The sequence below is a fragment of the Pan paniscus genome, chromosome 2, assembly GCF_029289425.2.
Source record: "Pan paniscus chromosome 2, NHGRI_mPanPan1-v2.0_pri, whole genome shotgun sequence".
Classification (NCBI taxonomy): Eukaryota; Metazoa; Chordata; class Mammalia; order Primates; family Hominidae; genus Pan; species Pan paniscus.
The window spans coordinates 90200829-90272917 of NC_085926.1; the positions used below are offsets into that span (position 1 = coordinate 90200829).

Genomic DNA, 72089 nt, shown 5'->3' on the forward strand with positions numbered 1-72089 from the left:
TTTGGGAAAGTTAAGAAGCCATTGCAATCCAAGATAATTAGGAGGAAAAACAAAAAGAAGAACTAGTGCTGAATGTTTGAAATAAACATTATTCTCAATCATCTACATGTCTTATGAAGTTATTATAATGGAGCTATGAACTTAAACAGAAAAAGTGATTGAGTATGATGCTGATGCTGCTGAGAAAACTGAGGATGATGCAAAAAATCTAGCTATAATAACGTGATTACAAACCCGACCAAAAATCTTGGGATTCCTGAGATAGCCTATCTGTCATTTTAAGGGTACCATTGTTCAGAAGCCTATCATATACCAGGAAGTATCTTAGATGTCTCCCAAAGATGATCTTTGACCCTCACAAACAACACCATAATATAGATATTATTTTCTTTGAGGCTAACTGGTAAGTACAAGAAAGATTGTCATCATTGGGAACATTGTATATCTTTACTTTTTCCTGGGAACCATTATTGATTTCTCACTAGACCCACTTTATAGAGTATGAGGGTTTCACTCATTTTCAAAAATACTCCACCATTTTAAAGGCTGACTTATTTTCCATAAGTAAGAAAATATAATTTTACATCCCCCTATTTTGTTCACTATGTGGCTCTACATAGCATAAACAACTGCAGCTTGAGCCTGCAGATTTCACTGAGAGCCTAACCTCTCAGTATAAACACGGCTCAATAAGATCTAGGACAGAAATCATTCTTGGTGAGTATCTAAGTGATCCATCATGGGAATACTGAAGTTTCCCTTAAGACAATGCACTTCCTAATAAGAATGATGATTCTTATTCTCAAGTATGTTTTTTAATGGGCTGTGGAAGCATTTTTTAAATGGGCTGTTGAAACTATAATGTGTATTCACTTTTTAAAAAGCACTTTATAGCTTTATGAAGGCACTTAAATAACACACTAGATTATACCCTTAGAAACCTTCCTTGAGCATATTTATAATACATTTTGAAATTTCTCATCCAATTATTACCTTTACAATAACATTTCTGTCAAGGGGAATTTTTTGGATGCAAAACATAATTTTTTTTCAAATTTATCTTATTAAGTTATTCGGATTAAGACACTGTTAAACCCTTTACTGAAATTTCATAATGGATTGGAAAAGATAATTTCTCAAAGTGCCTCACCAAACCAGAGTGTGTCTGAAAGCTGAGAGAGTCAGGATCCATAAAATCAAATTGATAAAGACTAAACTGATATTCTTGTAAGTAAAGATTATCAAATTTACCTGCAGCACCTATGAAACATTTTTTAACTGCAATAAGCTTCACAGTTTCTTCCTAGGAAAATTTATGTTATCATGGTTGTTTTCACAGTTTAAATGTATTTCCCTGAATCATCATGAATATAATCTAGAATTAATCAAATGCATGTACTAAGAATGGGGGAAATAATAATAAGATGGCTTTATTTAGTTTCCATAATTGCAGGCCACTTCAAGTAACTAAACAAAGAAATGGGACCTCCAATGACAATTAGGCCATATGAAAGTCTCAAGATGACAAGTGCCTCATTCTGCTTAAAGATACCAAAAATAAGTAGGCTGGCCAAAATGAGAAGTAGTAACTACATGACGAATATGTCTTATTTTTGGTGTAACCATTAATGCGGCTAAATACTTAAATGGAGAATATGTGTATATGTACATATATATCAAATTGATAGATGTATAGCCAAAATATTTTGATTAAGTGTTAAAAGATTCGATTTATTAAAATATTGTAATATAATTTAGTAGAATTTTGCCACATTTTGGCCTAATTACTTCTTTAAAAATAACCCAAGTAGAACTCTCAAAATCTCTTTGCGAGTGATCAAATAAAAGAAAGTTGTTAATTTTAAAAATTTATTTTCCTACTAATGTTAGTATATCATACAGAAAACTACAATAAGGAAAAAAATTCAATTTTTTAGATTGAAAAAGAAAGGCACAAGTTAAATATTTCCCTTTCTATCAAAGTGCCATGAACTTGAAAGGATTTGCAAAGTGGAAACAGGTGTAGTCAACTGTTAGAGTATTTTTAAAATGGTTTGACACGTTATAATAGTGGGATCCAAAACTGAAACTCGACATTACTCTAAGCATTGGAAGATCATAAATCACTTTAGACAGCACACCGTGGTCTTAGTTCTTTCACACTGAAAGTATTTTGTAACTGTGATATTAGTATGCATTAGGAAAACAAAAATAATACAAAGTTTAAATAATAAAATAAAAATTTAACTTTTTCCCTATATATGCTATACATGATACATAACTTCATATTGTTTGTAGAGCAATTAAAGATATTTTTCTGCATTTGCATATTTATATATTTTATTAAAGTCTAGACATTTTTAAGTGTCAATTTAAAGTGGACTTCATGCACATTCATGTTTTATAGTTGATTTAAGTGATACATAATTAAAATTGCAAAGGAATGAATACTTCAGACAGAAAATTTTATATTAAGTTTATTTTTGTAAGTAAGAAAGGACAATTGCATACAAATTGAATTTCCCTTTTGGGAATGTCTTTTTTTCAAAGATTCTAATTTTTTACGGGAATAATGTTATAACAACTTTACTTATCCCCATTACCCCATAGTGATACTGTGGGTATAAGATAATCCAGATCAGAAAAGTAGCAGACATAATTGTAGTTCCTTCTCCAGCTCTCTACATTCATGTTCTCACTCCAAGTACAACTTTTTGAAAATTAGCAATTGTGCTAAATGCTTAAGATTGCTTCATAATGCTTTATACTGATTCAAAAACAAAATGTACTGGCTTTCATTATAAGTAACAAGAATAAATTAAACCATTTATTTACATCAGAAGTAGATATTTTAACATGAGCCAAAAATGTTTAATCTTTAAAGAAATTTAGTTAAGTAATGTGCCTTAGGTTAACCTAAAAGATATATTTGATGACATTACTCATGACATATAGGTTATATCAAATTCTCAAAGAAATTTAGCAAGTTTATTATTTAATTTTATTTTTGTCAATGTTCACTTGTTTGGGATTTTCCCCTCTCTGATTTTAAGAGATTTACTTCTGGATGTTTGTTCAATTTCCTCATTTCTTTTTAATTCTCAGGTCCACTTCAGTCAGATAAACTTATTATACCAAGAATAAAATTCAGTCTTATAGCTATTTTTAACATTGAACTATAATTTCCTCATGCTCGATGATACTAACAATACATGCTATAATTTAATGTTTTCTATTTTCTAAAAGAATCTCTTCCTGTTATTAATTTTTCAAGATCTGAACACATTTCTTGGATTGAAGGCATCCAAACAGTCTCTAGCAGGAAAATATATAACACACAATCCTTTAAAAATACTTACAATAACAGCTGCGATTTATAACAACAAATGAAAGATGAAGGAAATATACAAATCATAAACTTCAAGAAACACATAAATCTTTATGAAGTCTTATCATAACTCAGGCAGAATGTTATCCTTTCAAAATCTGCCAGATCACACCAGACATTATATCCAGTTTGAAAACTCAGGTGCTTTGAAGTTGTTATCTTTGAAGTCCTCTTAGCGTTGGGGTTTTGGTCATTCCTCAGATCACAGCAATTTAGGCATTAGTTCTATGTGGTCCTATTGTTTCCCTATGCCAGTTACTGTTTCTTTTTCCCTTTAATACAAAAGCACATAATTTTGTTCTCCATGATAAATAATCTGAAAAATTTAAACACTGTTGCATAAAAAATGTTAAATGTATAAGCAATAATAAAAGACTTGGTTGATTTGCACAGAAAAAACAACCTCTTTTCTTTCAAACTACTGTCTTCATTTTTTTTCTTTCTTTTAAGAAAATCACAGTCTGTACTGTACCCTTCAAACCAACTCCTCCTACTTGGGTTTTGTTGCTTGCAGGTAAGATTTTGGCCATAATATGCAGACTTTCTTGTCTTCTCATGTTCATTTGTTTATTCTTTCAAATGAAAATTGGTTCGAATGTCTACTAAGTGCCAAGCACTATTCTAGGTGCTAGACACATTAGTGAACAGAATCACAGATAACCAAGAAACTTATATTCTAGTTGGGGAAAGGCATTAAAAATGAATGATTCTACGGAAAAAAATGAAAATAATCAAGCATGGTAAAGAAGATCAGAAGGCCAGTGTTAGGAGTGGGAGGCAGCAGGGAGGGATAGAAGGGGCAAGCAGGACTTAATATTAATTATGGTGAGGGCAAGCCTCATTGAAATGGTGAGATTTAAACAAGGAGATGAGTTTAGCTAACTAGATATCTGGAAGACGAACATTTCAGAATAGATAGAGCAAAAACCTTAAAACAGGAACATATCTGGTAATGTTCACACATCAAGGAAGCCAACGTGCTAAAGCCTACTGAGCTTGTGCAAAATGGTAGGAAGAGCCAGGTGGGGGAGGGGCAAAAGACAGACCATGAGAGACCATGTCGGCCATTTTATTACATATTTTAAAAGGATAGCTAAGTATCCAGGCAAGAGATTGTGGTGATTCTGAAAAGGGAAATAACAGCAGTGGATATGTTTTAAAGATAGAGTCATCATCATTTCCTGAACAGAATGGATATAAAATGTAAGAAAAAGAAAAAAGATAATTACTGCTCCAAAGGTTTCCACTTAAACGGCTACAAGAATGGAAGTAAAGCAGATTTTCAGGGAGCAGGAAGGAAGTAAAAGAGCAGTATAAGGACGGAATATTTGAAATTTTACAAAGTTTCAAACATGCTGCATTGTGGATGTCTATTAGACAGTGAAATGGAGATGTTAAGTAGACAATTGAATATATGAGTCTGTGGTTTGAGAGCACAGTCTGGCCAAGGGCGTTAAAAATTGGGAAGTCATCAGCATTTAAATAGTATTTAAAGTTATGAGACTGGAGGAGATGACCATGAGTCTGTAACAGACACAGACACACACACATACACACGTACACACACACACACACACACACACACGCGCACACAAAATCTAAAATCTGAACTTTGGGCCATGCCAGAGTTTTAATGGGTCAGGCAAAAAAGAAGGAACCAGCAAAGGCAACTGAGAATGAGGAATCAGTAAATTAGGAATAAAGTCATCAAGTTCAGAGTTCTGGAAATAAAATTTTAAAATATATATAAGGACGGGAGAGGGAACAACAATATAAATGCTGCTGATAGGTTCAATACTTCCAGTAAATATGGTTAGGTACTTTTAGAAGTTAGATATATGAAAGGTGTTCTATTTTGTTCTGAAAAGTGATGATCAAGCTACGAACCAGCAAAACTTTTAAAGGAAAGGGCTATCAGAAATCATGACAGATAGATCATGATAGAGTTTCTAGCATTACTCTACTGTATTCTGAAACTCTGATTTTGATAAAATGTATCATTACACATATGTGACAGTATTCAAGTTGGATTTCAGCAGCCAAAACTTCAGTGATACTGGTGGCTACTGAATCTGAATGTACAATTTTTAACATCCTCCAAATGCTTTTTGCTCTTGAATAGAAGAGATTTTGGAGTAAAAACAATCTTTAGCTCATTCTTCATTCTCTGAAACCTTAGAGGCTGTTCCAACATATGTTCAATAGCATATTTATGGCTGTGACTGACTCCAGAAAACTGATTGTATTTAATCCTCTCATTATTACCTTTGGGAATAGTACACAAGTACATACTTTGAATTTTTTTTCTATTCCTGAAACTAAAAGGATCATAACAAAGCTTTGACACAATAAAGGATGTCTGCCAAATGTCAATCATTTTCCAAAGGGGTCTTTGGGGGAAGTTACTGATGAAAACACTTCCGAAATGCTTTCTAAATATTAAAAATGGAGCATTAAAAAAAACACTAAAGGCATTCTTAGACCATTTGGAAGCATGAATTTATGCTTGGCACACAACCTTCACTGATTCTCTCTCCCCATGGCCCATCCTAAATCCAAGGTGTCCAGACAAAATCTTGCCATATCAGCAAATATTACATAATTTTTGTAATAGCTCTTCTAGATTTTACTTTAAAATATTTCTCAATTAATACTAATCACTTAAAAGGCTCTTTTTAGAAAGGAAAAAATGAATTCCATTGTAAAATCGATATAACTTTTGGTAAAATAAAGTTTATTTTTTAATAAAAATCATGGATATAATAGAAAAAAGTAATAGTTACATTTGAATAGGAGGCATTAATATCATTTATTAAATATATGGTACATTCAGACACTGTCCAAAATCCTCAGTATACACATCTCAATCAATTGTCAAATTATCATTTGCTTTAGATACAATTATTATGCCCACTTTATAGAAAATCAGTAATCTTGCCCAAGTCACGCCTAATAGCGTAAGTGAATACTGCCCCTCGGAAAGCCACTGTGACATTTCTAGCTCCAGAAAGTTAGTGTCAGTCCTGAACTTGACATTTAATGTTTATATCATTTTGAAAAATAATTCAGTTGGCCACTCAAGAGACTTAATTTCTTCTTCTATAAAAGTGATATTATCTTTAATTTTAAGTGCATTATTGTTGAAAAATATAAAATGTAAAATGTCTAATTATAATGGCAAAATATAAAATCCAAATACTGCTGAAGTATATAAAGTAAAATTTTTAATTCTTTATTGAGGCAGACATTGTATTATTTAGACCTCTCCAGAGAAATGAAACCAATAGGGTGTGTATGTACAGGTAGATTAACCTTAAGGAATTGGCTCACCTGAGATTTGGACTCACTGTCAAGTCTAAAATCTGCAGGGCAGGCCAGTGGCATGGAGACCCAGGGAAGAGTTGATGCTGCAGTCTTGAGTCCTAAGGCAGTCCAGAGGCAGAATTTCTTCCTCTTTGAAGGACTTCGGTCTTTATTCTTAAGGTCTCCAACTGATGGATGAAGCCAGTCACTTATTTTGCATGGTTATCTGGATTACTCAAAGTCTACTGATTTAAATGTTAACCACATTTTAAAGATACCTTTATATCAACATCCAGACTGGCATTTGACCAAACGACTGGGCGCTATAGCCTAAGTTAACACATAAAATTAACCATCAGAGTCTAACACTTGTCAACTTGGCAACCCCACACATATCCTTAAGCCATACTTAATTGCACTTGATTATTAAAATTCTCCTTTGCTGAAGTCATACTTTAGCGAGCATTCACATAGGACACACATATTTTTATGTTTTTCTCCTATTCAGAGAGGTATATTGACATATCGTTTCCCCAGACCTCCTTGTCATCAATTTTCTGATTATGTTACTTTCAAGTTTCTAACCATCCATCTGAATCATTGAATCCATGTACAATCACATATCTTGCCATTTCTCTTTCCCAGCAAAATGAATAACCGGCACACTGCTTAAATTTCTGCTCACTGGAAATTTTTTTTTTATTATCTTCCTTCATGGATGTTCCAGAAAGGGACTTTAGTGCTGCATCTGTCTCCTTTCAGGTGGTGCTGAATATCATCCAGAACCATCTGTAACCCAGGCCCCAGTGTTCTCTTCCTGTGTCAACTGATCACAGGGAACTCCCCATCAGGCCATAGGTAGAGGCTGGGAAAGATAGGGCAGTGTAGCAGGAGTGGTGACAATGAGCATTCGGTCCATTTCTTTAGGCAGCTTATGCCTTTGGGACCTGCTTGAGCCCAATCTCATATATTCCTTGCATTTGATGATGGAGTGCTACTGTGCACACTCAACTTTATGGCTTGGTGGGCCCATTTCATGAGGGCAGCATAAATTGCATGGTAACTTTATGGCCCATGTTTAAGTAATCAGTCTCTACTGATTACTTACAGTACTTACAGTAGCTTACAGTAGCTTACAGTACTTACAGTAGCAAACCAAAAACTGTTTCTCAAAAGGGGAGTAGTTATCCACAGAGGATAGCAGGATTTTGCTCCCAAATCTGAAGTGTTTGCACTGTAATTCACTTACAGGGGCCTGATAAATGCTTCAAACAAAATTTTTATCTTCCACGGATACTTTATGCACCAAGAACATGCTGGATAATATGTTCTAAGAGGCACAGCAGATGGCATAGCACTATGACCTCCTACAGACACTTCTGTTCTGGGCCGCACTCAACACTAACAGCTTTCTGATAACCTGGTAAGTCATCTAGAGAAGCACACTCGGGTGAGGAAAACATTGCCTTCAAAATCCAAAGAAGCTCACTAGGCATTGTGCCTCTTTCCTGGTTGTAGGAGAGGCCTGTTGCCACAACTTATTCCTCATCTTAGAAAGAATATCTTTACGTGTCTCATACTACTGGATCCCTTGAAATTTCACTGAGGCAGAATTCCCCTGAATTTTTGTTGGATTTATTTTTCATCCTCTGACATGCAAATGTCTTACCAATAAGTTTAGAATAGTTACTACTTCTAACTTACTAGTTCTAATCAGTATAATATCATCACTGTAACGGACCAGTATGATGTCTTGTGGAGATAAAAGCAATCAAGGTCTCTGAAAACTAAATTAACAACCTAAGGCTGGGAAATGGGTATACTCCGAGGTAGGACAGTAAAGGTGTATTATTGGCCTTGCCAACTGAAAGCAAACTTCGTCTCATGGTTTTTATTAACAGAGATGGAGAAAAAAATTATTTGTCAAATCAGTAGCTTTATATCAGATACGAGAGGATGTGTTAATTTTCTCAAGCAATGAAACCATATCTGGTACAGTAGCTGCAACTGGAGTCACTGCCATGTTAAGCTTAGAACAATCCACTGTCATTCTCCAAGATCTATCTATTTTCTGTTTAATAGGCAAGTTGGTTGGGGATACAGTTAGAGTCACCACTCCTGAATTTTTCAAGTTTCTGATGGTGGCACTAATCTCTGTGATTTTGCTTTTGAGTTACTATCTTCTTAGGAAGAGGAAGTTCTAGTGGCTTTCAGTTGGCCTTTCCCACCGTAAAAGACATCACCTTATAGGTCAAGGAAGCGATGTGTGGATTTTGCCAGTTGTTGATTATATCTATGTCACTTAAGCATTGTGGAACTAGGGAAATAGCCACAGGATAGTTTTGGAGACTCACTGAACCCCACTGGGAAATGGACATGAGCCAAAACATCACCTTCATAAACTCCTACTCTGACTGGTGGATCACCATGGCATTTAGTGTCTCCTGGAAATTGTATCAATTCAGAGCCAGTGTCCAGTAATTTCTGAAGATCCTGATTGTTCTCTTTCCTGATACACAGTCACCACATATGATAAAAGGCTTACATCCCTGTTGGGGAAGGCTGGAAGAATTATTGGCAGTGTAGCTGGGTGCTTCCTCAAAGTTATCCCACCTCCCTTCACTTGAAGAATTTGGGCTTTATAAACTGACTCAAGTCTGAGAATTGATTGAGGGGCCATGACTGTCTGTTCTTATGATTCAGGCTAAACTTTTGTTCACTTGACTGTAGTCCTTATACAGATCAGGTACGAATTTAGTAGATTTCCAATTTATTTCACTTCTAGGAAAGTGATCAACTAGCCAATATCATAGATCTCTGTGAATCAGACTATTTTAGTTACTGCTTTGACTCTAGTGTCCATTATAATAACCACATTTACCTTTATTTTAATGATTAATTATCACCACTTGGCCTCTGACACAGTGAGATCCAATAATTTTCATTGAATTTTAGTTTCCCAATTTAATGGCAGCAGTTCACACTATAATTTCTGACCTGCAAAGAAGAGTGATCATGGAGCTCTTCAGTGAGGCTGAAGTTCCCCTAACAAGTTTATTTCTCATGTTTGTGGCAATAAGTATGTCCTCTGGACTCTTCCTATGGTGGGTGAGGAGGTCTTGCATGATAAATTCACACTTCTGTTCCTATTTTCCCAACCCTTTGGATTCTTTTTTCTACTGTACATGAAGGCAGTTCTGGCATGTTAACTAATTAGCGTAGGTCACCTTTTATTCGTGTTTCAGCTAACCAACTAAACAAACTGTTAGAGGCTTTTCTAACCCCCCAAGATGCAATATTAAATCAACAATCTCTGTTTAGTTGGCTTAAATCAATAAATTTGGCTTGTTTCAACTTTATGTATTTTCTACCAATATCCCACACTCTTAATATTCATTCCCACACATATTTTCCATATTTCTGTCTGGATAAATTTTTAAATCATATAATTTTGTTTAGAGTGCAGCACACCTCCTCATGATCACAATTTATATCTGCCTTAGTCCATTTTGGTTGCCATAAGAAAACAGTTTAGATTAGGTACCTTGTAAACAATTGAAAATTATTTCTCACAGTTCTGGAGGCTGTAAAGTCCAGGATAAGGGCACCAGCAGATTCAGTGTCAGGTGAGGGCCTACTTGCAGGCTCATATAACAGCACCTTCTCAATGTATCCTCACGTGGTAGAGGGAGAAAAGTGGATCTGGAGCCTATTAATAAGAGCACTAATCTCATTCATGATGCCTCCAACCTCATGACCTAACCACCTCCCAAAGGCTCCACCTTCTACCACCACCACATTGGTGATTAATTTTAACTTATTTAATTTTGGGGGAACACAAACCTTCAGATCATAGAAATACTTCACCTTTCAGGGCCTTCTGGAACTTGAGTCTAGTTATAGACTAGAAGCAAAACAGGGTTCTGGAACTGTGTCTGGAGGTAAATCAGCAGTATCTTATAAGGCAATTATCTCAGAGAAGATCATTACAGTTTATTCAGGCAAATTAGTGTTAATCTCCTCTAGGGGGCGGGGGAGGGGAATAGCTACCTCTACTGGTAAAGAAGACCCAGCAGAATTTAGAAGCTTAATGTCCTCATCCTCATCAGTATTTTATAAAACAGTATGACCACATTTTCACTTTTCAGGATCTTATTCCTTCCCAATCAATGCCCTCAATTTACCAGTAGATACCTTATGAGGTTGGGAATTAAATTTATGTTATATTTCAGCCACTAACAGAATGAGAATCTGGGCCTGGTTTTCAGCACTTTCTCCTTTAGGATTACAGAAGATAAGGTTTTCTTTTGAGGCAGACAATATAACCTTTCAGGTAATTTATGCAGTGCTTTAGCTGGAAATTCAACCCTTTGAGCTCATACTTTTGTGTATCCACTTTTTCCAACGCAATTACAAACAACCAGCCAATTTCATTTTACTTGTTAGTTTGATAAAAATCTTCTAAGGTATCAAATACATAGTCACCCAAAAACTTGCCTCTTATAAGTATTTAAACAGGAATATCCAATGATGATATTTTGCATATTTCTATGGATACATCACACCATGGCTATCAGTGTTTTTCCTGCTAGAAATAGTGCCTTTAAATCTAATTGAGTGAGAGAACTGATTCTAGAAACCCCAGAACCAGTTCAGAAAACTCATCCTTAAGATTTAGTTTCTCTGAAACCAATCTCAATACCAAAATTTGTATTAGTCTGGGTTCCCCAGAGACAATCAATAAGTTCTATCCAAAATCTGCAGAGCAGACCAGCAGTATGGAGACCTAGGGAAAAGTTGAGTCCCAAGGAAGTTCAGGGGCAGAATTTCTTCGTCTTTAGGGAAACTCAGTATTTCTCATAAGACCTTCAACTGATTGGATGAGGTCAACCCATGTAATGGAGAGTAATTTAGATTAGTCAAATTTTACAGATTTAAATGTCAATCACTTCTAAAAAAATACCTTCACAGCAACATCTACACCTGTGTTTGACCAAAAAACTGGGCACCATAGCCTAACCAAGTCAACACATAAGGTTAATCATTGTACTATCCAATGTTTATTTTTATTTTCATTTTTCTTCTTACCAAGAGAACCTATATTTTGTAAAGAACAGGCATAAGACCAACTAAAACTATATCTCCTAACTCTCTTCTATTGATGGCCAATGAGATTTCATCAGGAATTTCTGATTACAAATTCCAGGAAAGACCTTTAAAACTGTGCAGAATCTATTGGCACAGAATTTTGTCATTTTATTTTGCTCTTCTTCATGCCAGAAGTGCAGAGGCTATGTGTGTGGAGGGTGGTAGGAAGAAGGAGGAACTATCTTTTGAAATAGAAAATGATAACATTGAGAATGAATGCCTCACAGAAAGTATGACAGAGCAGAAAAATAGAAGGAATGTGAGCCTCTGAGGTCAGAGTGTAGCTGCTCTCAACTGTCAATTTCTGGTCTTATTCAGTGTGAGAAAATTTAAATTTGATTTGATTAACCTCTTTAATAGGGTCTGTTAACGCACAGACAACCTACACTAGACATTTGACTATTTCATCAACAGGCTTAATAGTTTATTTTTTAACATTGATCAGATAAACGTTTTATCTTCTCTTTGAAGAAATACATAATTATCTTATAATCAGGGTTTTCTTATATCTAGAAATATAGCTTAGCTGCAAATAATGTTAATATTTTCTTTGAATGGTGGCTGTAAATATTAGTTAATAAAATGCAAAAGGTTTCTTTTGCAAAGGCAAATTTGCATTTTATTAACTAATATTTACAAAAAAGTCAATAATAGTTTTAAATGTCTATAAAGGAGAAAGAAATTAATTGATAACTTGTTCAAGGTCCCCTACTATATGACTGAACCTGGACTGGAGTTCAGGTTCTCTGATATTCACTTCAGTGCTCTCTCAATTTGTTACGCTAATTTTCTAAGAATTAAGACTCTTCAGAATTTTTTATTTCTTAGGTAAATGATAACCCGATAGCTAGGTCACAAGAACAAGAGAGGAGAATAACAGAGAGGGAGACTATTAAGAGATTAAATAAATTATTAATATATAATTTAGATATAATTATTTCTTAATCACACATAATTAATTATATAATTATTATTTCTATAACTTAGGGAATTAATATAGGGGTACAATTTTATTTACACTTAGAGAAGACTAACCCTATGCTAAAAATGTTCCTTAAATAACTCTTTTCAAACAAAATATCTTTGAAGTCATGAGGTCTTTGTATTGCAGGGGCAGGAAGGAAGAGCAGGAGTTCTAGAACAAATGCTGTGGATATTTGTTGCTAAAAATGTCCAAGAAATATCACTTTGTGCAACATATTAAACTTCGTGTGAAAAATTAAATGCCATGGGAAGATTGTTTCTTAGATTATTAGAAGTACACAAAATTTGAGACTATTAGAAGCCATTTCATCCAATTGCATTATTCCTAGGGATTCTGGATTCCACAATATTAGAAAGATGTCCTAGGTTCTACCTCCCTGGCTCATTTCTCATAATATGCATGAGACTGTAATTCCCATAGAAAGGTGATAGCTCTCTTAAACATGAAAATTAGATAAGAAGGTATATTTGACATAAAGAAGTCATCCTTGAGCAAAAGAGAATATAAATAACTCCTTGGAAGAAAAATGAAAAGTCAGAACAAAATTTTCTATCCAAGAGAAGGTCCGGCTAAGTCCAAGTTAAATTAACAGAAATATTTCTCCTTTTGAAGGGGGTGAATGTCCCACGTTAGGTACCAATCCCTGTTCTGCACTCTGAAGTTCTGAATAAAGAAGGGCCAGGGAAGAAAGAATTGGAATGAAGAAGTATACATACAGCAACCAGAGGAAGCATTTTGAAATAAAAGATTGTTTCATATGCTATTTGACACCTTGTCAATGGCTTCTCATTTTACCTAGAGTAAAAGCCAAAATGTTTACAATGCCTAATAGGGTCCCACAGGATTTACCCCCAATTTCCACTACGTCACTGACATAACTTCTTATTAGTTACTGCTGCAAAACAAAACACCTCTAAACTATTTTTAAACCACACTTTATTAGTTCTGATGAATCCAGGAGTCAGCTGTGCAGCATCTGCTGTCAGCTGGTAGGTCAACCAGGGCTGTCTGGTCTAGGAAGGCCTCAGCTGAATGACTCAGCTCTTGTCCCATAGCTTGGAAAGGGCTTGTTTCATGGCAGAGTCAGGGTTCCAAAAGAAAGGGACTTTTACTAGCCACCCTTTGAATCTATTTTGCTGCTATACCATTGTCCAAAGCAAGTCACATAGCACAACCCAGAGTCGGTATTTTGGTAGTCAGTACTATAAAGGGTATGGAGAAAGAAAGCTTAAATTATTATAGCCTTTTAAAAAAATCAATCACTCACACTTTTTACTACTTTTTTTTTTTTTTTTGCTCATCTAGCCCAAATTATACTAACTTACAACACACCCATCCCTGTATTAGAATCGTAACTTAGCTGTTACAACTGCTGGAAATGTTCTTCCCTAGATATTGACTTTTTACTCTATCATTTCCTCCAAGTTTTTTTTTTCTAACTTTTCGTTCTTAATGAACTCTTGTCTGCACTATTCAATAAGACACATTGCAATGATTCCTCTACTTGTTCTTTCTTTTTCTCATAACATACCTGAATTTCTAACATAGAATTATGGGGGTTTTGTTTCATATATGTATTTTTTTGTTTATTAGTATGGTGGTTTGTTTCTTCCTTATCTATTTCTCTCTTCAGTAAAATATAAGCGGTGAACTTTGCTTATTTTATTTAATGATGTATCCTAAGCCTATTAATAGACTGCCTGGAGCCTGATAGGCATCAATACATATTTGTTAAGTATATTAACATAGTCATATTTCTGCTTCTGTAACTTAAATATAAGAAATATGAACTTTGTATATCACAAAGTGCACAACAATCAGGAACTGAATGGAAAATAAACCATATAATAAATAGTAATAAATTACAATAAATATAATAAATAATAATAAAGAGCTCTGCTTAAAAACTTAAAGTCTCTCAAAACAAGTAGCCTTAGGATTGGAGAGAATCGCAGCAGGTGCAAGCCCAGGAGGTGGAAGCCCAAAAAAAAAAAAAATCATTTTATCCAAACTTCTTATTCAACTAAGGAAGATAATTAAGCCCAAGGAACTTAAGTGCATTGAAAAATGTTGAAAAGTCAGCTAGTGGCAAAACTAGGATTAGAGCCAAATCTTCCAATTACCACCACTATATTCTTTTCACTTTCTCAAACTGACAAAATCACTGCTCAGACAGAATTTATAACATTTAAATAAAAGTGTGAAAGAAGAAATTTCCAAAGTTATTGAGTAAGTAAAACCATAGGGCTTTGAAAATTAAGTTTGGAGTTTCTAATTTCAACAAATTGAAATCCAATAGGCTGATATATTTGTTTCTCAAAGAGAGCATAGATGGCTGTGGTTTAGCTTCTCTGTGTGTAAAACTGTAATAGAGGAGAGAGACGCCTTACTGAATCTAAATTTACAAACTTCCTGAGCTAAATTATTGGCCTTTGCCAGTGCATGGGAATTTCATTTTCAGAATCAAAATGAGCATAGTAGAAACTATTCTGAGAAAGGGAAAGATTGTATCAACAATGATGTGAAGGAAGTAGAAGTTATCACTATATGGAGATTTCTCTTTAGTCTATTTTTCTCTTGAATAGTTTCAAAGAACTTTTTTTTTTCTATTTAAACAACCAGAGAATTAATTTAGCTCAGAGAAAAGCATCTAATAATTGTGGTTATGTTTCTACAGGCTGACTTTTACCAGTGGAGTAAAATTCTCCCACAGAGTTTTATAGAATGAGAATCTGGGTCAGTGTTTTATATTACTGGCCTCTCCTAACAACAAAGTAACATGATACTCCCTCATTGCTGAAACCGAAGACCAGGAAGTTAATAATTTTATGACAAAGTTTATAATTTTCTTTCCCAGGCATTTTACTCTCTTTGTCTTGTGACTTCTCTCCCCACTTCAATGTTATAGCTAATTGAGATATATTTCTATCTGATGAAGGCTGAATGAATCTTCCCTGGTGAAAATTTTATACATTTATAGCTATTAGTGTCCATTTATTCAATTCCCACTTCACTGGGAATGAATTAGTTATTAGGTTTTCTATATGAATTGGTAACAAAAAGTTCATAAAACTAATCATTTAAAGGTCAATGTTTATACAGTTTTTAAAATAAAATCTAGACAATCAGTTTAATTCCCTACTTTGCATCAATTAAGGAAATATTCTTATACTCAGCAATCACTATAAGTCTGTTCTTTAAAATAAAATTAGAATTTCAGCACTATCTGCAAATTCTCTCACATTGAAAGTTAATTACATTGTCATTAAAATGATTTGTTAAAGCTTGAAAATGATGTGTGTTATACTAAGAAGACAGTCTTTCAAACTCTGGTATCAGACTGTTTCCATTTTCAAGCAAAACATTGCTTCATTTATTCAAAGTAATTTGGCTAACTAACTGAAATGGCAAGATTCGTTATCCCCATGATTGTATGAGCATGTGAAATTGTCCCTTTGGGCCAGGCACGGTGGCTCACGCCTGTAATCCCAACACTTTGGGAGGCCAAGGAGGGTGGATCACCTGAGGTCGGGAGTTCGAGACCAGACTGACCGACATGGAGAAACCCCGTGTCTACTAAAAATACAAAATTAGCTGGGCGTGGTGGTGCATGCCTATAATCCCAGCTACTCGGGAGGCTGAGGCAGGAGAATTGCTTGAACCCTGGAGGCAGAGGTTGCAGTGAGCCAAGATCGTGCCATTGCACTCCAGCCTGGGCAACAAGAGTCCATCTCAAAAAAAAAAAAAAAAAAAAAAGGGAAAGAAATTGTCCCTTTGAGAGTAAATAGTTTAACTATTTTCTAAATTTTAGAAACTAGCAAAATCCTCGTTTTCACAGTAGCATGCATTCTTACTTGAAAAACTCTACTTCCCTTCCAAGTACTTCAAACCTTATTTAAATGTAAATAGTATCCTGAAATATGTTCCTTCTATGTACAATTCTCAAATGGAGACATAAGCAGTTTAATACAAATTTAAAAAAGAAAGAGTCTGATATGCAAATTATTAACTGGAAATTGTGCTAAGTTCATGACCTTCCTGAAACTACTTTACTCCAAATGTATTTTATACAATATAAATAAAATTTTTGGATTCTATAAAAAGGAAAGCAGATGTAATGACTCACCAAGTCGCCAAAAACATAAACATGGTTGTATTCTCAGGCTTTTGGCCAGTTTTTACTTGACTCTGTGAGTCTCAATGGGTTATCAGTAACATTTCAGTAAGGGGTTAGATGCAAAAATAATTGCAGAAGATTTTGCAGTGACTTCCCAGGAAGGGGAACTGTGCCTACCATTTTCAAATAGTGTGTGAATCATTTATATAAAGATGCTAGAGTTGTCTTAAAACTTTGAAAGGTTGAAAGTCCCCTTCACTTCCATATTTTCTTCTTGGCTGGGCAATGAAGATATTTGTGTTCAATATAAAAATATTCCTAAACTCACATATCAGGTTTTCAAATTATCTAACTTCTTAGTTCTTACAAAAATGGTTTTTAAAAACCCTCATTTTTTCCTTTAAGAGTGTAAATTGTTCTAAAAAGTAAATGCCATAATAAAAATATCAGCATAACCAGATCAGCTTTCAGCTTTGCCTCTAAAATTTTTTAAACGCCTTAGCAACATGAGAAAATATTGTGGATTTTCTATATCTCCCTATTTCTATGATCTGGAACTGAAAATGTTAAGATGAACCACTGCAGACTAGAAACATGGAACATATTTCCATTCCAAAAGGACAGTAACCAAGAGTATATTTTTAAAACATAGAAGTCTACAAACCTGGGTCATCTGGTCATCCCTGCCTTGAGGCATTTCACACAGAATGCAATTTATTCTTTAAATTGAATAACAGCCTCACAAGAGAATAACACTATAAAAATAGACAATACCCCTGCCCTGTAGCACCTCAATATTTCTTGCTGCCAAATAAGAGAAAGTACTCAAAGAGAGAACAGAAACCTATAACCAGAGTGGGAAATAATTCTGAAAGTATGTATTTCTCTACAAATTAGTAACAAGAATACAGAGAGAAAGAAAATCAACTCAACAAACTGCTTCAATAAGGAACATTCAAACTATATGGTCAGCAATAATCTTTAGGACAATAAGCCTACCAGTTTCATATGGAAGGGGAACTGGAGCTCAAGATCTTTAGGACAAGCAGGATATGAACAAATGTTTGAGAATTTACACATTTATTTTCTTATTTTTTATTTTTAAATGGAGAGCTTTGTGGCTTGCAACACTAGAAGAAGCCATTAGCAAGTTATTCACAGGCTCTAGGGGTTAGATTTTGTTTTTAACTAACAAGTGAAAGAGTATTTTCCACTTCATTGGTCATGATGGTATGCTCAGTAATGTTGACCTAAGACTCTACATGTAGAATTAGTGATTATAAAATTTTATTTTACAGTGACACTATTAACATTAAATAACAAGAGCTAACACTTATTAAATGTGCACCATGGGTTGAGAGGATGCTAGTTTAAGCACTATATTCTTTAGCTCATGTGATCCCTTATAAAGTAGTTATTCTTTAACCCATTTTGTACATAAAATAATAAAGTACAGAGAATGTAAGTGATTTACCCAAGTTACACAGTTAGTAATATTAGAGGTGATACTCAAACCCACTTAGGCTAACTCCCAGGTGCACTGCTTCAACACACCACTGCACAGTTCATTATTCCTTAGAAGCTAGGTGAACTCAAATTGAAGCCTAAAACAGATTCTAGCTATTTATAATCAATTCTCTTTATTGCTTTTCTTTTGTGATCTCTTACATTGTTGTTTCTTCTGCTGTATTTTAAGCTCAGAATACAGCTCTGCCATGTAAAGATTGGACAAATGCTCATTTTAATAGAGGCCATAAAGATACCACTAGATAATCCAACATCTTCCTTTGTCCTGGTCACTTTCTTGCCTGTATTTTGGACAGTCCATCTGGGTCCAGAATCATACCAATGACTGGTGCAATTATTTGGCCATGGGGCTAGGACCGCGATTCATTCTTGCCATCCCGACTTTCCCAGTCTCCTTGTGGAGTGGATACCAATTAGGGAAAATGACTGAGAAATATAAGAGGCACTCGTTTGACTACATTGCTTACTGCCCTATCATACTAGCCTAATTCTATGACTTTTCAACATGGAAATAGAACAAGAATATTACACCTTATAAAACACTATGCCTGGCCTAACTGGGTGCCCTAGACCTGCCTAAATTTGAAAGATTGGTAGCTACTGAAGCCCAGTTTATCTGTCTCTCCCTATTAGCATGTGTTAGTGAGAAATCACATGAGCTAACACAAATTATGAAAGTTATGATCATCTTTCTCACATTTTGTGACACTTTTTCCAACCTTGAAAAATATAACAAATAAATTATGAAGCAACGAAGAAAAGAAGGAAAAGATCTTTTGTATTAATGTATGAGTGTGTATACTGCATTTGTGTCTCTTCAGTGTGGTGGGGGAGGCGTGTGAAGTGAGGGAAAGGTATTACAACAAAGCTATTTAGAAGAACGTGTATTTAGCGAAGAAGGAAATGAAAAGTAATACTAAATCTAACACTCAAGTAGATAAAGCTTAGACCATCTTCACAGGAAATAAATGAATAGTGCTAATAGCTGGATCCAATTTATAAGGCACTAAACGGATATTATAGGAGGAAAGGAGATAATTAATCTTCAGCTAGAACAATGAAAGATCAGCTGTGGTATTATCACAGTGCCACCTTCCAAGACTCTGGAGGTGCCTTGCTTTCCAATATATTAATAAAAGATTCTCCAGAATTAAGACATTTAATTATCTGCAAGGATTCTTTGTATTTTTTTTATCTCTGCATGAAGTCACTGATTACTGTATATAAAGTTTTCCTTTATCTACTGCATTGAGACTATAATGGCAATATTAATAGTCTCTGTGTATAGGAATGAAGATATTTGGTCTCAAAATTATTTAACAAAGCTGCAGTTTTCATGATTATTTGATAAATATGTGGTTTCAGATTTATTAAACAAAGCTATGGTTTTTTGGTGATTATCAGAGTACTTCATCTATATTTTTAAAATCTTATAATTTATAGCAAATAGCTTTATTCTTCTTTCAGTTGATTCAAATAAAGTTACAATAGTTATATGCAGGAAAAAATGTCCAAAGATAATTTCATTTTGCAGGATATTATTTTAAACATGTATAATATTGGGTATAGACAATAGTTTTGTATAATCTATATAATTTCTACAATATTTACAAGTGCATAAAGCAGGATGAGAGAGTGGAAGGTCACAACATCAGTTCAAGGGCATTCTTTACCTCGCAATATTTAATAAGTTTATTTTTAGATACTTTGTAAAAAAAAATCTCTACCATCATAAAAGTGACATCACCATCAATGTGAAACTGATTGGCCATTTTCCAGCGAACAAATTTTAAAACATGAGTGTCATTGTTGATCTTTTTCCTGCTCCTCTTATACAGACACTTTCCCATTCAGTTTCAAAAGACTGTCTCTAAAGACTCTAAAATATTCCACTCCTTTAGATTACCTTGACCCTGCCCTCTAGTATATTTCGCAAGTATAATTTTATTTTCCTTTTAACTGTCTCTCTAACTTCAATATTTTCTTCTCTGACATATTATTTTACAATAGTCAAGAAGTTTTATCATATGCAGATTGATTATGCCATATTTTTTATACAAGAATCTCTCAAGTTTTCCCTTTAACTTAGAGATAAAGCCCAAGTTTCTTAGCATAAGTTATGATACTTGGCATGGGGCTTGGACTGGCTGCACTCACCTACCCAGTTGTACCTCCTGTGACATTCTCTTATCTGTAATTTATTTCAGTGAAGCTACCAAATATTTCCAGAAGTATCCTGTAGATGTTTGCCTTTACTCACACTTCTTATTCATGTAATTTTCTACCCCTCTCAACTGTATTATCCTTGGAAAACTTACACTCTACTTTCAAGACCAAAGTAAAGACAGATGTTCCTTACCTGATTCTTACCACTCTCTTCAGAGTTAGTACCTTATCTGAAATACTTCCATATCTGTATTCTTGTTAAAGGGCCTTATAATTACTTTATGTGCCTGCTTTCTAGCTTTTGCATGCCCCCAAACAAAAGCAGTGTTCAGTACTTTGTAGGTGCTCAGTTGCATTATATATCACAATGCCTTACTAGTAGACTAGCATGCCCCAACCACTTGTACACTCAGTTGCCAGAGACCCATTACTCTGTACTCATATGCTTAAGTCTAGCAAGCCCACTGTTTTCACATTCTTCTCCATAACAGCTCTACTACAATCCATATTTTTATTGAATAAAAAAATTGAATGGAGTAATTTTGTGTTAAGAATATTAAAAGAAAATGTTATTGTGATTAATTGTAAGAAGTGGTTGTTAGAAGATGATTCTCCATGAGTCTTTAGCATGTCTGCACATTTTGAAAACAGAGGTGTCTACTGCCCTTTTCTTACAAACTACTTTTTCAAGTATGTTTACATAGAGACAGCCTTGGGAGATAGCGTGTCTCTTCAGAGAAAAAGGTGGATTCATCATCCAGCATTTAAAAAAAAATGCCTTCTTCTACAGCAAAAGTTGGTCAGATTTGCTTGCAGCCCATCATAAAAGATACAGGTTCTCTAAGCTTGGTGTTCTTTACATGTGACATAAATAACCTCTGTGAGATTTTGTTGGGGGGTGGGAGAGGGGAAAGGTGCACCATTGTGAATATGAGGGTCATATTTCCTGCTAAGTGCCCCCTACTGTTCTAACCATTCATGAACGTCTAGAGGCTGAGTGACTGTCAGGAACTAAGATTGAATTGAGCTACCCCAATAGTGATGTGGTTGTCATTGTCCTCTAGGCAGGGGGAAGGAAGAATGTTATCATGGCATTGGTGCAGCAAGCATCACAGCCCTAGATGAAAGGCAGTGTGGCTGTGGCTGAGTCAAGGATTTCCCAGAAATGAAATAGATGCTGTCAATAATGGTGATCTTGCCACCTGATCTAGTTATTGAGTAGGCCAAAACATTGAAGTATTTTTTAGTTAAGGCATGGGCTCAACTGAAATCAGTTTCAGCCCATTTACAACCAAAGGTAAATGTGCCATGCCTAGTGATGTGACTTCATTTTATCTTTTCGTATGCTCCATCTCTCTCCCCATCTTTACCTTAAATTCAGTTGCTTTGTAGAGAAAGATAATTAGGAGTAGGATGAGGTTTTCCTGTCCTCAAGAAATACCCAAAATCATATGCGCTTGTATAAATACACTGGAAAAATTCAAGGACAGGAGAGACTCAAACTTTATGGCTCTGTTGGACATAAGCACCCAAGTCACTGCCCTACAGAGTCCTACAGGGAAAGGAGATGGCAAAATTCAGCTGCTGCTGCCATTTGGACAGGGTTTATAGTAAGGGAAGAAAACTAATTTGATTTTGAAGATGGAGCCGTTTGGGTCAATTCAATGGACTATTGTTGACTCTCTACATCTGAATGTATGGTAGGATTGATGTATTCTATGTTTCTACTTCTCCATCCCATAAGCACCATAGGGGCTTCTTCCAATCAAGAAAGAGTCACAAGTAGTGGGACAAACTCCCTTGCAATTTTCTACCAGTGATTGGGTCAGAAATTAGCATGCATGCCTATAAAGTAACGTCCAAAGCTTTTACTATATAGAGGATATTCTGATGGTTCGAAAATTAGAAATCCCATCCCAATAACCCTTACTGTAATGTTTTCACACCACTTCAGCAGGAGTGACTGCTAAATCCTTACAAAAGTATGTAGGATCCTTCAAACCCAATACTTTCTTGAGATTATTTAGGTAGATTCACAATGCTCAATGCCTTTAGAAATCAAACTATCTTTTTGGATTCCCCATGACCAAAAAGGAGATAGTGTTTCCTCACTTGAGCATTCTACTTAATTCTTTATGTCAGCTAATCTACAAGTCAGCATCCTCTGGGTGGGGCTTAAACAACAAGTTGTACTGGAACCTGTCCATCCAGCTACAGAACCCTCTCCACTTCTGCAGTCCCACAACATTAATGTCCTCTTTGATTATGAATCTCTGTGACTACATATTTTGTGTATTATAGACTGAAGCAGAGGAAAGCAGCCTTCACACAGAGGAGCACCTCATGATTCTGGGCTCATTGTCCCTTTGGTACAGCTACTAGGAATTTTTATTTTTAATGCAGCTATGAGCTTGCCACTGAGAACTTGCCCAAAATCAGTGCCCTAACTCACAGAAGCTTTATGATTCTCTGGCCTGTTATTTCCATTTTGAGGTGGGTCAACTTGTACTCAATAAGTAGAGAGGTCAGAAGTGGCCAACAAGCCTCATCTATCAAGTGGAAATGGCAAAGTCAAGAAAGCAGCAGGCTGGGCTCCAGCAATATCTCAGCATTACATTAACAAGTGGCAATTCCCTCTACTTCCTGCAGCAAAGCCACTGACTCATCATGCCCTTTACTCACAGAGTATTCTGTAAAAGCTTAGTCCTGATTCAGTGATGAATTTGGTTCACTCAACTAAACTGAGTCAAGTGATATCCACTAGTGTGCAAAAGCTGCTCAACCTCAGTACCAGCTCTACATAATCAAAGCTGGACATGGTTACTCTGCTTAGTGGGGAGAATTCAAGGCCATTCTTATAGCCCTGGCCAGTACTTTTCTTGAGAAATCTTGACACTTAATTTATATTTATATTTCTACTGACTCTGTGGTTTTTTGTGGCCTATTTGTTCTGCCATTGGAAAAACTACAAGCTGGCAGATTAATGACATCATTCTTGAGGACTACAAACAAGTTTGTAGAAACAAACAGCAGCTACTTATCAAATTGCCTGAGTTGCTCAGATAGATTCCTGTGATAAAGGCCCATTATCTGACAAGTCTGACTGAAATCAGATTGCCGATCAAGATGCATTATCCAGATTGCCACAATTTCTGCCTGCATCCATGATTGTTCACCATGATAGAAATGCATTCACTATCATAGATTTCACACAAAGTAAAAGATTCTGTAGGTATGATGCAGAAGCTACCAATGCCTTTGTGACTCTTGCTAAAAAATTGGCTGTCTTATGGTAAGACGTGTTGCACAGGATATTCCTCTCACCTACTTCTGCAGATTCAACTTTATCTCAGAGCTATCAGTGTTGCCTCACCACTGTTAACAGATCTTTATGTTACAGACTTGTTCTTCCAGTATATTCTGGCTACAGCTTTCTGGCTTTTGAAACTAGTGAGTGATTATGACGTTAAGCCTGTGGACTTCCCTCGCTTCTGCTACCAACCCTTAGGTGCAATAATTCACTAGAATGATTCATATCTAACTGGAATTTCACATTCTAACATGCGAAAAATATTATATTCACAGCATGGTTTATTACAGGAAAATGATACACACTCAAATCAGCCAAGAGAAGAAGTATATAACATAGAGTCCAAGAAAGTTCCCAATATGGAGCTTCTAGTTGTCCTTTCCATATGTGTATGGACAGTGTAGCTCTTTCAGAATAAATGTTACAGTGTGCATGGTATATTTTTCACCAGGGAAGCTTATCCAAGCCTTGGTGTTCAGAGTTTTTATTGGGGCTTGATCTTATAAACCTGGTTGACCACCCACATGACTGACCTCAGTCTTCAGCCCCTCAGGGGGTTGACAAATAACCCCCTGAAGTCCCAAAGTCCCCACCCTAAATCGTACTGTGGCTCAAAGCCCCCAGGTAAACAAAGATACTTTTATTAGGCAGGACATTCCATGGACTTGAAGATTACCTCTAAGGGACCAAGGGCAAAGGCCAGACCTCTCTTTCCAGATCATTTATACTCAATGGTGTGCCTTTGATTACAAAAAACATTCAAGGGTTGGTTAAGAGTCAAGATATTCAATGGACCTTCTACACTCCCTGCCATGCCTAAGCATCTGTTATCACTTAGTTTTGGAATAACTTTCTTTAAAATCAACTCATAACATTATCTGTTTTTAACTTATTTACCCTTTCTGATCCACACACCATAGTCAGGTAGTTTGGTCACTAAATGAGGGTATCCCAGACAGGAATAATCCCCTCTCAGTTACTTCCTGGGTGATAATGATGTAAAAAAGAATAAGGGGTAGCTAGATCTACTTTGAAAATTTGAGATTCTTTCCTGACCAGTTCTGGCCATGATGCTACTTTGTTTTTCCAAAGGAAACCCCGGGTTGGCTTGGTTACCTGTGTCTCTGATGTCAAGAGAGAGACTTGGCTGCCCATCCAAAAGAAGATTCAAACATAATTCATGTCCAGCTACCTGGATCTCTTGTTGGCTTGACATGGTCTTAGAGCATCAGGATAATGACTATTGGTACTACGCTGCTTACTGAGTTCCTACAGTAGCCCATACAGGACAAAGTGGGGCACATATGGGTATCTGAGAGTTTTATAAAAATGCCCTTGCCTTTTTTGCACGTGATCCTTTTGGACAAAAGGGAAAAGTTTGAGTAGGGGATGATTGGAAAAAAGATGTGGTTATGGCTACCAGAATATGCACACTGATTTTTGTGGTGATGAAGGGAAAGCAACAAACTTGGCATTTGAGGATGGAACAGATTTCAGGGAGAATGCGGAAGAGGAAAAATGAACAATCATTTTTTTCTTCTGTGGAGCCTTTCACATGAAGAAAATATCCCAGTGTAGATCTTCAAAACTTAACTTTATAGGTCAGTTATCCCTCTCCAAATGACTCGACCATGATTTGGCTTCCACTTCTCTTAATTTTCTCAAAATATCTATCGGAAATAGAATTGGTTGGCTGCAACTCCCAAAATACCAGCGGGTGTTTTCCCAGCCATTCAGTGGGTCAGAGAAATGCCACACAGCATGTAGTGTGGGAAAACTGATGCTTCCTCTAAAATAAGGCATACACTTAATTATTCAAACTGAACTTGGAACCCTAAAGCCTACAGTCTAGCCAAGAGACTACATTGAAAATACTTTAAACCTGTGCCCCAAGACTCATGTAGATTCTACATGAGGAGCACCATCAGTTGTAAACAACACTATCTTTCCAGGGGCACGATCAGGATTCAGTTTCATGTGGAAGGCAGGCATTAACATGCTTCCCTCCCAAAAGCATGGATGTCTACTTTAGTGGTGGTCATAAGAGACCATCAAGTGTTTAAGGGACCACCGCCTCAACCGAGGAGGGCATGCAAATCAGCCTGAACTCACTGCTTAGGGTTGATATAAATGAGACGAGTGTCCTAGACTTTGTTCTTGCATGACAAGGGGGAAGCTGGGCAATCTTTAGTACATCTTTCTGCACTTTGCTTAATGCCTCAAGCCAAGTGAAAAGGTCAATACAGAAACTTAAAAAGAAACCATTTGGCTTTCTAAGGGATACTATAATGGCTTACGAATGAATGGTTGAGGTAAATAGTGCATGTTGGTCCTTCTGCTTGGAGTCTTGTTGGGTATAACCTCAACTGAATGCTATATGAGACAAACTAAACAGATCTGGTCTCAGTTTCTTTCAGTCAGATTAAGTAGAGTGTTGTACTCTTGGAAATATCTGCCATAGCAAAGACAACATGGAAACAAGAGATGCAACTATTTGTAGATAATTCTACATAGATATCTCTCACAGATACACATTTTGTGAGTAAGCACACTAACTAATTTTGTTCTGGACTATTTTCAAGGATGTCTGTAGAGCAAACAGCCTGGGTAGATATATTGTGTCTCCCTCTGAGATAGTATTAACAAACACTCTAGTATACTGTCTCTCTACAGGGCAAAGATTGCACAGGTCTGCTTTAGCTCATTATAAAATATCAGGAGTCTCTAAGCTTGGGGCTCCTCAGCTACATTCTGTGCATGTAATAAACCTAAACCTGAGCCCTATTGCATCTCAGCACTGTAAGAACTGGGGGGGAAGGGCCACTGGTGCGTACATCATACTGCTTGTTGCGCTATGAGTAAAACGTCCTTTGTCCTGACACAATACCCTCATGTTTTCTGCCAGAATTCATACAATAATAGCAGGTTAACTCATTAGCTTAAAAGCAGAGTCAAATCTCAGACCCGTATACAATTATTGATAACGGTCAGCATATTGAAAGCAAAGGTGTATTAGCTAGCATGTGGAGTAGGTAGATATCCTGAATAAGGGGGAAAAACCCACACATGATTTCCAAATTTTTATTGTTCATTCATGCACTTTTTACCCCAATGGACAAACTTCCCCTCTCCATTAACAGAGGCAATATAAAATAACACAGTTCTCACTATCAAACCTTCAACTGAGAAAAAATTCATGCACTGTTTTTCTTAATTTGCCATTAATTAAGACGAGCATGCTTTCAGTTCATAGTTGTTACGTGGGAAATTTCTATTTTTTAATCAAATATTAATATACTAAATACAGAGTATTATTTATTTAGGAAAATACTTTGTAGAAATTATCATTAGAGTGGGATTATAAATCTTAGTCTATTGCTTTGCCAAATGAGCTGTACAAAATGTGTGTCTATAATGAATCATTCATACCATTTCAGAAATGCTGGAAAAAGAAATACAACAAGCAGGATGGAGTCCCATGGCAGTTCTATTGAACTTCAGGGGTGCTGTATATTTCTGTATTATATACAAATATGTGATCATTTAAATTGTTCTATGTGTGCCTATTTTGAAGGTATAATGTGCCAGTAAGAATGTGGGTAATTAAAGGCTGTTATGCTTTAGATAATCCATATCCATAAAATTATAAAACTTTTGTAATCTGGATCTTTTCCAGAATTGCTGCCAATTTAAAATGTACTTCATCTTTTGGGAATGGATAGCAGGAATATGTGTCCTGCGACATTTGAGTATAAAGGCCCAAAGGGGACATGGGCCTTGGGAACAGCTGTTTTTCGGCCTGACTTCTTGTAAATATTAAATCTAATTTTTCCCAATTACAGCCAGCACATATGGATGTAATACTAGTAGGGGCATCTCATTTAAAAATATCAATATAGTTAATATATGTGGGTTCATTTAAAGTTTACAGTCAGAGTAACATGAGGATAAGGATTCAAATTTTCAGTGTCTGCTATTGGCAAACATCCAAGTGAGATAATTCAGTTGGTTGTTGTTTTTATATCAAACAAGTCTTATAACTGATTCTTATTACTCTATAATAGTCAGAAATATTTTACAAATATAATTTAAAGAATATTTCAGATCATAGAAATGATCTGTCCTCATATGCATTCTTATGAAAATATTTGTGTTAATTATTTTAATGAAACTTCAACATTAGAAAATCATTTCACTTCTTATATATCTGCTAAATTTATATATATTCCAAAATGATACTTAAAATCCAAATTTTTAAACACTGTATTAGTTTTAAATTTCTGAAGTACCATTATGCTATCACATTCTAATTAAACATCAGCTTTTTAAAATATGATTCATGAATTTTAAAGTATAAATTCTATGTCACCAAATGTTATTGTATATGTTTGCATTAGACTTTGTAAGGCAAAACTTCATTTGATTAATGAGTATCTCTTTATGACGCCAACAGTTCAATGAGTCCATCATTCTTAATCTGATGACAGATAAGTCTGTTGGATTGTTGAACTTTCTAAAAGAAAAAGAGGAAGAGAGGGAGGGGAAAGAAGGGGGAAAGAGAGAGAGAGAAGGAAGCAAGAAAGGGAAAAAAGGAAGAAAACAAGGAGAAGGGGAGAAGGAAGGGAGAAAAGGAAAAAGGGAAAGAAGGAAGGAAGGAAGAGAGGAAGGAAGGAAGGGAGGAAGGAAGGAGAAAAGGAAGGGAGAAAGGAAAGAGGGGAATTAAAGAAATACAAAAATGCTATAAACAGTCATCCACCAAATAGGGGATATTATTTAATATTTATGGTTCACTAAATGGTAACTAGAATAGGATTATAAAAATAATATGCTTTCCATCAGAAGTCATTGATCTAAGCAGAAATATTTAACTTTATGTTTAATTACCCATGCCCACACTTCTGAATGGCATGGAAGTTCAGGTGTACAGATAATAAAGGAAAAAAGAATATACTAAATGAGAACATGTAGAGAATTTGAATGTGTTCCAAAGAAATATTGCCCATGAAACCCATGTTTGATTAAAATTTCCTGTTAATCTTTATTTATTTTTTTTCTTACAAATAAAGTTTATTGCTGAATTTCCCCATTAACATTATAGAAAACACTGAAATTTCACAAATTATTGAGAGCCCAACAGTTAAACATACTTTATTTTAAAAAGTACAAAAGTGACATTAGAAATTTTTTTGAAGAAATGTGTATCATCTAACAGCAAAGAAATATGAACCAGATAATGAATGGCACAAATATAGCACTAAAGGGGTACTCACTAAAGGGGTACTCAGTCACCACCCAGAAATTATTGTCCGAGTTATGAAATAGATTCATTTTGAGAAGTTACACATTCAGTTTGTTTATGAACTAGCCTGTCTTGTTTCTGCCTCTTGTAAGAAAAGAGCTAGGTCTTTATGCTGCTAGGACAAAATACTGTACATGAATTGGAGAATAAGGAGGGGTCATCCTTCTCCCCGGTACCTGAACAAGAGAACAGTTAGTACAGAAATGGCTTTGGCACTTTAACCCTTAGACATTGTCCCAAACCTTGTTACTTGAGTATTGTAGCCTCACCATGATTTTTTTTAACACCGTATCATCTCCATACTTTTTATTTACAAATTATATATACACACAATAATAAAATTCCTTCATTCTAAAACAATAGTTAGACCCCAAACAGGTCTACATTAAGTTTCTGTATTAGCAGTTCACTCAGATAGCTTCGTTTGTTTGTTGTTGTTTCCACATAACCGCACTGATCATGCCATACAGTTAATTTTTATTTGTTTATGCTACCTTCTGAGATTGACTTAAGGCTCTAGTTTAATGCAAATGGTTTAGTCTTAAAAGGAGTCTCACGTGAGGCTAAAATCACACACCAATAACTCTCTCCTTTGAAGCTGTTTCTCCTTGTTGGATGGATGTAGTGTCTTGTCTGGGTAATCCATAGAGATATATGGAAACACATACAAGAAGAGTACCCAGGGCAAAGGTGAGTGTTATCTGTAATCCAAACAGCATTACTGAAGCAATGGTGGAAAGGACAATGGCCGCTGCTGCAGAGAAGCCTTTCATGATGTTGTCTGTGTACTTAACCACAACAGAAGTGTAGAGGCCACCAACACTTGCAAGAAAGATGACAAACCAGACGTAATATGTGTAACCATAGAAAAATCCTTTTTCTTTAATTTCAGCTCCATCTGACAAGTAGACGCCAGCTAATGTCACAATAATCCCTGATAGATACATTTGAATGTTTCTCACCCAAAGAGAAGTATCTGAACTCTTTAAAACTTTTTCAAAATATACTCCTGCAAATCCTGAGCACAATACAGCAATAGCTATAGCGCCAAACCCTAATAATGGATTTTGTTCCACCACAACTTTTGTAGCTTGGGCTGGTTTCCACTGTACAAGCATAACTCCAGCACACAGCATAAAAACTGAAACCCACTGTAATTTGCTGAGTGTCCGGTTTAACATTAAAACAGTGCATAAAGCAGTACACGGAATCTTCAACTGGTAGGTCACCTGGTACACTGCTGCATCCAGATTGCTAAGAGCTAGGAAAGCCATGTTGTTCTGAACAGCATACACTAACGATGGCACACTTAACTTCAACAGTTCCTTGGGGCTCCCCAAGACATTTTCTCTTAAAGACGCTTTGAATCTACCCAGACTACCAGTTTCTTTAGCTAAAATTCCCACACTTAGCAATAACTTTATAACTTCTGTGATACACACGGCTGTGGTTGAAAAGTAGAGTTCTTTGTCTGATGTCCTTGTGTATCTTAAAACTATGGTATAGACTGCAGCCATCAGGGTCATCACTGCCAAGCAGTATAACTTGAATAATAAAGTGACATTGTCTCTCGGGGCAGCCATGGTTCCCCCTGTTAATCTTTAAAACTAAGAGTATTTATGATCCTGATCTTGACATTCAGACATGGAATAAAGAAAATTATCTGCCCACTCCTTGAAAGAAAACATGTTTTCTTCTCATCTTTTATATCAGAAGAATTCATTTCCTTGGGGATCTGATATTTCTTTGTATCATCACATTACCTAGCAAACATCCTTACACAGAATAAGTATGCATCAAATGCTTGTGTTATAAAGGCATTTTAAAAAAGAGTGACTTTTTATACATTTTTTTTTTTTTTTGTAGCTGGGGTCCAAACTGCCAGTGCTGAGAGTGTAGTCAAGAACTTATTTTTCCCTTGAGTCTGGGCATAATTCTGGATGTCATCATCAGTCACTGTGCGTTGACTAGAAGCATCAGGGTAGTAGTTAAGAGTATGATCCTCATAGCTAGACTGGCCTAAGGCTAAATCCTGCTTTCTCCATTTCTGTGTAGCCTTTTGCAAGTTACTAAAGGTTCCCATGTCTCAGCAGCCTTACTACAGGATTACTGAGATTTAAATGAGTTAATCCACATAAGGCACTCAGAACATTGCCTAAAACATGGAAAGCACTGACAAATGGTAGCCATAATCATCATCATCATCATCATCATCATTATTTTATAATTTTTATACCAAACACTGAACTGTGTACACAAAACCTGAGAAGTATCTATAAGCTTTCTCTCTACTTACAAAAAGAGATAAACTTTCCCCAAAATACAGAAAAGAATCAGTTTCTTGTGCCATAAAAGGATGCAGAAAAGAGGGAGCTTTTTATTTCCCTTTTCTCAAGCAGACAAACCCTTTTGCCTAAACTTAGTAAAACTGACCAGTCAGATATGACCTCCAAAATTTCCCTTGAAAACCTTCCATGCACCATATTCTTCTGCCTATTCCTGGAGATAGTTACTGATTAGTAATCAGTATCCTATTTAATGAGAAAAGATTTCTCACAGCTTTCTATAACATATCTCACTCTACGAAGTCCAACAGAGCTGGGGTCAGGTCAGAAAATAGTTTTCATCATTTTTTCCCAGCTTGAATTCAAGCATATCCCTTCCTACCAGAGGCAAGCTTGACAAGACAGTGATGCACTGCATTTTATTAATTAAATTCCCTTGATAAATGCATTCCTGGCAGAGGCAATATGATGGATATTTATACATGGATATTTATCCTTAATTTTGTGTTTTGACCCATAATGGACACACACACACACACACACACACACACACACACACACACACATCCGTTATCTGATGGCCAAGAGAAGCATATTGCACTCTGTAACCTGACTAGATTATTATTCTCAACCATGTGCTGCCACAGAAAACAGAAAAAATTTAGGCTTGCAGAAGCGAAAGACTGATCCATGATGTATTTAAGAAGTAAGTAGCCCTACTACATTAATAGAATTCTAATATACCTCATCGAGGCTTATATGGAACTTGTAACAGTATATTCAAGAGAAATTAACTCAAGATATATAAATTGATTGAATGCTGAACTCTATTGCAGTTATTAGGACTAATTTCCCCCTTCTGAATCTTACACTGATATTTACACCATTTTAATAAGAACCCATTATGAGTCTCATTTTAGGGGAAGGGATTCTATTAAGTGAAAGTAACCACATATGTATCCAAGCAAATGCCAAGTAGAACAAGAAACAGATTTTAAATGGAAGTTAAAATTCGTAACAGTAAAGAAATGGTAATACCTCATATTTGTCTAATTCTTTTTTTTAACAAAACATTTTCAAATACCCTGTCTCTTTAGTTTTCATAAAACCCTTTGTTAAAGAAAGATATTTATCTGGAGTTCAGGCCTGACATCCTATGGATTTCTATTGCTGTTTGACAGTAGAATCTTATAAGTTGGGATATTATCAAGGCAACTTTTAAGAATAAACCATGAGAATTGAATTAGTTATTTTTAAATGTTCTAGAAAAGTCAGTTGGCATTGGCACTAAAGAACATTACATTCCTACAATTCTTTTCCTTTTAGAAAACACGACTAATTTGCATGACAGGCCAGGTGGTCCATTTGCATAGATAAGACCAAAGAAAATGTGTGCTACACTCTGGAAGGTTGAGGGACACAGGAGGGAAAGGAATAATACAGAGTGTGCCTTTTATATTTAATCTTTTATTTGCTAGCTCAGGCAAAGTCTAAATGGATCAGTGAGGTCCACAAATCACTTTGATCATTTTTTCTAACACCTGACATCTTTCAAATGAAAAAGATAGTATTTATATTTTAGATATACTTAAAAAAGTAAACAATAACAGAACAAAATAATAGAAAAATACTATAGAAAAAATAGTTGAATTTAGAAGTATAAGTGTTTTAACTAATCAGAATTTTTTCTTGATTCTATTATACTTACTTTATTCTTCCATTTAAAACATACTATAAATCAGATTTATACCAGTTGCAGAAATAATACTTATTGTTTGCATAAAAAATTGATGGCAATGAATAGGAAAATAATTCAAGCTTCTTATAATAAAGCTGATACAATTGTTCCACCTTCCTAAAATGGACCCTAGGAAATGATAATACAAAATGTAATATAAACTGCAATCAAAATTGAAAAATGTAAACTGTAATATGCTATTCACAAAGCATACATTTATATACTATATAAAAAACAACAAAAATCTAAATTACAAAAAATAAGCAATGAGGCAGAACTTTGGAAAGAATTCAAAATAAAACAATTATTTAGAAATGAAGACTAAACTTAAAAAGAATACAAGAGAAATGAACATAATAAGTAATGCCTTATTTTAAGTAGAAGGTCAAAATAAATGAATAGAGATAAATAGGATTAACAGAAAGTGATGATTATTGAAGATAGAGAAGATTCAAGGAACAAATAATAGGAAATCCTGAAGAAAACAAACCAAGGATATAAGACAAATACTAAAGACTGAGTTCTAAGAAAAATTTTCAGAAACTTTAAAGATAAATTTGAAATTACATACCTCATATGTACATACTGAACATCTTTTACCTGAGACACCAAGACATATTCTAGGAAAATTACTAGACTTTAAAGAAAAAGAAAAAAGTCTTTGGATATTAAGGTAAAATGAACAAAGGAAAGAAATTCTGGTTCTTTTCAGACTTTTTTGGTGCAATGCTTTATGCCAGAAGAAAGGAAGTACCTTATTTATGCTACTCAATGAAAGAAAATTTGAACTGAGGATTGTATATTCAACAAAATTTACTTTCAAACATAAACGTATCCATTCTCTGTCAGGCCTGTGAGCCCAGGCTAAGCCATCATGTCCGCTGTGACCTTCACGTACACATCCAGATGGCCGGTTCCTGCCTTAACTGATGACATTCTACCACAAAAGATGTGAAAATGGCCTGTTCCTGCCTTAACTGATGACATTATCTTGTGAAATTCCTTCTCCTGGCTCAAAAGCTCCCCAACTGAGCACATTGTGACCCCCACTCCTGCCCGCCACAGAACAACCCCCTTTGACTGTAATTTTCCTTTACCTACCCAAATCTTATAAAACGGCCCCACCCCTATCTCCCTTTGCTGACTCTCTTTTTGGACTCAGCCTGCCTGCACCCAGGTGAAATAAACAGCCCTGTTGCTCACACAAAGCCTGCTTGGTGGTCTCTTCACATGGACGCGAGTGAACGCTATCTGATTTGGATAAAGAAAAAGGAGCATTAACCTTGACTATGCCTTTAGCTTCAGCCACCCTTTTAAGAGGAAATTGCTGGGCAGGTGGGGGAGGGCTAGTCATGGAACAAAACTGTAAGTGGTACCAGGTGGAGGAACAGAGGTTGAGGAAGAATTGGGACCTAGCTCGGCCTGGCGAGGAGGGGAGAGGTCAGATGGGTCTGTAGAGAAGGAAGATTAGAAAGACTCAGCGACGCTTGGGGTTGGGACTGAGGGGACAGGCAGGAGGGAAAGAAGGAAGATTTGGGATGAATCGCATTGGGAACAGAAAGTAGGGAGGGACTGATGTGTAAAAGAATGCCTGGAGGTCAGGCACCTCAGACCACTTGCCCATTTTACAACAAGAATTATTTAGATCTTGTAGGATGGAAGAATTGAAAGTGCCATTTTCTGGCTATTTGGAACCACTGTCGAGTTTGTATTGTGGTCAAGTGGCATTGCAGAAGAACATAGGCATTTAGGTTTTAGGTCAGGTGTGAGTTGAAGAGATTTTAAGTTTTTAAGAACGCAGGCTAAGGGAGAAGAAGGGGGAATGGAGGGCGGAAGATTGCCCATAGTGAAGGAGGCAAGCCCAGAGAAAAGAGAGAGTAGAGACAAGGAGAGAAGGGGTGGGGGGTTCTTGCCCCCCAGAAAAGCAGAGAAGGGGTCTGGGCATGGAAATAAGGGGGTAGGGTGCAGAGATAAGAGGTTGGGGCACAGAAATAAGGGATCAGGGCACAGAGATAAGAGGTTGGGGTGTGGAAATAAGAGATCGGGGGATTCTTGCCCCCCAGAAAAGCAGAGAAGGGGTAGAGACAGGGAGAGAAGGGGTTGGGGTTGTTGCTCCTCCCCCAGAAAAGCGGGACTTGCCCCTAAGGGTGAAAGACCAAGGCAGGCGTCCCTGCGTGGTCAGACACCTCTGAAATGTGGGTGAATAATCAGAGAGGTGTCCCTGCAATGATTAAACACCAAAGGAAGGCTGCCTTCCTGAGTCCATGACCAGCGCCGGAGTTTTGGGTCCACGGATAAAACGTGTCTCCTTTGTCTCTACTAGAAAATTAAAGGAATTGAAATTAAGAGAAGGGAGAGATTGAAGTGTGGCGCCAAGATTGAATGGAGAAAGTGGTTGAGGGATAGTGAGAGAGGTTGCAGAAGAGAGTAAGAAGAGGCTGCTTACCTGATTTAAAATTGGTGAGATGTTCCTTGGGCTGGTGGGTCTGAGGACCTGAGGTCGTAGGTGGATCTTTCTCATGGAGCAAAATGCAAGAGGACAGGGGATTGATCTCCCAAGGGAGGTCCCCCCATCCGAGTCACAGCACCAAATTTCACCTGTGCCCCTCTAAAGAGACCACCAAACAGGCTTTGTGTGAGCAACAAGGCTGTTTATTTCACCTGGGTTCAGGCGGGCTGACTCTCTTTTCGGACTCAGCCCACCTGCACCCAGGTGAAATAAACAGCCTTGTTGCTCACACAAAGCCTGTTTGGTGGTCTCTTTACACAGACGTGAGTGAAATTCTCAAAATGCAGAAATTTAAGGAACAATGTTTCTTTGAGCTCCTTCTGAGGAATCTACTAATGAACAGCTTCAGTCAACAAAAATAATTAGAGACACTGACTGGTGGTGAACATTATACACTCACATGTAGACTTAAGAGTAGCTAGTGGTTAAAAGAGATGAAGTATAATACATAACAGCTACATGCTCTGACAATGTAGACATAGTATGACTATTAGAAATAGAAAATGAGGACCATGAATACAACAAAAATATTTAACTCTTTTCAGTCAGTATATTGGTGGTGGTAGTATTGTTATTCTAAGCAGTTAACATATAAAGTGGATGAAACAACTGAATAATTCCATCATCCTCTGAGCCCCTATAATTAATGATACTGAAAAAAACAAATGGAAGAAAGGAAGAAAAAGGAAGAAAGGGAAAGTGTAATAGAAAGAGAGAGGGGAAAGGGGAAAAAATTATTCATCTTAGGAGGATAACAGGAAACAAGAAAACAAATTTATTGAGAAAACTAGTATAAATTATCCTTGGCAAACATTCTGGAGAAGTTTCACCCTTGGCATCCTAGGCCTACACCCTAGGCTTAGTCTACTTTCTAGAGGACGTGAACTAAAGCCTCCCTCACTCTTTTTTTATTTTTTATTTTTTGCTCTGTCACCCAGACTGGAGTGCAGTGGCATGATCTTGGCTCATGGCAGCCTCACCCTTTCAGGCTCTAATGATCCTCCCAGCTCAGTCTCCCAAGTAGCTAGGATTACAGGCATGTACCACCATGCCTGGCTAATTTTTGTTTGTTTGTTTGTTTGTTTGTAGAGATGGGGTTTCCCCAGGTTGCCCAGTCTTCTCTGGAACTCCTGAGCTCAAGCAATTTGCCCACCTCAGCCTCTCATAGTGCTAGGGTTACAGGCATGACCCACTGTAACCAGCTTAAAGCCACTTCTTATTTAGTTCTCACAACAATCCCATAAAATAATTATTATTATCTCTATTTTACAGGTGACAAAAATGAAGCTTCAAGAGGCTAAATTATTTTCATAAACTCTCACTGCTAGTAAACTTAGCTATATTTTAAATCCAGTTCTTTTCAACTAAAGCTCAGTGATTTTATTATGGCACATATGCACAAAAACACAAAATACAAGAGGAATGAAAAGACTGCTTTCACAGTTCCTCCAGTAATTTCCACTGACTCAAATTTTTTAATTTGTATTAAGGTGTAAAATACATATGTAAATGTATAGCTCAATAATTTTACAAATTTGGTGCATAAATATATATGGCTACATGGATATATATATGGATTACATAAGTATATATGTGCAAATATATATATTTGGGGAGAATGTTGACTGTGAGGGGCCATGACAGCCTACTGAGATGCTTAACAGTAATACATCAATAATTACATGGATATATATGGATTACATAAATATACATATATGGATTACATAAATATATATTCATTTTGTGCATATATATGGCTACATGCATATATATATATATATGGGTTACATAAATATATATATGTGCAAATATATATATTTGGGGAGAATGTTGACTGTGAGGGGCCATGACAGCCTACTGAGATGCTTACAATTTTCAGTACTGCATCAATAATTACATGGATATATATATATATATATATGAATTACATGAATGTACATATATATTAATTACATAATGACATATATATTAATTACATGAATATACATATATATTAATTACATAAACACGTATATATGAATTACATGAATATACATATATATATATATCTCCATGTAATTATTGATGCAATACTGGAAATTTTAAGCATCTCAGTAGGCTCTCATGGCCCCTCACAGTCAACATTCTCCCCAAAGCTAACCTAACTTCTCTCAAAAATATACATTTTGATTCTTCATGTGCTTTATAAAAATGGTATTAATTACATGCTCTATTTTGTCTGGCTTATTTTGCTCAACATTGCATCTTTGAGATTCATCCTTGTAGTTGCATCTATGTAGTAGTATCCATGGATTTAGTCGAGTTTGTTATTTTCCATTGATGTATTCTATTGTATGAATATGCCATCATATATTTATCCATTTTTCTGTTGATAGACATTTAAATTGTTTCCATTTGAAACTATTGTGAATAAAGCAGTAATAAACATTCTTTTGTATGAATTTTGATGATCATAAGCACTCACTTTTCTTGGGGACATTCCCATGGTACGGTTTATGGATATTCTCAGCTTTAGTCAAAGCTGTAGTATTTTTATAATCTAAACAATTCTCTGTTTGGCCCAAATCACTACAGTCTCTTAAAGGCATTTGACTTGCTTCCCGTTGTAGGAAAACTTCAAACTTCTTACAGGCAAGTAGGAAAAGCCCTGGCTGTACTTTTTGCTGACTACTTTTCCAGGTTTATCTATTGCACTACTGGCGTTAAACTTTACTCACTGAAAAGAGAACTACTTGAAATTCCTTATGCTGTTACCACACTCACATCATTGCTAGCGCTGAGCCTTTCGCCTAGAGAGTTGTTCCCCTCAGTGATCACTTTGTCACATCCTGTTCATCCCTAAAGATGTATTCATGCTTCTTACTATTCTATCATACTGCAAGGTCTTTCAGAATATTCTTTTATTCATCTTTATATTCCTAATCTCCAGCGTAATATCTGATACACTGTAAAATAAATGAACAAATTTTTCTGGGAAACATTCAGAATCAGATAATTTGAAACAAAGATATCTTGCCTAAAATTACAAATATATTGTACCAGCTCTCTCCCCTAATTCTGACCCTAACAGCATGACTCATCTCTCAAGATATGATAGAAGATTAAATAAAGAGAAAATTAAATAAAACATTAAATAGACTAAATGTGAATATCTTAAATCTCTAAGATTCATCTATAAGGATATTCAAAGTTTACAATTACTCATTTTGAGCACAAATACAAAATTAAAAGTCTTAAATTGCTCTGTACAACTTTCCATGATCTTAATAATTTCAAGATGATGTTCCAAATGGAGCTTCCATAACAAAGACTATAAATATTATATTTTCATAATTTAGGATTACGATTTCTGTACATCCATAAAAATTGATCTGGAACTAGATTGTACATCTGGAAACATTTTGTAAACTGGATTAGAACCTCATGAGAAATCAAAATGCATTACAGACCTAGTCTAAAATTTTAGCTTAATTATACTTCTCATTCCCCATAAGAAGCCATGCTTTAAAATTGGATTGTCATCAAAGGCATATGGTTAACCAAATGTGTGAAGAAATACAAGGTTTCAGAGTAAAACATTAGCAATGTATGTGCAAATGAAAGTGTTGTGTGTGTCTATACCAAAGTAGGCATTTGCTTTAAATAGTTACCACTTCTCTTCCTCATCACAGAACCGTTTCAGTTTTATGGAGTGTTGAGTTTGGGAGCTCAATAGATAAAAATTTGTATTAGCCAAAAAGAACAAATCTTGATACATTAAATCTCTAGTACTTTGCATTGCAGTTTTCATGCCAAAGGTCTGAGGGAAAACCATATCTCTCCTTCTCTGTGTAAGGTTTATGGAAGATATCTCCTTTTTAATTGATTTCAATTATTGCTGCAAGAAAAAAAAAATTGATGTCTGGGCAACATGCTTTATTAGCTGATGTTAAACCAACAATTAATTCCATGTGTTGATCCAAGATGAATAAGTAAATTTCTAGAACATCGCCAATGGCAATGATAGCTACTCTCCTTGGGCAAACACCTTCAGTAGAGGAGAACTGAGTAGTTTATTGGAGACATTTCAAATTTTAATCCAAGATTTTGCACATACTAGAAAACTGTAGGGTTGGGCTTGAGAAACAAGAGAAGGAGTAAAAGAACAATTTTGTGCTGCTGCTAAATCCAGTTCTTATTTCCTCTAACCTTACTGCTTCCCTTGTCCAGGGTTTAGGGACCAGAAGGAAAGGGAAAGGATGAAAAGAGAAACAAAAGAAAAGATAGGGGAGAGAAGGAAAGGAGAGAAAGGGAAGAGAAGAGATGTGGTGAGGGAAGGGAAAGAGAGAGGGATATGGAAGGAGGAAAGGAAGAAATGAAGGAAGGAAGGAAAGAAGAAAGGAAGGGAGGGAGGGAGGGAAGGAAGGAGAAACAGTGGGAAGAAAAGCTGTGCAAAGATTTCTGCTGGATTTCTCCTGAAAAACGACTGAAATTACAACAAAAAATGAATGCATCAGAGGTACAAGCACAAACAACCAATCACAACAGAAACCTGAAAAAAAAAAACAAAAACCACCAGAGAGACTATAGATTGTTTTAATCTATTCATTATACTCAGGAAAACATTTATATATATTTTTTCTTTATCCTGTGTTAACTTGAGAAAATCATCACTTGCCACTTGGCCACAGAAGCCATATGCTCATAACAACTTAGGCCACCAATATCTATAAAATAATTTCAGGTTATTGCAAAAATCCTATCAGTGTGAGAAGTGGATTCCAACATACCCAGGCTGATCTTCTGCCCTTCAGTATTCATTTCTTAATGCTGTCTTTCCCCCAAGGCTGGTGGATTACAAACTAAGGAAACTGTCTTCTCTCTTTCTTTCCAAGAATTTAAAAGTGGGTCACTGACCAAAAGAGTGGTCTGATAATAAGGAAGTGCTCTTATCCTTAATGGTCCTCATCTGTAGATGATAAGTAAGGGTTAACAACAGTAGTTCTAGTATCTGAAACTCTCCATCCTGAGCTTCATCCCCTTCTATTCCCGAAATTTACCGAGAGACACAAACTAAAGTTTGACCCTCAGTGTTTTCTAATATATATTATCAGCAGAGTAGCTGATAACCCCACAGGCTAATAAACAGAAGAATAAAAAAATTAAATTATATATAATAATATTATTAAATATATGAAGAAAAATGCTAGCAATATTAAATAGGAATAAGAATTTGAAGAATGAATCAAACATTAGGTACAAAAATGACAATAGTTTAAAGAAAGAAAAAAGATTGAATAAACAGCATGATATACATAATTTAAGAGCAAATTACTAAGCAGGAAATAATATTTAGGCAACCTTCCAGAAGGTATAAAAAATTTAAAATCATATTATGTGTAAATTAAAGAGATATGGAGAGTTCTAGTGCCGGTATCTAGATGATGGGAATCTCTAAAATATAGAAGTTACAAAAGAAAAGAAGAAACATTGAAGATAAATTTTCTAAAATTAGAAAAAGGTGAAAGATGCCAGATCGAAAGGCTTCAGAGTGATAAATAAATCAGATAATAAAAAACTTCACTTTTAGACACATTATTGTGGTATTTAAGAATAGCAAAGATAAGAATTCCAAAGTTTACCCAAAGGAAAGGCAGCTATCATCTACAAAATGATAAAAATCAGCTGACCTTAGACTTCTCTGTAACAAGGTTTGACTGTATTTTAAGGAAATAATGTTATTGTAAAAATTATACATCCAGTTGCCTTCTGATTTAAATATTAAGGAATGCCAAATCCTCTCAGGCATATAAAGCCACAGATAATTTGCCACCATAAAGCCACCGAGAAAACAATCTTGAAGAAAGTACTAAAATAAGAAGATAAATAAAAGTGGTTGTTGTAAAAATTTTATAAACTCAGCATTATCAAATACCTTGACAATATTTACAATCTAGAAGGCTGAACCAAAGGAAGAAAAAAGAGAGTACATCTGTAATCAGCCAGAAATAAATTCTGATAAACAGCCACACTCTGTGAATTGGTCATTACACAGGACAATAAATGAAATCATAGGCTAAACTATTAGAACTATGAAGAAATTGACCAAGGTTTCCTGATATAAATCAAATTGCAAAATTCAATAGAATCTCTTTTTACAAGCAACAAAAAATTAAAAATATGATAGAAATGTGACATTACTTTCACACTATAAATTTCTAGAAATTATTTCAAATATAATGCTCAAAGCTCTGAGGAATTTCAAAACTCTCAGGTCGGGCATAGATGAGCTGAATAACTGAAGTGATATACCATGCCCTTGGGTGACACAACTTAAAAGTTGTCTAAATTAAATTAATCTATAAATTTGGTACAATCCTAATACAGTAGTAATTTTTGAATACATTTACACTAAAATTTGTATGGAAAACAAAGGTCTACAAATAGCAAAGTGTATATTTTAAAAAAGAAAAATTTGACATACCAGATATTAGTTCATACTATACTATAAAGCCCTAGTTAAACAAAATACTGCATTGACAGTATATTATTGGCACAAGAATAGATAGTGGTCTAATATAATAAAATAGAGAGCTCAGATAAAAACCCATGAGCAGAAACACACGATAAAGATGCCAGCACAACCACCAAAGGGCAAATGGCAAATTTTTTAATAAAAGAGTTGGGAAAATTGGCATTATATAGAAAAAAATAAAACAGGACTTCCATCCACATCACATATAAATATAGACTAAATATATTAAGGATTCAAATGTGTAAAATAAAGTTATGAAGTCAATAATAGAAAATACAGAAGAATAACTTGGGGACAGATAGGTGGGAAATAACTTCTTAAACCCCAAAACAACATACACATACACAAGACACAACTTCTCATACTAGACTTAAGGATTTTGTTCAAGAAAGGACCTCATAAATAAAGATCAGAGAAAATGGAAGACTGGAAGATTTCACTAAAACTATCAAAGGTCTAATACATAGACTATCCTGAGAAAATAAAAAAGGTGAAAACGTAAATCCCAGTTGAAAACTGGGCAAAGTATATGTTCTGTCAAGTTACAGAGGAGATGGTCTACAAAGCCAATTAGCACATAAAGAGATGCTCAGACTTAATCAGAAAGATGCATACTGAAGCAATGAGACATCATTTTATGTCCATAATGACCAAAACTAAAAGCTAGATAACACCAAGCATTGGCAGGCTTGTGGGATCACGAGAACCCTCAGGAACCACAGGTAGAAAGGTGGATGGCCTATACATCAGAAGACGAATTTGTAATACAGTGATAACATCAAGGAACTGTGTAGTTATTGTATGGTGAAGACCCATTACAGTGCACTGTTGGCTAGAAGCAATGGAGTATATTGCTCATAGCCACAAGCAAAAATTGTAAGAACATACTTATGAATGAAAATGGTAAGAACAATATCTATTCCATTGCTATTTTCATAAATTAAAAATAGACATATGTGAAACAGCAATATACATTTTGTAAGAACATAAGAGCAGAAGGATATACAGTATGGTGTCTTTTGTGGAGAAAGGTGGTGAACAATGGGAATAAAGGAAATCCATCAATGACCAAGATACGAGCAGGACTTTGTTCAGACCAGTGCCTAGCATATTATATACACTGAGGAATATGGTGAACTTAACCTTCTCCTATAACTTTTAAAAATAGGAAGAAGAAAAAGTGTGAGACAAAAAAAGATCTACAATACTATAAAACTATGAAACTCAAACAAAAATAATGCAGAGTAGGGGTAGTGTTCTCCACCTTTCTACCCTCATGAAGAAACGCAGAGCAGCCTTTTGAGCGAGCAGGTGTGATGCTATACTTCTTTCTTGTCTCAAGCACTTACCCTGAGAAAATTGAGACTTACTTCAGTTGAATAAGAATATCCTATGATGTTAATTTCCTTAATGGAAATCGTAGATTATAATAAACACAATGATGGTGGTATATTTTCTTTTTTTATTTTTTCCTTCCTTCAGGGCACAAGGATCATTATGTAACAGAATTTTTAAGGATTTAAAAACTTAAAAATGCATATTCTTGAACTATCTAGTCATTCATTCCTTGAACAAACACATATTGAGGGCCTATTTTATATATATATATATAACAGAAATTTAATAAGAAAAAAATGTACAACAATAAATTAAGATGAATATTTTCATATATTAAACACAGATCATTAATAAAGAAATCTTAATTCTACATTTGAAAGTACTATTCTTGATTTATTAGGCCATGTGTACTTGTATATAGAAAATGTATGCAGTTTACACCATAATTGTGTCTCAATGCTACATTGTCATTGGACCAAAATTAGCCTTTATAGTCTATCTTGTTTCTTGAAATGTACATAATGCATATCAAGAATCTGCAGTGGAGAAATCCATCTTCAAAATAATCTCCTGATTATCTCCCCATGTCTGGCATTCTGGCCCTTGTTAATCATCTCTTATAAATCTGGTCTTTGACACCATAGACAAATACAACTTTATTAGTTGCAAATGGATTTGGCGGCCTCTAAATGGCTTTCTCAAATTGCACTGCTCTCACAGTGCAACATGTTCTTTCATGTTGATTAAAATATGTGAGGGATACAAACAACAACAAAAGAGTAACAGGAAATCCAATCATTCCTTTCATCTTCCCAGTGGGAGCTGGTCACTGCAGCCAGCTTGACTTTCTTCAAACAAAACTTCCCTTTTTGTGGCTGAAGAAAGGCTTTGGCAAACACTTATCCTTTGATATGATATGCACTTGACAAAAATCACAGAGCAAATCAAGCCACTGCTTTGAAGAAAATGCTTATTAAAAACCTGAAGCTCTTAAGTGCACTAGGACTTAGTGTGTTGCTAGCAATGTGAGGCCAAATGTGTCTGTGGCGTCGACTTAAAGTCAAGTCCAAATGCATGGACTTCAGGGCTGCAGCTGCCATCTCATTCCTTTGTTTAATTGCAAGTATACCTTGAAAAACTCTTTAGTCTTCAAGTATATTCTGGAATATCACTTGTATATTTTATTCCGTGAAACATAGCATTTTATTCAAGTGGAAAGAAATTTGAGAAAATCCTTGTTCTAATTAGCCTTTGCTCAATGTCCCAGAATCTCCAGCCACCTGCCAATTTCTTTTCCAAGTAGAAACTCAGCTTTCGAAGAAAGTACACTGAGGTGTCCAGGGTCAAATTGGATTTCTAACATACAGAGTCAAGTTTGGAAATCCTCATACACTTTCAGGTTTCCCCAGGAAACAAATGGCACATTAAAATTGGGATAGCTTGAGGGGAGTTTAATAAAAGGATTTTACAAATGTATGGGCAAGAGTGGAAAACCCACTAGGTATAAGGTAGTACCCCTGGCCATTTAAGGGGGAAGGTGTTAGTTAGCAGCCCTAAGTCTGCAGAGGAGTGACTGATGGCCAAAATCCAGAGACAGAGGGGCTGGGTAAACAGCAGCCACCCTCAGCAATCATACAGGAAAAGAACAAGGGAATAGACATCCTGAATTCACTCCCTACTTCCCATCACCTGCTGATATTTCCCACTGTTCTCACCAAATCAGAGGGCAGAAAGAGGGCAAGGGAACCAGGTGACATAGTTTCTACAGATCAGCTTCCCAGGACCAGAGAATGACAGATGTGGATCTGTAGGGCACCCAGAAGACAGCCAACATACAGGCATCATTTCTTCCACCCAAATCACTCCTAAGGGTAGGTACATTTGTTAGGAGTACCAGCAAAACATCACATAACTTTTCTAAGTTTCAACCTAGGTAGAAGGAAAAACTCAGAACTCCTGGATTTTCTGTGATAAAGCCCTTTTCAGTTCCTAATATGCAAATGTGCTAAATTGAATTTGTAATTAAGTTAAAAATGAACTAAATAGATTCTATTAATGATTTATATCCCCTCAAAATACACCAGTATGTTTGCTTTGAAATAACTATAACAAAGGTACATAAAAATATGGGCAGAAATGTAATTGTAAGTATTCTCTGAAATAGCATAATTAATAGTTTCAACAAAATTTTCTCCTTTTCTATTCAAGAAGTCATCACCGAAGAGAAAGTGCAGATAGGAAATGTTTTCCCCAGTAGCTCAGCTCCTGCTAATCTCTAGACATTTCTACTTTGATATCTTCCTGACACTTCAGGTCCAGCCTGTCTACAAAATTGTGCTTCCTCCTCTCTCTTCCCACTCCAAGATTACTAACTCCTGAAATGATGTAGTGTGTGTGTGTATGTGTGTGTGTGCACATATGTATGTGTCTTCCATGGTAAATATTCAATAGATATGCTTATTGATTATTGGACACATGCTTTTTTAACATCTACTTTAAGAGGATAATGGAACTTTTCATGAAAACTATAAATAAAAAATACAGCCAAGAAGGCACTAACTCCTTTGGTATCTTCAGATGATCAGTATTTTGTAAGTATGAGTGTCAGGCCTGTGAGCCCAAGCTAAGCCATCATATCCCCCGTGACCTGCACATACACATCCAGATGGCCGGTTCCTGCCTTAACTGATGACATTCCACCACAAAAGAAGTGAAAATGGCCTGTTCCTGCCTTAACTGATGACATTATCTTGTGAAATTCCTTCTCCTGGCTCATCCTGGCTCAAAAGCTCCCCTGCTGAGCACCTTGTGACCCTCCCCCTACTCCTGCCCGCCAGAGAACAACCCCCTTTGACTGTAATTTTCCTTTACCTACCCAAATCTTATAAAATGGCCTCACCCCTATCTCCCTTTGCTGACTCTCTTTTCGGACTCAGCCCGCCTGCACCCAGGTGAAATAAACAGCCTTGTTGCTCACACAAAGCCTGTTTGGTGGTCTCTTCACAGGGACATGCATGAAATTTGGTGCCATGATTCAGACCCCACTGGAAATCGGACTGTTCAACTCACCTGGCAGCCACTCCCAGAGCCCCTGGAACTCTGGCCCAAGGCTCTCTGACTGACTCCTTCCCAGATCTTCTCGGCTTAGCAGCTGAAGACTGACATTGCCCGATCGCCTCGGAAGCCTACAGGACCATCACAGATGCTGTGGGTAACTCTCACAGTGGACGGTAAGTCCGTCCCCTTCTTAATCAATAAGGAGACTACCCACTCCACATTACCTTCTTTTCAAAGGCCTGTTTCCCTTGCCTCCATAACTGTTGTGGGTACTGATGGCCAGGCTTCTAAACCTCTTAAAACTCCCCAACTCTGGTGCCAACTTAGGCAATACTTTTTTAAGCACTCCTTTTTAGTTATCCCCACCTGCCCAGTCCCCTTATTCAGCTGAGACACTTTAACTAAATTATCTGCTTCCCTCACTATTCCTGGACTGCAGCCACATCTCATTGCCGCCCTTCTTCCCAATCCAAAGCCTCCTTTCCGTCCTCCTCTTGTATCCCCCCACCTTAACCAGAAATATGGGATACCTGTACTCCCTCCTTGGCGACCAATCATGCACCCCTTACCATCTCATTAAAACCTAACACCCTTACCCCGCTCAATGCCAATATCCCATCCTGCAGCAAGCTTTAAAAAGATTAAAGCCTGTTATCACTTGCCTGTTACAGCATGGCCTTTTAAAGCCTGTAAACTCTCCTTACAATTCCTCCATTTTACCTGTCCAAAAACTGGACAAGTCTCACAGGTTAGTTCAGGATCTGCACCTTATCAACTAAATTGTTTTGCCTATCCACTCCATAGTGCCAAGCCCATATACTCTCCTATCCTCAATACCTCCCTTCACAATCCATTATTCTGTTCTGGATCTCAAACATGCTTTCTTTACTATTCCTTTGCACCCTTCACCACAGCCTCTCTTCACTTTCACTTGGACTAACCCTGACACCCATCAGGCTCTGCAAATTACCTAGGCTGTACTGCCACAAGGCTTCACAGACAGCCCCCATTACTTCAGTTAAGCCCAAATTTCATCCTTATCTGTTACCTATCTCAGCATAATTCTCATAAAAACACACGTGCTCTCCCTGCTGATCGTGTTAGACTAATCTCCCAAACCTCAATCCCTTCTACAAAACAACTCCTTTCCTACCTAGGCATGGTTAGTGCAATCAGAATTCTTACTCAAGAGCTGAGACCACACCCTGTAGCCTTTCTGTCCAAACAACTTTACCTTACTGCTTTAGCCTAGCCCTCATGTCTGCATGCAGTGGCTGCCACTGCTTTAATAGTTTTAGAGGCCCTAAAAATCAAAAACTATGCTCAATTCACTCTCTACAGTTCTCATAACTTCCAAAATCTATTTTCTTCTTCATACCTGATGCATATACTTTCTGCTTCCCAGCTCCTTCAGCTGTACTCACTCTTTGTTGAGTCTCCCACGATTACCATTGTTCCCAGCATGGACTTCAATCTGGCCTCCCACATTATTCTGGATATCACACCTGACCCTCATGACTGTATCTCTGTGATCCACCTGATGTTCACCCCATTTCCCCATATTCCCTTATTTCCTGTTCCTCACCCTGATCACATTTAGTTTATTGATGGCAGTTCCACCAGGCCTAATAGCCACTCACTAGCAAAGGCAGGCTATGCAATAGTACAAGCCACTAGCCCGCCTCTTAGAACCTCTCATTTCCTTTCCATCGTAGAAATCTATCCTCAAAGAAATAACTTATCCGTGTTCCATCTGCTATTCTACTACTTCTCAAGGATTATTCAGGCCCCCTCCCTTCCCTACACATCAAGCTCAAGGATTTGCCCCCACCCAGGACTGGCAAATTGACTTTACTCAACATGCCCCGAGTCAGGAAACTAAAATACCTCTTAGTCTAAGTAGACACTTTCACTGGATAAATAGAAGCCTTTCCCACAAAGTCTAAGAAGGCCACCATGGTCATTTCTTCCCTTCTGCTAGACATAATTCCTTTGTTTGGCCTTCCCACCTCTACACAGTCTGATAGCAGACTGGCCTTTATTAGTCAAATCAGCCAAGCATTTTTTCAGGCTCTTAGTATTAAGTGAAACTTGTATATCCCTTACAGTCCTCAGTCTTCAGGAAAGGTAGAATGGACTAATAGTCTTTTAAAAACACACCTTACCAAGCTCAGCCACCAACTTAAAAAGGACTAGAGAATACTATTACCACTTTCCCCTCTCAGAATTCAGGCCTGTTCTCAGAGTGCTACAAGGTGAACAGGAGCCCATTTGAGCTCCTGTATAGATGCTCCTTTTTATTAGGCCCCAGTCTCATCCCAGACACCAGACCAACTTGGACTGTGCCCCAAAACTTGTCATCCCTACTATTTTCTGTCTAATCATACTCCTATTCACCATTCTCAACTACTCATACATGCCCTGCTCTTGTTTACACTGCCCGTTTGCACTGTTTCTCCAAGCTGTCACAGCTGATATCTCCTGCTGCTATCCCCAAACCGCCGCTCTTAACTCTTAAAGTAAATAAATAATATTTGCTTGCAAGGCTATGCTGAACCTCCTTAAGCACTCTCTAATTAGATGTCCTAAGTCCTCCCAATTCTTAGTCCTTTAATACCTGTTTTTCTCCTTCTCTTATTCCGTTTTTCAGTTCATACAAAACCGTATCCAGGCCATCACCAATAATTCTACATGACAAATGTTTCTTCTAACAACCCCACAATATCATCCCTCATCACAAAATCTTCCTTCAGCTTAATCTTTCCCACTCTAGGTTCCCACACCGCCCCTAATACTCCTCAAAGCAACCCTGAGAAACAACGCCCATTATCTCTCCATACCACACCCAAAAATTTTTCGCCGTCCCAACACTTTACCACTATTTCGTTTTATTTTTCTTATTAATTATAAGAAGACAGGAATGTCAGGCCTCTGAGCTCAAGCTAAGCCATCATATCCCCCGTGACCTGCACATACACATCCAGATGGCCAGTTCCTGCCTTAACTGATGACATTCCACCACAAAAGAAGTGAAAATGGCCTGTTCCTGCCTTAACTGATGACATTATCTTGTGAAATTCCTTCTCCTGGCTCATCCTGGCTCAAAAGCTCCCCTGCTGAGCACCTTGTGACCACCCCCCCCACTCCTGCCCTCCAGAGAACAACCCCCTGTGACTGTAATTTTCCTTTACCTACCCAAATCTTATAAAATGGCCTCACCCCTATCTCCCTTTGCTGACTCTTTTCGGACTCAGCCCGCCTGCACCCAGGTGAAATAAACAGCCTTGTTGCTCACACAAAGCCTGTTTGGTCGTCTCTTCACACAGCCACGCGTGAAAATGAGCAACTATCTACAAATGAATCCACTGTGCTTAGTAAAAGTAAATTGGAGAATTTGATCTAAAAATTTTTATCAATAACATTAAAATAAACAATAAAGAAAATGAATAAATACATTAAACATAAATAAATACATAAGCTGTTAAAATCAGTAAAACTAAGAAATGTAGGGTTAAATAATTAGGAGATGTAAAACTGGCATGCACACACACACACACAAAATGCTTCAATTAATAGTAGTAAAAAGAACAATAGCCAAGAACCAGGTGTTCATGCCAAATCTGGGACTAATTATCTGCATGACCATGGGCAGTGCTAAAGTACATACGGTATAAATGAAACAAGGTGACCCATGATGACTGTTGAAGTGGGTATTGGTACCTACTATTCTACAGGGTTTATGGACTGCCAGCACTGTCCAAAAATATATAAGATGAGCCACATGTGTAATTTCAAATCTCTTAGCAAGCAGTTTTAAAAGGTAAAAATAAATAAGTCAAATCCATTTTAAATTATTTTTATTTAGCTCAATATACCCAAAATATCATTTCGACGTGTGTCAATAGCCAAATTTGAAGTGCTTTGTAGTCACACATGGCTCATGATTACCACATTGAACAGCAGAGTTCTATGCTACACGCTACTTTTATGCATGAGGAAAATGTTTTCCAGAATAAAAGAAGAAAGTTGACAAACGTGTTTACCTCTCTGTGTAGCTCAGTTTCCCCATCTATATGTTGAAGAAAATGTACTGGCCATTATTATTATTAATTATTATTATTAATGACCAGTAAAATAATTTATAAGATTCTTTAAATCTATTCCTTATTATTTGTTATTATTATAATTGACCAGTACAATAATTTCTAAAGCTCTTTTTAACTTTATTTCTTAGTTTTGTTTTGTTTTTTCCTAAAGTATTTTTTTCACTACTTGGTAGAAAAAATGTATTTTTAAAAGAGAAATTTATTTATGCTCTCAGTGGGATATAACCTGAAAATTACCACTCTCTATTTATCTAAGGAATATTTGGAGACAAATGACTATTTATTTATAAAATGATTTTTCTTCTGCTCCAAGACCAAATGGCAATATATGAGCTCAGTTTACACTTATACCACTGTTTTGCTCATTGAATTATTCCTTTCACACAATAAGATTTACTGCCAGCCAGTGCTAGACCCTGATGACAAATGGGTGTGCAGGCAGAGGTAGATTTGAAATACAAAGATAAATTATAATACATACTCAGTAAGGGATTTTTTTTTTTTTTTTTTTTTTTGAGACAGAGTCTCACTCTGTCACCCAGGCTAGAATGCACTGGTGCGATCTCGGCTCACTGCAACCTCCACCTCCTTGGTTTAAGGGATTCTCCTTTCTCAGCCTCCTAAGTAACTGGGATTCCAGGCACGCACCACCATGCCTGGCTAATTTTTGTATTTTCAGTAGAGATGGAGTTTCACCATGTTGGCCAGGCTGATCTCAAACCCCTGACTTCAGGTGATCTGCCCTCCTTGGCCTCCCAAAGTGCTGGGATTACATGCGTGAGCCAGCGCGCCCAACCCGTGAGGGATTTTGGAGAATAGAAAGTAAAATACCTTAGGTATTTTTGCCATCCTTTTTTTTTGTACTTTAGTTTAATAACTTCACAGATTTGTCACATTTGTTCATTTGATTTTTTAATTTAATTTCAATTATTTATTTTATTTTATTTTATTTATTTTTTTGTGATGGAGTCTCACTGTGTCGCCCAGGCTGGAGTGCAATGGTAGGATCTCAGCTCACTGCAACCTCAACCTCCTGGGTTCAAACGATTCTCCTGCCTCAGTCTCCCCAGTAGCTGGGATTACAGGCACCCACCACCACACCCAGCTAATTTTTGTGTTTTTAGTACAGACAGGGTTTCACCATATTGACCAGGCTGGTCACAAACTCCTGACCTAGTGATCCGCCCACCTCTGCCTCCCAAAGTGCTGGGATTACAGGTGTGAGCTACCGCACCCGGCCCATTTGATTTTTTGTATTGTGTATTGTAGCTATATTTTACAGAGTTTCGGCCTCATACCACCCACAACTTATATTTAAAGTGAAAATTCTTGCAAATAACTGTGTTTTAAAAAAATATTCAGCTCATGACTGACCAAATTGTTTAATTTTAATTTGTTTTAATGGCTTGTATATCTACTATATCTACTCTGTTCTTGTAGTTCAATAGGCCAAGCTCACCAATAAATATGATTTTTGGCAACATTTTAAAGAAAAGCTATAGGTGCTTCAAAACAAATAAAAGAGATTCCCCATACCAAATAAAATAAATTTGTCTATTTGACCAATTTTAAGAGAACCTGATACATGAAAAATCCAGGCTTACTAAATATCATTTATATTTTATATATGTAAAGGTTATTTGTAATATTTAAAAAGTTAATAAACCAAAAAAATTCCTGCTATCTTTTTCATAAGAAACTATTTCAGTACAATCACATAATAATTTTTTAAATACATTTGCATGAAATTACTTAGGGACCAATTTATTACAATTTATTTATTGATATTATTTTTCCAAAATAAATAGAAACATCTGTACAAATACCTATTTAATTAAGTAATATATATCTGTTGCGAATTTTTTCCCCAATTATACTACAAGCCTGAGATACACATAGGATTAGCAGTTTCTTATCAGTCCTTTGAATGAAAAGTAAGATGTTTTTGTACACTCTATTTACCTTCTAGTTGTTAGTTAAAAGTTGTGATTGATCTCCTTTTGTAGCTTTAACAATGTGCTTTTTAAACAAGAGATCAGAGTATGTAAAGTAATTCATAAAATAAACAGCCTAAAATCAGACAAACACACACACACGCACACACACACACACACATACATTTTCTATAAGTTTCTTCAGTATCACTTCCATGGGAGAAAAAATAATTATAGAAACTTTTTGGACAAGAAAAAAATCATTACCACGAATCAATTGTTTTCTTTATGGTTTTCTTCTTTGAATCGGTTTATCTGGTCCTTATTACCTGTGAGCTTCCAGCCTTCTCATTCTACAACATTAACTAAAATAAAGAGCTATTTCCCTTAATGGGACTAAAAATCCATTGGCATTAACAGGAACAGAAGTCTTTCTGCAGTTATGGGAACAAATGTTGATTCTCAGTTACAGGAATTAAGTGTTGTTCCCCTGAATTGGCAGTCCTTCGAAGGAGGGAAGGTAAGAAGAATGTAAATAGAAAAGGAGTAGAATTGTATTTTTACCTGAAGTGCACATTGCTAGTTAATAGTTACAAGAGAGATGTAAATCTAAATTAATTAATTCAACAAGCAACTTTTCCTGCCATCAGTTTATCCTCAAGCACCCCAGTGTTTTATCATACAAGCTCAGCATCTGTGGTGGTTAGTCTGGCAGAAAGTTTTCCTGGAGAACATTTTTTTGATAGAAGCCGAAGGGGAAGCTGAAAATCCAGGATAAGACTTGGAGCTCTTTGCTCTCTTTGTAACAAATTAGGTGCCCAAACAGTGGGTTATTTTCAGATCTCAAATGTTCCAGAGGTACCCACTCAAAGGCAGTGGCTTTTTGGATGAAATGCAACCCTTTTGCAAGAAAATCTAGACCTCTGGCAATATTTAGATTTTTATCATTAGTACCTCAGGAAAAAGCTACTGGACACACTAACTCTAGATGCGGTACCTACTAAGAACCAATTGTTCCAGCAAGAGGAGTAGGATATCAAATGAGGAGTGACTTTCAAAACCCAATTTTAAGCATAATCTGTTATGGTTTCTAAACTCATGATTAAAAATATATTCAAGATTTTTATTAAATAAACTCATCACTTCTTTAAAACTTTTCTGTACTTTCTCCTATACATGTTCTTCTCCTCAGACATAAGGTGTACTCATTATTGCCAAGACATCCCTGAACAACTCTCCCCAAAATGCCCCCTGCTCTCTATTCCAGCAAATGGAGTGTCTTGATACTTTAAAGCCAAAAGCAAAATCGACTTCTTCCAAAGGCAATCATGACAGATCTAAGCTACATGGAATCACATATCTAAATCTCTATAGTCTCTTCCACTTATTTGGCACTTAAATGCTGCCTTAAAAGTTCAGTTTGTTTTATATATTTCTTTTACACTGTACAGTCAGCACCATAAGGCATTATGCTCTGTTAAATTATCTTTGTACTCTCCGCAACACCTAGTACATAGCCTGGTCTCTATCTGGCATTTAATAGGCATTAAATGGATTTTACAAATGGAGAAAGGGAAGCAGTGAGCAGTAACACAATCCTTTATACTGAAATTATTCATCGGTGAAAGATATGAAACTAAAATGCAAATTTCCCTCTTATGAACTTATTTCTCTTTCCAATAACTAATGCTGTTTTCAAATACCACACACATTTTTGTATACATTGTTCAATTCTAGTCCCCACTTACAGAAGTGAGGCTGTTATTGTTGTCACTGATAGCTGATGTCATTCATTTTTGATGTGATATAAACAAGACCCCTCAATTGTTATGGCAGAATAAAGGAGGAAAAATAATTGACATGAAAGAAAATTGTTCACCTATTTCTATTTCATATTACAACATCATTAGAGGATAAAGATGCAGGGTAAGTTGCAATAACTAAGTGGTAATGCAGTTAAGAAGAAATAGCAACCAAATCCAAGAACTAGAGGAAATAACTGGCATAGCATCTAGTCACTCAACAAATATGTCTTAAAGATTTATTATATACCGGCCAATATGATAAACAATTACAAGATAAAATAAAAACATATGTATCTCTTAAAGATCTCTAGCAGGAAAGACAATTTTTCATAAATAAATGTACCAGAATATTGAAACCAAGTCATAAAGCAGTTTTAAAGAGCTTTGATGGGGGGCGTGGCTAGCTACATAGGCAGCTTGTTCTCACTGTGTTTCCTCATTTAACACAGCACCCAGCTCTCTGTGGGTACTTAATAACTACCAGTTGGCAAATGGATAAATGCCAGAGGTTGGGAGAAAGAGAAGAGCGTGTTATCTCCCCAGTAGCCCAGCAAGCTTGTGTGGATGGTGTGGGGGCCTTCCTAGCTGTGACAGCTACACAGTGACTCCCAGTGGTCACAAATTGAATCTCATCTTTGATCACAGTCTAATATAGTGTATAATTTAGTACAGTATATTTTATATATATAATAATTTATGCATGTAAGATATCATTAAGTATAATTACTAAAGCCATGGGCCTTCAAAAAACTCTCATGCTCATTCTGTTGAAAAGTGAAAAGGTTTTCTACAAACACAATGATGTGAGCTAAATAAATAATAAGTTCTTTCCAATTCCTAAAGCTGGATTCTATGATTTTAAACTAATTTTCTAACATGACCAATGTAGTGTTAAACTTAACATTAATGAGAACAAACAGAAAAGACTTGTATTCAGAAAACTACCTATTGTTTCTAAGCTAACAGGAATGCCTTTTCTAGTTTAAGACATGAGAATATTTCTCTGAGTTTTGCCTAAAAATTAGAAGGCATTCATGTGAGACTGCAGTGAGACACTTCTGTCTATGGAGAAAGAAGGCCCTCACTAGAACCCAAAGATGCTAGCAAACTGATATTGGAATTTCCAGCCTCTAGAACGTAAGAAATAAATTTCTGTTGCCTATAAGCCAAAAAATAACAATAATGATTAGAAGGCATTCTTCTTAGAACAATTATTGGCTATATGTGAGCTCCAAATTATTCCAATTACTTATAAACTATGTACATTCTTTTCCATCCTTATAAAGAAAAAGTAGAGTGGGTCGTTCTATTTTTGGCCATTGTTACATGGGCATATCCATTAATGTGTAACATTTATCTGCCAATAAAAGTAACTATGTAGTAGGTCATTCTGGCATACTAGCATTTACCAAGTTCAGTTCAATTAAGAAAACATGATCACTACCGACTATACACCAAACATTGTGCTAAGTACTGGAAAAATAAGGACGGTTAAGATGCCATACCTGCCCAAGAAAAACTTAACGGTGCATGGTGAAGATAGACTTCCACGTCTTCCAGGAGGCAGAGGGAACATGAAAGAAAATAATATAAACCAGCAGTTAGATACGGCATCATAATTGCAATGTCACCCTCCTCTATATGTGTCAGACATACCCCAAATCCAGTCATTCCGGGAGCAATTGTCACCTTCAGTCCATTCACAAAGGCTTTGAAAACACCCTGACCATGATCCTGTCGTTGCTATCAGCCATTCTTTTGTTCCTGCATATTAAATTAGATGAAGGCTCTCAACTGACATCAGACAAAGAAATCAGGCAGCTAAGGGAAAAGAACAGTTTGAACTACATACGGAAATCCATGGAGAAATGTCCTGTCAAGAGTATAGCTAGAAAATTCAAGCTGCAAGAAGCTGTATATTACTATGTAAGTGTCCATATCCCCAAATGAAAAAACACTACATGAAATGAGATAACACTGTCCTAAAACCATGATATATATGGACATCTGTTCATGTAGACTGACCCTTAGTGATATAAACTGATTGCTGCAGGCAGAACAAACGACTGTTTTTAGAAATGAGATAGATCACCCCTCTTCAAAATGTGGCTTCCAAAACATAAACAATCTAAGTGAGATATGCAGCCATTATTGTCCTTTCTAGAAACTAAACAAACATAATCTACAACATTTATATGGAAAGAAAAAACAATTTAACAGAAGAACAAATCTACCTAGAATCAATGAAACTATCTCCTTTAAATGACTAGATAGATATATGCTAGTCTATGTCACCTCTGCTTGTCACCACCTCTGCGTATCTATAAGGCAGTATTTTTCAATCTTCATATAGGGTTGCAAATGACTTATAACAAAGATTTTTTTCAATTTTCAAAATTTATTTCAGTATGCCACAAAATAATTTCACCTATAATTCTGAAATACTTTCCACAAGTAATTTGTAAGTTTCCAAGTAATGATATTAAAAGATATATCATTAATGTGTTGACTAATTCAGAATAAAATTGACAATGCCAGTTAAAATAAAAAGCAATTTATTTCATATGTATTATTTGCTTCTTTTTAACATAAAACAAAAATTACATATAAAATTCAAAATTATGCTTAAGTTTAGGGACAGATGAGAAAAGAATATGTAAATTGTCTTATACATATAAAACTAGATGTGAATGACCTTTTCTCCTCCAACAATACAGAACATAATTAACTAAGATAATTCTTATTACAATTAAGGAGTATGGAATCAAAAGTCACCTACGTTGGTGAAGTAAGAGATCTCATGTGTATTTTCTCTTTCCTCCTATGTTCTTTCTTCCTTTTCTCTCTTGGCCTCCAAAGGAGAAATTGAAAGAGCTCCTACATTTCAGACACTGTTTTCCTTTTTGCTTCTCAGAGAGAACTATTTCTATCTTTTGCTTTTCTGCCATCCACACAAAATAAGTCTAAATTACCTGTAAGGAGGCAGGAGCAGATAATCAGCCAAAGCAGGGTGTGGTGCCTAAAAACTTTCTTGTTGCATATTCTTATCTACTTCTTAAAACAGTTATTGCTAGTCCTATATTAAAGAAAAAGATACCATTACAGCAAATCACAATATATAGGCCATCTGTAAATTGTTCCTCCATGAGGAATAGATACTACAAAGCACTGCAGTTCATATAAATAGTAAAGGAGTCATAATTGTATAAAGTTCACACTACTGAAAATTAAAATCAAAAGAAATTAATTAAAGTATGCAAACCATTTTCACAATAGCAGTTTTAACTTGAAACAATTCCGTAAACTCGGGATTTCTTGAGACCAATCCATCAAGAAATTTGTAAACAATGTAGCTTCTTTTAAGCTGTTGATATCCTGGCAGAGAAATATCTTTGAAGTTTCTCCTCCTCCTCTACAACTAAAATGCTCAATAACTAAAGAAAACCAATAGCCAAGAAGAGAGAGAGAGGTTTTTCCTTTAGAAAATAAGGAATTTGATCAACAGTAGAGAGGTCAAACCAACAGATGCTTATTCATGGCAATAAATATTTTAACATTCTATTAAAACAGCCCACATCATTTTAGAAACTCAAGCTATAAGGCTCAGCAGTTCCGTATTGTATTTTATTTTTTTGCATATAATTAGGGAATGACTAGTTATAATTCTAGGTAGAATGACTGAAGTTTGTAAGGGCTTGGAAAGTAGGAAACTTGTTTCAGATGTATATTTCCCGAATACAGTTTATAACACACTATCATTTCCAGGCCACTTGTACTAAGTTAAAGTTCACCTTGAGATTTTTTTTTCTTTTTTAGCCGTCTGTATTATTCCTAAATAACTCTTATCTTCAAAAGCACTTCAAAATCTATCTTGTTAAAATTCCATGCATATATTTTCTGATTTTTTCCAGTTTTGTTAGGAATTCTTCCCATAAACAACAAGAGCCAGCATGCAAGGTGTGCACTCAACAACTGAAGCTTCTTTCTTACAATGTCTGTTCATCAGAGAAATTTTTTTCTCAGACTTTCTGATCTTTACTTCTTATACCAGTGTTTTGAAAACCTCTGGTCTAGTTCAGTAGTTCTCAGCACACACATTTCTACAAATGAATCTGTAACTCATTTGCAAAAATTGTAAAGTTTGATATTATCAATAAAAGAGTTACACACACAAAAAAACAAGCACAAATTCTCAAATTAGCACAAAAGTAAAATACTCAGATACAAAAAAAAATAACAGTGAAGAGTTAAAAGGAAGAGGAACTATTATATCACATGTCCTAATTGCAAGTCCCACTGCAATCCTTTATTTTCCTTGTTGTATTTTAAAAACATATATTATTTATTTGTATTGAAGTAATGTCAATGATCTATCACAGCAAACAGATGCAGATGGAAAAACAGAAAATGTTCTCCAATTCACACTACAGAATGGACAAAGGGCTTAAGTTTAATATCCACTACTACATAAATAAGTCTCTTAGGTACCCTTACGTTCTCCAGTTAAAAAAAAATCTTTAATTTCAGCATGTGGAAGACACAGTCACATTGGGCTGTTATTTGTAATAGGTCTTGCCCTCTCTCTTTCCTACAATACACCATAGAGTGATGAGCAAATGTATTCCCCTTACAGTTAAAGAGTTTGGAAATTAAAACTATCTACCCAGAGGTAGATAAGTAAAATCTCACTTTATGAAAGCTTTCCAGATGTCTTTACATCCGCTTCTTTCCCTTAAGGCAAAAAGAACCAATGCATAAAACCCTGATATTTCAAATAATTCTCTTTCTGTCTGGCAGTTTTTCCTGCACAAGTCAGGGTCTGTGTTTCATGCTGCTGAGAGCTTTTTTGGCAGACTGATGTTCACAGTCACATGTATACTGTAAGGACTCAAACATTTTGTTTTTTCTAAACTCAACAACTACCAATGAATGTGAACTTAGTTGCTTCGACATGGGAAATCATAACACAGAAATTTCAATTAAGCAAACTCTTTTCAAAACAGTCCCTAAGGCCAGACTCTACAAGTCAGTCAAACATAAATGTCATCTCAATCATTCCAAGTAGGTTGCTAACACATGGAAAAATCTGCAGTAGTCAACTCTCTGTTTAAGCTGGATGACCTATCAAATAATGCTACCTCAATAATGATACTAAAACCTAGTCTCCAAGAATTTGATATGTTTTATCTACTCTCTGCCACTCACATCATAGGTAGGACATACACAGAGTTAATATTCTATACATTTAGGAGAAAGCACTTCAAAATCAGGTGACAACCAAGATGACACAGCAAGGCACTAATGAATCCAGTACCACCTAATGGAATGAGAAAGTTAATGGGATGTACTAAACAAAAAAGAAGAGAGGATTCAGGAAGAGCCAGCAAACTTGCACAGGTGAATTGGGTTGACATAAGACTGTTATACCTGCTTTTCCACTGAAAAGGGGAAATTTGGGTTTGCCTGAGGAATTTTTCTGGTTATCTCCATAGAACTTCAAGCTTTGGGTCATGAAAAGAACCAATAAGTTTACTTCCATCCTTTATTTCCTCTTCACCAATACTCAGCACAATACATTTTTAAAACTACTTAATAAATATATGCTTTAATTTCATGTGTAATTCATCAGTGATTCTTGGAGACAAAGATACTAGTGATTAGTATGGTTTAATCAATTTTTTATTACTATTATACTTTAAGTTCTAGGGTACATGTGCACAATGTGCAGGTTTGATACATCGGTATACATGTGCCATGTTGGTTTGCTGCACCCATTAACTCATCATTTACATTAGGTATTTCTCCTAATGCTATCCCTCCCCCAGCTCCCCACCCTATGACAGGCCCGGTGTGTGATGTTCCCACCCCCGAGTCCAATGTTCTCATTGTTCAGTTCTCATCTATGAGTGAGAACATGTGGTATTTGGTTTTCTGTCCTTGCGACAGTTTGCTGAGAATAATAGTTTCTAGCTTCATCCATGTCCATGCAAAGGAAATGAACTCATCCTTTTTTATGGCTGCGTAAGTATTCCATGGTGTGTATGTGCCACATTTTCTTAATCCAGTCTATCATTGTTGGACATTTGGGTTGGTTCCAAGTCTTTGCTAATGTGAATAGTGCCACAATAAACATACGTGTGCATGTGTCTTTATAGCAGCATGATTTATAATCCTTTGGGTATATACCTAGTAATGGGATCGCTGGGTCAAATGGTATTTCTAGTTCTAGAACCTTGAGGAATTGCGACACTTTCTTCCACAATGGTTGAACTAGTTTACACTCCCACCAACAGTGTAAAAGCATTCCTATTTCTCCACATCCTCTCCAGCACCTGTTGTTTCCTGACTTTTCAATGATCGACACTCTAACTGGTGTGAGATGGTATCTCATTGTAGTTTCGATTTGCATTTCTGATGACCAGTGATGATGAGCATTTTGTCATGTGTCTGTTGGCTGCATAAATGTCTTCTTTTGAAAAGTGTCTATTCATATCCTTTGCCCACTTTTGGATGGGGTTGCTTTTTTCTTGTAAATTTGTTTGAGTTCTTTGTAGATTCTGGATGAGTAGCTTGCAAAAATTTTCTCCCATTCTGTAGGTTGCCTGTTCACTCTGATGATAGCTTCTTTTGCTGTGCAGAAGCTCTTTAGTTTAATTAGATCCCATTTGTCAATTTTGGCTTTTGTTGTCATTGCTTTTGGTGTTTTAGACATGAAGTCTTTTCCCACGCCTATGTCCTGAATGGTATTGCCCAGGTTTTATTGTAGGATTTTTATGGTCCTAGGTTTTACATTTAAGTCTTTGATCCATCTTGAGTTGATCTTTGTATAAGATGTAAGGAAGGGGTCCAATTTCTGTTTTCTGCGTATGGCTAGCCAGTTTTCCCAGCACCATTTATTAAATAGGGAATCCTTTCCCCATTTGTTGTTTTTGTCAGATTTGTCAAAGATCAGATGGTTGTAGATGTGAGGTGTTATTTCTGAGGCTTCTGTTCTGTTCCATTGGTATATATCTCTGTTTTGGTACCAGTACCATGCTGTTTTGGTTACTGAAGACTTGTAGTCAGTATCATACTGAATGGGCAAAAACTGGAAGCATTCCCTTTGAAAACTGGCACAACACAGGGATGCCCTCTCTCACCACTCCTATTCAACATAGTGTTGGAAATTATGGCCAGGTCAATCAGGCAAGAGAAAGAAATAAGGGGCATTCAATTAGGAAAAGAGGAAGTCAAATTTCCCTGTTTGTAGATGACATGATTTTATATTTAGAAAACCCCATCATCTCAGCCCAAAATCTCCTTAAGTTGACAAGCAACTTTAGCCAAGTCTCAGGATACAAAATCAATGTGAAAAATCACAAGCATTCCTATACACCAATAACAGACAAACAGAGAGCCAAATCATGAATGAAATCCCATTCACAATTGCTTCAAAGAGAATAAAATACCTAGGAATCCAACTTATAAGGGACGTCAAGGACCTCTTCAAGGAGAACTACAAACAACTGCTCAATGAAATAAAAGAGGTTACAAACAAATGGAAGAATATTCCATGCTCATAGATAAAAAGAATCAATATCATGAAAATGGCCATACTGCCTAAGGCAATTTATAGATTCAATGCCATCCCCATCAAGCTACCAATGACTTTCTTCACAGAATTGGAAAAAGCTATTTTAAAGTTCATGTGGAACCAAAAAAGAGCCCACATTGCCAAGACAAGCCTAAGCCAAAAGCACAAAGCTGGAGGCATCACGCTACCTGACTTCAAACTATACTACAAGGTTTAACCAATTTTACAGCAAGAAAGGGTATTAGAGCTTACTGTTCTTAATCCTTCCTTTTGTGAAAAGGAAATTGAGACCCAAAAGGGTGACATGAATTTTTCCAAATTATGCAACCAACAGGAGCAAAACTGGGACTAGAACTTAGATCTGCTTACTCCTGGTTTTATGTTCTTTCTACTCTTTCATATGGCCACTTATAAACAATGCCTATTATTTCAAAGTTTATTATTTCTTCCACTGTGATGTCTAGTAGTGGAGAGTCAACGAATAATTTAAAATGAAGCATTTAGAAACAGAAAAATGTAAACAAACATATTCTGACTTTCTGGGACATTACAGAAATTCATTTCAATATTTAGAGAATTTTGCTAATTAACACCATATCCTTTATTATAAAATATTATTCCTCCTGAGTCTTACATTTAGACGAGATTTATCTTACAGCCACAAAATTTGGTGTTTGAAATAAATTACAGTGTTTATGGAAACTTCTCAGGTTATGCTACTTTTATGTCTTGTAATTTTTATATCTTGTAACTTTTATGTCAGGTAAGAAATTTGAGGCTTTGTTCAAATATTTCCTCTTTCCAAACTGCAGTAAGTTCATTAAATGACTATTACACTGGAACAATGTCCTAAAAATAATATTTTATTTCATTCTAACTAATAAGGCCTGTTAGATATGGAAGTCTATATTGTGTTCTAAACAAAAGCTCTGTCATAGCAATTTATTTATCGGATGGTAGAAAGGCTTCAGCACAATTAGTTTTTGGCATTATTTTGACTGAATCAATTTTCTATAAGTTTTTTTATAATTTCTGTCTTCAGTTCAACCTGTATTAAAACTTTCAAGTGAAAATAATATTTCTAACTCAAACTGGTAGTGTTTGGCCTTGTAATATACATTGAATTTACAAATCACATTTAATTCTTGAGCCTTCTAGGTACATTATAGAAAATTTATTTTGCAAGAAAACTTAGAATTGTTGTTCCAATACAATGAATCTAATGTAAATGTTTCTGGTGAAAATACATATGCAAATTTTTAGAGATATTATTGTTTCCCTGGAGCACATTTATTGTAGTCTTTTGAGTCCTAGAAATTTGCAGTGCCTTACATTATAGAGGAAGATGAGACATAACTTTTTTTTTTAACTACTGTATGAAATAGTTTACTGAGCTCTGTGTAAACACACAGTGTCTTTTTGACAGCATATTTTGCTTTTACTGATCGTGAATTTTGCAAACAAAGCCTTTAAGAATAATAGGTTCTTCAGACTGAGCATGGGTTTATTATTTTTCTTAAAGGTTTTGCTATTTGCTGTTTCCACTGAAAAAGCATAAAGACCTAATGAGCAGTTTCTCTTGTATCTTCAGGCTCTTTAAAACAAGAATGAGTTTCCGAAGTGCAAAGAGAGTGAACAAAAAGAGATGAGTGAAAGAAAAACCCGAGAAAGCCTATTTATCCATCTTATGACAAGTTCTTATGAAGTGACCCATTCATGTCAACAAGGGCCTAATGATTGCCAATTCTCATTGAGTGTCAGTTTTAAGAGGACGGAACATAGGATAAATGAAGAGCCTACCATATCAGTAATTTGGGCTGGAGCAAGCCTTTACGTTGAATTAAACCAACTAATCCTATATTAAACTAAGACCATCTCTGTGCAAGCAACTCTGGTAGATATTATAACTAGATATCCATTTATTAAGGAAAATTCCTTAAAAACTCAGAAGAGCTGAAAATAGAGCTCAAATTATAACTATACATTTATCTTTATTGCTTCTTACTTGGACAGCAGATAAAGTTTAAAAGAAACAAAACTAAACACCAGTTGTCCTGTGGTTTCCAGAGATTAAGTACATAGACTATTCTTAAAGGTTTATATTTATTTGATTATATTTACTATTTATTTTTATCTTACATTTATTTACTTTATATATTATATATATTTATATTTATATTGTTCCATTGTAAGCCAGTTGTTTAACACATGGTGATTTTTAAAAATAATTGGCATTTTACATATTGCATTTTAGAGTGTTTATAATGAGAATGAATGTCTCTGAATTATGAGTGAGTCTAGCCTCTGATCGACAAGTCATAGCCTGGAAAACATGTGAATGACTAATGAAATTCTACATATGATGTTCTAATTTGCCAAATAGGCGAAAACACTCTGGGATTTCAGGAAACAGAAAATTCCAAAATAAATAATTAATTCAATGTTTTTTCTTTGAATATGGCTTTCTCTAGAAAATATGGCTTTCTCTAGAAAAACATTAATCTAAACTTTTGGAAGTTCCAAATACAGGGCAGATAAATACATTGAATATTGCAAAAGTACATTATTTTTGGATTATTTATTTTAAAATTAAACTGACAAATTACAATTGTATATATTTATGAGGTGCAAAGTGGTGTTACGCTTATGAATACAATGTGAAATAATTACACCAAACTAATTAGCATATTCGTGATCTCAAATACTTATTTCTGTGGTAAAAACATTTGAAATTGACTCAGCAATTTTGAAATGTACCTTATTTACTATATTTGCCACGTGATGAAACCTATCTCAAAGAAAAAAATTATTCCTCCTGTCTATTTGAGGCTTTGTACCCTTTGACCATTATTTCCCCATTGACTCCATCCGCCAACCCTCGGTAGCCACCATTTTACTCTCTGCTTCTTTTACTTTGATTGTTTTAGATTTCATGTGTAAGTCTGATCATGAATATTTGTCTTTCTGTGCCTGACTTATTTTACTTAGCATAAAGTTCTCCATGTTCATTTTCATTGTAAAGGATTAGTGATCAACCAATGATATGCATGGTCTTTCTCCCAAAGACCTAATGTCCTGAGGGCAGAGGTAAAAATGAGAAATGACAAAAAGTAGGATTTCTACCTAGAGGATCCAAGATAGCTTAAAAAAGAAGGTATTATTTTTATATTTCAAGGTTTTTTTAGTTGATACATAATAATTGTACATATTTATGTGAGACGTGATATTTTCATATATCCATACAATGTGTAATAATCGAATCAAGGTATTAGGATACCCATCACCTCAAACATTTATCATTTCTTTGTGTTGAGAACATTTCAAATCTTCTCTTCTAGGAATTATTTTAACAGAAATTTGACTTAAAGAGTTTCAGACAGGTAATAATTTTGAAAAGAACCTGCAATCACCCATAACAATCAGGTGTGTAAGGAGTATATTCCCAGCATAGAGGGCAGCTGCTGCAGGCTGGTGAAGGGGTGAGGGCACAGCACAAACACATCAGCTCTGTGCCTGGGAGCCAAAAGAGCTGGATGAGTTGGAGATAGATGGAGCTGGCAGGTGCAGAAGCTGCAAGTGAGGTTGGGAGATTCGTTACAATAAACAAAGAAGTAAATTGAGCAAATTCTGTGTGTGTGTGTGTGTGTGTGTGTGTGACAAAGAGGATAAAGTGAGTAGATTTCTCACTGTCAGAGAAGAGATTTACAAACATGGGTAGAGAGAAAGAATCCTCAGGAGTGAAATTTAAATAAGAGGTATCAGTATGAATTATTTGTGTGCAAATACTCAGCTAGACATAGGACTATATAGAGAGGTATATGTAGGTGTACGAATGTAGACAGTTATGTCTCTGTAGGTGTATGACTACAGAGAAATATGTATATGTAGGTGTATGAATATATGTACATGTATTTCCCATTCTGTTTTCTTAGAAGTCTTTGAAGCAATGACATCCCAATAGCAATGAATACATCGAGGACCCAGATCTTGGTGACTGGATACCATCCTCCATTAATAGGAGTCAGAAATTCTTAGAAAAATAGCTAATTCCAGGGCTGGAGTGAGGCAAAACCAAGATGAGCCTGAAACATCTTGTGTCTGATAATAAGAAAATGCAAATGGACAGAGGCATCAGCTTTCAGGGGCCAAACCTGTGACAATTTGCATCAAAATAATGAGAGAAATGAATTACCGGTCAATTGAAAAAAATAGGAATTTATAAATCTACACTAGCATAAACAAATAATAAATAAATGAATGAACAAATAAGAAGGAAAAACTCTCCCTTACAATAGAATGACAACCAATTCATGAAGACAGAATGATAAAAATGAAAAATTACCCATTTGACAGTCATTGCAGACTGGCAGCTGGTTCAGGTGAAAGTCATCAAGGGAGGTTAAGGCTGGTTGGAGGCTCAATAAGTACAAGAGTAGTGCACTATTATAATTTCCTCACATAGAAAATTAATTAATTACAAAGGGGTTTGCTCTTAAGTCCTGATTGAATGAGGTCCATCCACATTACCAAGGGCAAGCTCCTTTTTTAAAGTCAAATGATCGTAATAATAGTCACATCTAAATAATACCTTCACAGCAACTGGACTAGTGTTTGACAAAAAAAGAAAAAGAAAAACAAAAACAAAAAAATAGGCACCATAGTCCAGCCAGATTTACACATAAAATTGTATCACACTCAGTAACGTCTAGAAACTTTAAAAATTCTTAGCAAATTATTTTCAAAAAGAACATATGAAAACATGAAGACAGCCATTTAGAAAGTCCATATCCAAAGTGTTGCACATCTTTCTAAAACATACAAATATATATATGCAAAACTCCAAAACATATCCAAAATTATGCCCAGGAGTCTATTACATATTTATAGAATTTATTCAAATATATATGTAATGATTGGGTTTAACTACCCTTTTCCTAACTTTTTAACCCTAGAAGATTTAAAAGAAGTCTTTTTTTAAGAGTAAGTTAGTTGGGAAGGAGAGAAATTTGCCCAAAAAAGGTCCAGAAAGGCAAAAGAAATAGATAAAACACAGGCAAAATAAAGGAAATATTTTTTATTTAAATATATACAAATAGTGACTCCAGCTAAATTAAAAAAATATTAAGATAGCATAACTAGTTAGAGTTAATTTGATATACATCATCATGGACAATTTGGGTTTGTCCAGAGTCATACTGCTTAAAAAGAAATACGAACTTTGTAAGCAGTAACAGAAATAGACTCTGAATAAACTTCAGTGCATGGTACAATTCTAAAAGATCATATGTGTAGAAAAATTGGAGATCTAAACATATCATAAATCTAAGGAAGTTCCCAAAACAGACATAAATTCTCTGCATTAAAAGCACAAACACAAGTCTCTACATATTGCAAGCCTCTCTCTCCTTCCTCTTGTTCTCCCACTAACCCTGTTTATCTCTGCCATACATGCATTCATTTTAAGTTAATGAGGTTGGAAAGAAATCATACAGTGAGCATTTGAGGGTCAAAAGGCAGGAAGGTTCAGATTAATTCACAATGAAGATCAGTCACATCTGTCCACAGCCTTGGCACCTTTCGTTCTTACATATAGAAAACTATCATTATAATTTCTACAAACTAATCGGGTTGGCTTAATCCTAGAAAGCAGCTCTTGTTTCTTTAAGTAGGTTAAAGTGGTTGAAATTTTAAGCTTTTATAGAATAATTGGAATATTTTACTTGTGAAAGTGGCTTCTCTAGAAGGCTCATATAATTATATCTTACTAGTAAAAATGTAAAGTCTCTTGAGCTTACACTTCAGAATTTAACTTTGAAAGCCAGGACTTGAAGTCAGAAAATATTCCTTATAAATTAGTAACAATTCTGAGAGAAATTATAAACAAGAGACAAATTAGATATTGAGCATAAATGGAAGCATAGCTCAATACCTCTGTGGTTTGTCTTCCTGATGGTGGTTATAAGATTGAGTGCACACTTTATTAAGTCCTGCAGAGTTTAAAATAGCATGCACCTAACTGTTCAATAGCAGTTTTCTTATAACACTGGTAGGTTGTAAATAACTAAGATAGTACCATCCTAGATAATAATGTTGTTCAAAATAGGCTCATCATCTGACTTCCTTCAACTCATTTAGTTTGATCATGTAAAATAGGCTGGATGTGTAAGTAATTTTTTTTCTAATTATACTTTAAGTTCTAGGGTACATGTGCACAACGTGCAGGTTTGTTACATATGTTTACTTGTGCCATGTTGGTGTGCTGCACACATTAACTCGTCATTTACATTAGGTATATCTTCTAATGCTATCCCTCCCCTCTCCCCCACCCCACAACAGGCCCCAGTGGGTGATATTCCCATTCCTGTGTCCACATGTTCTCTTTGTTCAGTTCCCACCTATGAGTGAGAACATGTGGTGTTTGGTTTTTTGCCCTTGCGATAGTTTGCTGAGAATGATGGTTTCCAGCTTCATCCATGTCCCTACAAAGGACTTGAACTCATCATTTTTTATGGCTACGTAGTATTCCATGGTGTATATGTGCCACATTTTCTTAATCCAGTCTATCATTGTTGGATATTTCGGTTGGTTCCAAGTCTTTGCTATTGTGAAAAGTGCCACAATAAACATACGTGTGCATGTGTCTTTATAGCAGCATGATTTAAAATCCTCTGGGTATATACCCAGTAGTGGGATGACTGGGTCAAATGGTACTTCTAGTTCTAGATCCTGGAGGAATTGCCACACTGTCTTCCACAATGGTTGAAATAGTTTACAGTCCCACCAACAGTGTAAAAGTGTTCCTATTTCTCCATATCCTCTCCAGCACCTGTTGTTTCCTGACTTTTTAATGATCATCATTCTAACTGGTGTGAGATGGTATCTCATTGTGGTTTTGATTTGCAATTCTCTGATGGCCAGTGATGACGAACATTTTTTCAAGTGTCTGTTGGCTGCATAAACGTCTTCTTTTGAGAAATGTCTGTTCATATCCTTTGCTCACTTGTTGATGGGGTTGTTTGCTTTTTCTTGTATATTTGTTAGAGTTCTTTGTGATTTCTGGATATTAGCCTTTTGTCAGATGAATAGACTGCAAAAATTTTCTCCCTTTCCGTAAGTTGTCTGTTCACTTTCATGGTAGTTTCTTTTGCTGTGCAGAAGCTCTTTAGTTTAATTAGATCCCATTTGTCAATTTTGGCTTTTGTTGCCATTGCTTTTGGTGTTTTAGACATGAAGTCCTTGCTCATGCCTATGTCCTGAATGGTATTGCCGAGGTTTTCTTCTAGGGTTTTTTATGGTTTTAGGTCTAAGACTTAAGTCTTTAATCCATCTTGAATTAATTTTTGTTAAGGTTTAAGGAATGGATCCAGTTTCAGCTTTCTACATATGGCTAGCCAGTTTTCCCAGCACCATTTGTTAAATAGGGAATCGTTTCCCCATTTCTTGTTTTTGTCAGGTTTGTCAAAGATCAGATAGTTGTAGATGTGTGATATTATTTCTGAGGGCTCTGTTCTGTTCCATTGGTCTGCATCCCTGTTTTGGTACCAGTACCATGCTGTTTTGGTTACTGTAGCCTTGTAGTATAGTTTGAAGTCAGGTAGTGTGATGCCTCCAGCTTTGTGCTTTTGGGGTAAGATTGACTTGGCAATGCGGGCTCTTTATTGGTTCCATATGAACTTTAAAGTAGTGTTTTCCAAGTCTGTGAAGAAAGTCATTGGTAGCTTGATGGCGATGGCATTGAATCTATAAATTGCCTTGGGCAGTATGGCCATTTTCAAGATATTGATTCTTCCTATTCATGAGCATGGAATGTTCTTCCATTTGTTTGTAACCTCTTTTATTTCATTGAGCAGTAGTTTGAAGTTCTCCTTGAAGAGGTCCTTCACCTCCCTTGTAAGTTGGATTCCAGGTATTTTATTCTCTTTGAAGCAATTGTGAATGGGAGTTCACTCATGATTTGGCTCTCTGTCTGTTATTGGTGTATAAGAATGCTTGTGATTTTTGCACATTGATTTTGTAACCTGAGACTTTGCTGAAGTTGCTTATCAGCTTAAGGAGATTTTGGGCTGAGTTGATCGGGTTTTCTAGATATACAATCATGTCATCTGCAAGCAGGGACAATTTGACCTCCTCTTTTCCTAACTGAATGCCCCTTATTTCTTTCTCTTGCCTGATTGCCCTGGCCAGAACTTCCAACACTATGTTGAATAGGAGTGGTGAGAGAGGGCATCCCTGTGTTGTGCCAGTTTTCAAAGGGAATGCTTCCAGTTTTTGCCCATTCAGTATGATATTGGCTGTGGGTTTGTCATAAATAGCTCTTATTATTTTTAGATATGTCCCATCGATACCTAATTTACTGAGAGTTTTTATCAGGAAGGGGCTGTTGAATTTTGTCAAAAGCCTTTTCTGCATCTATTGAGATAATCATGTGGTTTTTGTCTTTGGTTCCGTTTATATGCTGGATTATGTTTATTGATTTGCTTATGTGGAACCAGCCTTGTGTCGCAGAGATGAAGCACACTTGATCATGGTGGATAAGCTTTTTGATGTGCTGCTGGATTTGGTTTGCCAGTATTTTATTGAGGATTTTTGCATCGATGTTCATCAGGGATATTGGTCTAAAGTTCTCTTTTTTTGTTGTGTCTCTGCCAGGCTTTGGTATCAGGATGATGCTGGCCTCATAAAATGAGTTAGGGAGGATTCCCTCTTTTTCTATTGATTGGAATAGTTTCAGAAGGAATGGTATCAGCTCCTCCTTGTACCTCTGGTAGAATTCGGCTGTGAATCCATCTGATCCTGGACTTTTTTTGGTTGGTAAGCTATGAATTATTGCCTCAATTTCAGAGCCTGTTATTGGTCTATTCAGAGATTCAACTTCTTCCTGGTTTAGTCTTGGGAGGGTGTGTGTGTCAAGGAATTTATCCATTTCTTCTAGATTTTCTAGTTTTTTTTACGTAGCGGTGTTTATAGTATTCTCTGATGGGAGTTTGTATTTCTGTGGGATTGGTGGTGATATCCCCTTTATCATTTTTTATTGTGTCTGTTTGATTCTTCCCTCTTTTCTTTTTTATTAGTCTTGCTAGTGGTCTATCTATTTTGTTGATCTTTTCAAAAAACCAGCTCCTGGATTCATTGATTTTTTGAAGGGTTTTTATGTCTCTATCTCCTTCAGTTCTGCTCTGATCTTAGTTATTTCTTGCTTTCTGCTAGCTTTTGAATGTGTTTGCTCTTGCTTCTCTAGTTCTTTTAATTGTGATGTTAGGGTGTTAATTTCAGATCTTTCCTGCTTTCTGTTGTGGGCATTTAGTGCTATAAATTTCCCTATACACATTGCTTTAAATGTGTCCTAGAGATTCTGATATGTTGTGTCCTTGTTCTCATTGGTTTCAAAGAACATCTTTATTTCTGCCTTCATTTTGTTATGTACCCAGTAGTCATTCAGGAGCAGATTGTTCAGTTTCCATGTAGTTGAGTGGTTTTGAGTGAGTTTCTTAATCCTGAGTTCTAGTTTGATTGCACTGTGGGTTGAGGGACAGTTTGTTATAATTTCTGTTCTTTTACATTTGCTGAGGAGTGCTTTACTTCCAACTATGTCATCAATTTTGGAATAAGTGCTATGTGTTGCTGTGAAGAATATATATTCTGTTGATTTGGGGTGGAGAGTTCTGTAGATGTCTATTAGGTCCGCATGGTGCAGAGCTGAGTTCAATTCCTGGATATCCTCGTTAACTGTCTCATGAATCTGTGTAATGTTGACAGTGGGGTGTTAAAGTCTCCCATTATTATTCTGTGGGAGTCTAAGTCTCTTTGTAGGTCTCTAAGGACTTGCTTTATGAATCTCGCTGCTCCTGTATTGGGTGCATATCTATTTAAGATAGTTAGCTCTTGTTGTTGAATTGTTCCTTTTAACATTATGTAATGGCCTTCTTTGTCTCTTTTGATCTTTGTTGGTTTAAAGTCTATTTTATCAGATACTAGGGTTGCAACCCC

The 72089-nt window shown here is 35.9% G+C and overlaps 1 protein-coding gene across 1 annotated transcript; it reads right to left on the reverse strand.

Annotated features, from left to right (window-relative positions):
• Positions 1-29534: 29534 nt before the first annotated feature.
• LOC100977556 (CMP-sialic acid transporter-like) lies at positions 29535-30853 on the reverse strand. The gene has a single exon (XM_034956967.3). It carries the CDS (start codon positions 30824-30826, stop codon positions 29813-29815), a length of 1014 nt encoding a protein of 337 aa, XP_034812858.1. The 5' UTR covers positions 30827-30853; the 3' UTR covers positions 29535-29812.
• Between the last annotated feature and the right edge of the window lie 41236 nt (positions 30854-72089).

Excerpts from the sequence above, each read along its gene's own strand:
- LOC100977556 (XM_034956967.3), bottom strand. The coding sequence starts at position 30,826 with ATGGCTGCCCCGAGAGACAATGTCACTTTATTATTCAAGTTATACTGC.